Source organism: Camellia sinensis, chromosome 5, assembly GCF_055761805.1.
Source record: "Camellia sinensis isolate YWXY chromosome 5, ASM5576180v1, whole genome shotgun sequence".
NCBI lineage: Eukaryota > Viridiplantae > Streptophyta > Magnoliopsida > Ericales > Theaceae > Camellia > Camellia sinensis.
In genome coordinates, this window is record NC_138965.1 from 132919995 (window position 1) to 132992083 (window position 72089).

General features: G+C 42.3%; 1 protein-coding gene across 1 annotated transcript; it reads right to left on the reverse strand.

The window, feature by feature from the left end:
- Positions 1-24358: 24358 nt before the first annotated feature.
- LOC145791692 (uncharacterized) lies at positions 24359-24721 on the reverse strand. Its single transcript, XM_082872109.1, has one exon. It carries the CDS (start codon positions 24719-24721, stop codon positions 24359-24361), a length of 363 nt encoding a protein of 120 aa, XP_082728235.1.
- Between the last annotated feature and the right edge of the window lie 47368 nt (positions 24722-72089).

A 72089-nucleotide genomic window follows, 5' to 3' on the forward strand; every position in this document is an offset into this window, starting at 1 on the left:
AGCCACATGCGCTGCCTTCAACACTGCATAAGATTGAGCTTTCACCCACTTTGTGAAGTAATTAATTGCCACCAGAATGTATTCATGCCCATTTGACCCTTTCGGTGTAACTGCGTCGATGACATCGATTTCCCAGACTGAGAACAGCCATGGTGAAGTCGTGTTGTACAACTTCGACGGCGAAATATTCATGCGATTGGCATGAATGTGGCATTTGTGGCATCGCAGAACAAAACCAATACAATCCTCCTCCATAGTAGACCAGTAGTAACCTTGCTTGAGAATCTTTTGGGCTAACATTACTCCGTTCATGTGGGCTCCGCACTCTCCCCCATGAATGGCCTCCATTAGGCGCTTTGATTCCTTTGCGTCGACACACAACTTGTGCATTCCCAGATGACCTCTCTTGTGCAGCTTACCTCCGCAGATGATAAATTGAACGGCCATCCGCCGTATTGCCCTCTTATTTTTGGCATTAGCCCCTGGTGGATAAACCTTTTTTTCCAATAAGTTTCAGATGTCATAGAACCAAGGGTTTTGATCTTGAACTTCATCTATTACGGCGATAGTCTCGTAGGCCGGCATATACCTCTACTTAATGATGATCAGAAGCATCCGAACTCCAAGTGAGATGTCTATCATGGAAGATAGAGTTGATAAGGCGTCAGCGAACATGTTATTCTCTCTTAGTAGATGTGTAAAGGTTAGTTTCTCAAACCTAGGAATTAGAACATCCAGGGTCAGGTGATAGATCTTCATCTTTTCTTCTTTGACCTTCCAGTCTCCTTTTGCTTGCGATATAACAAGGTTCGAGTCCCCAATGACGTCTAACCTTTTTGCCCCTAGTTCCAGGGCGGCTTCCAAACTAGAGATACAAGCCTCGTATTCTGCTTCGCTGTTAGATACTTTGAACCGGAGTTTGAAGGCCAAGGGTATACGGGAATTGTCGAGTGCTATTAGCAACACCCCTATCCCATAATCATATTGATTAGACGCTCCGTCAAAGTACATTGTCCAAATCTCTTCCTCGACTTGCAGAATAGCTTCATCTGGGAACAGGTATTCTACCGCTTCATCCCCATCCACTAGGTGATTTGCCAGGAACTCAGCAACCGCTCTACCCTTGACAGACTTGCGAGTGACATACTTCAAGTCAAATTCGGAGAGAAGAAGCAACCAACAGGCTAGCCTGCTCGTAAGCGCTGGTTTCTCAAAGAGATATTTGATGGGATCTAATCTCGAAACCAAAATTACAGAGTAAGCTAACAGGTAGTGCCTCAACTTCCTGGTAGCCCGTACCAAGGCTAAGAAAGCTTTCTCTAGCAGAGTGTAGCGGGTCTCATAATCCAGCATTTTCTTACTCAAGTAGTAGACGGCTTTCTCCACCCTATCCTCAGATTCCTGAGCAAGCATGCATCCCATCGTTGTGTCTGTTACTGACAGATACAGAATCAAAGGCTTCCCCGGCTTTGGTGGTGACAACACATGTGGATTATGAAGGTATTGCTTGATCTACTTGAAAGCGAATTGGCATCGATCATCCCATCGGAACTTCTTTCCTTTCTTCAGGAGACCAAATAGTGGTTCACAAGTCAATGTTAATTTAGAAATGAAACGTCTTATGAATTACACTTTACCCTGAAAGCCTCACACCTCCTTTCCAGTCCTTAGTGGTGGCATTTCTAGGATGGCCTTGACTTTGGAAGGATCTACCTCGATGCCCCTCTGGGTGATCAAGAAACCAAGCATTTTCCCTGCTGTTACGCCAAAAGTACACTTCTGCAGATTCAACCTTAGTTTGTATTCTCTGATCTGTTGAAAGAATTTCTTCAAGACGGTGTAGTGACCCTCTCTTTCCTTAGACTTGACAATCATGTCATCCACGTATACCTCGACCTCTTTATGGATCATGTCATACAGAATTGTGGTTGTAGCCCTTTGATAGGTAGCCTTGGTATTCTTCAGCCCAAACGGCATCACCTTGTAGCAGTAGGTTCCCCACGGCGTAGTGAAGGCGGTTTTCTCCATATCCTCAGGTGCCATCAGAATCTGGTTGTACCTGAAAAATCCATCCATGAAGGAGAGCAATGCATGGCTCGCGGTGAAGTCCATCAGTTCGTCAATGTGCAACAACGGAAAGTCATCTTTCAGACTGGCTCTATTCAGATCTCTGAAGTCCACATACACTCGAATTCTACCATCTTTCTTAGGCACCAAAACTATGTTAGCCAACCAAGTTGGGTACTCAGATACAAGCAAGAACCCTACGTCTATCTGCTAGGTGGCCTCCTTCTTAATCTTCAGAGCCCAATCAGGGTGTATTCTTCGCAATTTCTGTTTAATGGGTCGGGCCTCGGGTTCAAGAGGGATCCGATGCTGTACAATCTCAGGATCGATTCCAGGCATGTCTTCGTAGGACCACGCGAAAACATCTTTGAAATATTTTAATAAAGTGACTAAGCGCTCCCACTCCTCCGAAGACAACGTGGACCCAATTTGGACCATACGCGGATCCTTTTTAGTACCTACATTAATTGGAATGATTTCATTAACAAGGGGTTTTACAAACCTCTCTTCCTCTTGAATAATCAAAAATTTCAAAAATAGAGGAATTCCTTCCTCATCATTTTCATCAAAATTTTGAAAATCATGATCAAAGCAATAAACAAGAGGCATAGAGAAATACTCAGAATCTACAGTGGCATTCTCACTCACAAGGTCAAGCTGATCCAGTTCCTCGGTTACAACCGACTCAAAGGAAAAAAAAAAGAACGACCTGGACAAAACCTTGGCATCCGGGTTATCAACCTCAGGAATACTGGACCCTGACTTAGAAGAACCGGAATCTGATTCCGACTCCACAGACTCAGTGGAATCAGATTCTGATTCATTACCCGACTCAGAACTGCTAGACAGGTAGCCCTCCTCCAGCTGCCAAATGAGGGATAGTGCGTCAGATGCATCTAAGATACCGCTAGAAGGGTTCGCACCCGGTTGGTCCCTGATCATGGAAACGACTAGGTTATCCCCCAAGCTCTCTGAGTTGATCTGAGGATTTGAAAGGAGACATGCTAGTGCTGCTCCTACTTCAGACTCGTTGCTGTTGGAATCACTTTCTATGCTCTTTGCAGCCTCAGCGGTTAGTTCAGTCTGTTCCTCTGCATCACTGTCCTGCAGCTGTAAGTCAAAGAAAATCTCAAAACCGGGAACCCGCTACTTCTCAGAGTTTAACTAGGGTTCAAGGAAACCACAGAATGAGAAGTCTTCACCCTTTCGGACAAAATGACCATTCAGGGTCCCCTGGATTGGTCGGTGCACAAGTTCATAGCGCTTCCCGATTTTTTTTGCTCTAGCTCTTCCTGCCATCTCTCTTCCTTTCCTAACCCAGTCCTCTTTGGTGTTCGTATAGACAAGACCAAAGGAGTGCGGGTTATGTGGCACATCGGCCAATGCAGTTATGCCCTTCCGGCCACTCTTTTCCAAACCCATTCCTGGCACATGCTGAAGCTTGTTCATGAAGTAGATTGATTGAGCACTAACATATAAGCCCTCATCCAACGCCAAGATGGTCTGTACTGCCCGGGCCTCGGCCAAGGTAAAACCAGAAAGGAAAACATCCTCTTCACCATGCACAATCTCCAGCATAAGCATAGTGACCTCTGGCAGAGGATGTATAGGTGAATTCCCGAACACGATGGCCACTCCCTTTCCATGAGAGTATTTGAGCATCTGGTGAAGAGTAGAGGAAACAACTTTTACTTGGTGTAGCCATGGCCTTCCGAGCAATAGATTGAAAGTGGCCGGTACATCAAGGACGTGAAACTCAATATCCTATTGTGTCGGACCCACTTGAACTCTAATCTGCACCGTGTCCATTACTTCTCTGCTTGTATGGTCGTACGCCCGGATCACCTGGGTCATAGGCACAAAATCTGCCGATTTCAAACCAATGGCATACGCTGTACGGGATGGATAGATGTTGATTGCAGACCTAGTATCGACTAACACCACTGGTACCCACTTTTCTCGGCATTCCACCAATATGTATAGAGGCTTATTGTGTGCAGAGCCTTCTGGCGGCAATTCCTTGTTTGAAAAGGTCAAAGTTGGCGCAGCGCCTCCCGGGAAGACTAATCCCACCAGTTGTTCTGGGGTGGTGTCGATGGACAACTTAGCTTTATCCATTGCCGTCAGTACAGTCTGTCTGTGCACCCGTGAAGTCATGAGTAGACCCTAGATAGATATATCCTCTTGAATCTTCTTCAACTATTTTAGCATAGCCTCTTCCTCCAACTGCTTTTCCTTCTGTTTCTCAACTTCTTTATCCTTCTTGGATGCTTCGGGTTGGTCCAGATGCGGTGGTTTGAAATATCGGCCACTTCTTGTCATATGGTCAACTTCTTCCACATACCAAGTGTTGTCTGGCAGGCCTTCACCCCAACCCTTGTCAATATGAGTAAGATGCAAATCGTCATCTTCCCACCACATTTCACTGGCAACTGACAAGCAATTGTCCAGTTCCGTTCTACTTGTTCCTTTATCAGAAGTATCGCTCGCAGGGCATTGAGCTGTTCCAGCTTCTTGTTTTCTTTGATCTTTTTCCTACACAGGCCACTTCAATGCGGCCTCCTGTTCAGTATCTGTGGTACTCATAACACCCAGGTCTTGAGCCAAATTCTTAGTACCGGGGCTCACCGGCAATTTTCCCTTGTCTTCGGCCATTCCAGCCACCGAAGTTACTCTTACTCCCTTTTCCTCAAGTGTCGGTTTAGTTTCTTGCTCCTGGTCAAGTTCATCGCTAAGCCACCCAGAATTGTCTGTCGACCCATTCAGATCAAACCAATCAATATACATGTCCCTCTGATCCTGTTCGTCGTAGAACTGCAAATTGTCTAGATCTTCTTCTAGGTCGGTCGGATCATCTAATCCCTGACTTGGTCCATCTTCTTGAACTACACTGACCTCCATCCTAGTCGGTAACACCACCTTCGGTTTAGCTTGATTGATTGGCACAATATAGCAGCACGGGGCTTGCACCATTTCAGATAAGTTTTCAGAGCGCTCGGGCAATAGACTATCACTTTCCGTCAAGGCTGACCTCCCTTCGTCTACCACTGCCACCACCACTGGTTCGGGTTGGAGTGAAGAAGTGCTCATCATGCACAAGTCTGTGCTCTCAAGGATGAACAACGCCGGCTTAGGTAGGTGGGAAGGGGTGATGTATACACTAGGGTCATAAGGGATGGCCAGTGTGTGGATGGGGTTTATATGCCGAGGTAGAGGGACTTGGGTTATGTGGTGGGAGAGGATTTGTGGTGACATTTGGCCTTTTAGGTGGTGCTATCACTTTGTTGTCAATGAGATCTTGAATCTCATGACGTAGTCTATAGCATTGGTCAGTGTCATGACCATGCTATTGGTGGAAAGCAAAATATTTAGCCGGGCTGTGTTTAGGTGAGAGAGGATCGGGTAATGGGCGTTGTTTTAACGGCTTCAGATGCCCTTTTTTGATCAGGACCCCTAGGGTTTTGGATAGGGACATGTATAGTGGGGTAAAAACCCTCTGAGTTCGAGCTTGGTTATTTGAGGTTTGTGGAGTTGTGTTGGATGTACTGGCGAAAAGGTTGGCTGTTTTGACTGTAGTGGTGACTGTATTGACATCGGATTGTCATGCAGTTGTGCTTGCACTCGTGGTTGCATTGGAACTGCGTGTGAAAGGCCTTTTAGGCTGCTCTTTCTCATGGTCTATCAACCCCTACTTCATCGCATCCTTAATTTGAACCCTATTTCATGGAGCTCAGCAAATGTAAACAAAGGCAGGACTATCATCTTCTGTAATAATCTTCCTTGCAAGTTACGGACCACCATTTTGATTTGGTCCTTTTCAGACGGCCAGATAGTCATCATAGAGGCCTTAGCCATCCATCGAGTCACAAAGTCCGAGGAGCCCTCCTTCGGCTCCTGACGGGTCGTTTCAAGATCACGAGTAGTGACCTCGATCTGGGTATTGTAGGAGTACTGCGTGATGAAGGCCTTGGCCATATCCTCCCAGTTCCGTTTCACGGAGTCTTCCAACTTTTTCTACCAGATGGCCACTATACCCGAAAGCGTTTGGCCAAATAGTGACAACCTCTGAAGTTTGGTGAGACCCAATGGTCGTAAGATATCAGAGAATAAACGTAAATGGACCATGGGATCCCCGGAGCCGTCAAATCGGTCTATGTGCGACACCTTGAATCTGTCTGGCAGAGTCATTGCGGCATTTGTGTATCCATCCTCAATGTTAGGGATTGAGTTCACGCTCTGTGCTCGTTTGAAAAACTTTTCTAGCTTGTTGACCTTCAGTGAAGTGGGTTCGACCTCGAATTCAAATGGTGCCTCTATCTGGTAAATTGGTGCCTTAGAGGTCTGAGGTGGGATTAGATCTGCCGGAATGCCCATATTCTTTTCGACATTAACTGTGACCCCGAGTGTCGGAATTCCCCATGGGGGTGCATGGGATGCAAAGGCTACTGCCGGTTATGGTTGTTGTTGCGGAAGCCTATCTATTATTTATGCTTGGCGGGCTGCGACCTCAGTTTGGCGGGCTATGATCTTAGCTTGGCGGGCAGCATTTAGCTGCATAGCCTCAATGGTTTGCTAAAGATTGCGAATCAAGTCTTCCATCCTTGAAGAAAACTGGGCCATCTGGATAGGCGAGTAGTCTCTTACTGGTCTAGCTGTAGAGGTTTGATCTTGACTAGATGTTGATGATTATTGTACTGGTGAATTGTGCCTAACCCTCCTCCGTCTCGTAACTGATGAGAGTGAAGTAAACACTGGCTGTCCCCTGAAAAGATCCCCGAATTTGTAAAGTCTCCTTACACGGGTCTAGAGTGCTTAGGGGGTAACAAAATCATTTGAAGAAATTGTGGTAAACTACCTTGCAAAAAGAAATAAAGCAAAAAGGAAAACAAAAATTAGAAATCGCGCAGCACCCCAACTCAGATTTTAATCAATGCACTGATGTGATCAAAGCTGCAACACTGTACTCAAAACTGATTTCTGCCCCCAAATCTGATACCCAAACTTGCAACTGATACATACATTCTTGCAGAGTTTCACTCTAAAAGCACATATCAAGCAAGTGAGAGCCAAAAATACCCCTATGATGGGGTAGGGTTACCTTGTCCTAGTTTCGTCAGGAACTAGGGTTTCACTACTCAAACAATGTATTTCACACAATCCTACATTCGGGTAAGAAACCTGTCCTAATTTGGAACAGTCTCTATAGTTTTTGATATGCAACTAGGTCGATTGGTCAAAAAAGAGTACCTCAGCAAGACTAACTAATATACCTCTCGCATCTAACACCGAGAAGTGAAAGGTGGATCAAATGGTACAGCGGTAATCTAGATCCAAGGGTTGTGTTCCCATCATGGCAGAGCCCGCAAACGGTCAGCCTTTTGGCAAGCTTTTTCCAAGCAAGCCTCCAGCAAACCGTTCAGGAATAACAGATAGCAAGCACTGTGACTTAGGCGCACCAATGCAAATGCAAATGCAAAGAAACACATAAGTGTAGATAAAATGTCATATCATGAGTTCGAGTCAAGTTCTCTAATTTCTCAGCGGAGTTGCCAGAAACTGTAGCTCGCCTTTCTCGCGCCCCCTTTCGGAAGGTTTGAAAAGAAAGGCCTACAGTTCAGACTCTTGCGGTTCTGAATCTAATCTCACAAGTGCAATGTGAAATTGATAAACACCAAAGAGTCCAATCCGGCAAACCTTTTGGAAAATTGATTTTAAATAAAAAAAAGCCAAAATTGTACTACTTTGCCAGATACAAAGTCGCCACCTAAATATTTTATTTTGGAGAAATTTAGGAAACCCATGACTCGTGCCAAATGCCATGTGTTCGTCATCACCAAAGTTGTCTTGGCTCAGGAACTTAGGTATGAGAGGGGAATATCATGAATTGAGCACCCCCGCTAGCCCGATCAAAGATCGGCCTCTACTAATCATGATATGATTTTTTTATACACATTATGTGTTCTTGTTCCGGTTATTAAGCTAGTTTTACTACGTGATGCGCACAATCAAGTATAGACTAGTTTGTTCAAGTTGGAACGATTCAACTCATGTTTGTTTGCGAAAATGGTTTGAATTTGCCACCTCAAGTGGGCTTAAAGATTGCGGATTTGCCACCAAACATAGTGGGCTTAAAACATGATTTGCCACTCAACAAAGTGGGCTTAAAACGCATATTCGTTGAATCATTCCAATTCAAACAACAAGCCTTCATCCACAGGCATTTAAGCAGTTTAGCATTTAAGCACATAGCCTCATGGCAAGCATGCTAATCATGGCAACATTCACACTTATGCAAGTATGATAAAGCGTAAAAACTCACCTAATACTCTGAGCTAAGAAGACAAAGTTAGAAAATTATGCATGATTCCTAACTATACAAGATGCCTAATGCAACACATGCAATATGCAATTAATAGGCTCAGCTACTAATATGGCATATGGATTGATTTGAACAACATGCGGTTAAACATGTATTCAAAGAAGTATTGAAATGACAATGCAATTTGAATGATGCACTGAGTCTCGGTGCATGCAAGACAAGATGAGTGGATGCAAGGATGCGATATGCTAATTAAAACATGTCCCTAATCTAACCATCAAAAGCAGGTAAATAAAAGGGAGAAAGACGTGGGGTTGGAAGACATACATAAACGCATGCACACTTATTATAACATTACGCCCTCGTGAAGGAGGGTCCGAATGAATAAGAACTAACTAACTAACTAGAAACTAAGCTAAGTTAGTTACTAATTATTACAACACTTTAACCAACTAGTAAACCAATTAATTAATTTACAACACAAATTCACACAAACTAAGCAATTAAGACATTAAACTATGCTGCCACAGCTTCGCCCCGGGAAGTGGAAGATGCATAAGCTTGGTTTGGCCCGAAAAGACCTCCATTTTGCTCTCGAAAGCCTCTGTTTGTGGGGTTGATCATTTCCAGAACCTTTTTGCTCCATCTTAGCAAAACTGCCGGCCATGGATGGATGCTGCCGGCCCCTGTTGGCCAAAAGGGTGGCCTGTTGGCCATAAATAGTACACTGCTGGCCACTGATGCACTAGATCACCATGTTGCAGCAGAGCACAAACGAGCAAAAAGAGGGTTTTTCCAAGGATTGTCTGCACAATTCACCTCTCCTTTTCATGGACAAATCCAGGGAATTGTGACCTTAAACGACAAACCACCAATCAAAGCAATTTCATTGCATGATGGCTTGCGATTCAAGGGGTGCAAGCTTAATGAATGCAAAACAAAACACTCAAGAACCATCACCCTATCATGCATGATCAAGGGCAATGGAGACCTAGGAAAGTGACACATTTCATCACTTTTGAGTATGAAATATCCCATTTCCCTTGTGTTCAAGCTAACGACCGATTTGAACACATGCAATGTAACAAAAAGATATGCTTATCTTGCCTCTTTTACTTACCAATTTTGTTTACACATTTTAGTTACCAAATCATTCTTTAATCAATTTGTCCATTGGTGAGTGTTCTCTAAAATGAAAGAAGTGTCAACCAAGGGGATAGTTTAAGGCATGAGAGAAGCTTCATGCCATTGGTAATGAACCCTCAAAGGAGGATTAAACCATTAAGCATGAGCCTCAATCTCAAGCTTAAACAACCCTAAGGTTGAAACAACTCTCAAAGCAAATAAAAAAAAATGAAGAAATGAGGGAGATTGCAGAGATTATAAGTGCTGGAATTAGGTGAGAAAAAACACTAAAACATGCAATCAACTCAAACCAATGGTGGTCAAAGCCTTAAAACAACAAGCTAGTGAATGGACGTACATTACAACTATGCAATACAAGACTCAAATGACTTAACTAGCCAAAAACAGAGCTAAAACAGGTCAAAACAGAGTGCAAAACATGCTAGACTTGAGCCACGGAAAGCTAAAACATTAAGCTAATACATGGGGCTAACTAGGCATGCAAACAAGACACAAGGAGGGAAGGCTAACCCCTCCAATTTTGGACTTCAAAATGTGTTTTTTTGCCACTGAAAAATCTCTAAAATTCAATGGTTAAAGGCCCCAAAAAAGGTAGTTTTAAAATGGAAAACAAAAGTGCAAAGGCCTTAACAACAAGGAATAAAGAGGGATGTACCACCCCCTAACCTTTAATGGCCCAAAACACTAATTTTAGCCCATGAAAACAAAGTTTTTTATAGCTCAAAACCAGTCCAAAACAGTAGAAAAAAGAGGGAAAAACAAATAAGCAAAGCAAAGTATTATACCTCTTGAAGAGAAGAGTGATTCCAAGCAACAATTCAAGCCAAAAACAACTTGTAGAGCTCTAAGAGGGCCACAAACAACCTCAGCTCAAAGATAATCACTTTTGGTTAAGGGTTGATATGCAAAAGTGTAGTGTAAGTAGTCTTATGACCCGAACTCGCCCCTATGGGTTAAGGACATAACTGGCCAATAATCATGAGATTACCTACGGCCTCAAACCAAATAAAACATATTTCAATAGAGTTAAGGGCCGAAATGGAAGCAAATTTAAAACTTTATCCATAGAACTGTGCATACATGGTATAACAATATCATTCCAAAAGTATTTCATAATAACTCATACATACACATAGAGTTAATCTATATCCAGGAACTTTCAATTATACAGTCAGCCGAACAAAACTTATATACAAAGGTGATCCAAAGTTTTTGCCAAGATAAGCAAAAACATAACAAAAGAACAAAAGGGCAAAAATAGGTCTCGTGCGTGAGACGTTTGGGCTGACTCTCCAAAACTTCGACTGTTTCTCACATATTTCATTGAGGCTGGGTTTGGACATCCCTTGGCTCATCTACAGATACATGAATGAGAGTGAGCGAAAGCCCAGTGAATAATATTAATTAAGGGAGGTGCATGAATGCAATTCGAAACAAATACATCAGACGGCCTTCGGCCCAATTCATTCATATCCGACGACCTTTGGCCCAATCATTTATGTCCAACGGCCTTTGGCCCAATCATTCATGTCCGACGGCCTTTGGCCCATTTATTCATATCTGACGGCCTTTGGCCCATTTATTCATATCCGACGACCTTTGACCCAATCATTCATGTCCGACGGCCTTTGGCCCAATCATTCATGTCCGACGGCTTTTGGCCCAATCATTTGGCGTAACAAATATTTGTCCATAATTCAAATTAACAGACTTATGAAATTCAAATAGGAGTAAGCAATTGGACAAATAGCATACTTCAAAATATCTTTACTAAGATATTACTCACAGTGTTTTGCCTATGGATTCGTCCTTGTGCTCGACCCTACATAATACATAACACGTATCGGGTCACAAACGATTCAATCCATTCTTAATTCATACATTCCTCTTAGGCTTCTCTCTTATCTTCTTAGTCCATTTACAATGCTCAATGTATGCCTAAGAGTGCTTAGGAGTGAAAGAGAATGGAAACAAAACATAGAATCATCTTTTCAAAATTTCAGAAATAGGGCTCCCCGCTCGAGCAGCTCGAGCGTAGTTTTCACTGCTCGAGCGGACCCCCTTTGGTCTACAAAAGTAATGATTGCCTTATTTTTACGCTCGAGTGTGACTTCGGACGCTCGAGCTGACAGTCGAAACATGTGACCAACGGTCGAGCGTGACTCTCCCTGCTCAAGCGTACATCAATGTCTGCAAAAGTTCTGAGAGCTAGAAATTCACGCTCGAGCGGCGATTTCCCCGCTTGAGCGGACATGTCGAATTCTGGGTTTTCCAGAACTTCGATTGAACTTCAAACTCAACCCCAAAGGCTCCAAAACTCATATTTTTGATGCAAAAGCATGGAAGGACATCATATAACACAAGGACATAATTAATTTGGAACCAATTGACTATAGTCATGGTTCATTTCTCAAATCACTTCAAATTCTACTTGTTGGTTTCAAAACTCGAGTAATCAAGCTCCTTAATTACATGAATCTTGCATGCATGTAAAATGCTAACTTAATTCCATTTCAAATAGTACAAGTGGTGTTCAAAATCATGAAGCTACACAAAATTCTTCATGCATGTAAAGTTTGGTGCTCAATTCTTCATATACAACATGCTTCATGCTTGAGTGTGTAAAACCATGATAATCCTATACATGCATGTGTGTATTGACTTCAAACTCACCAAATTCAACATAATTCACATTCTTGATTACAATATGACTTGAATTCACAAAATTACAAACTTAAACTCATGAATCTACTCACCTAGGAGCTCCAATCTCTCGCAAATGTAGTTAAATCTTGAGTGTAGCTTCCAAATTCACAAACTTTGAGCCAAAATGCACAAATCTCCCTCTTCCTCTCTCTTGAACCAGCCCTCTCTCTCTCTAGAGCATATAACCAGATTTTTGAGTTCAAAAATGAGGAGTTTAAGTGTATCTGGCCTTTATATACACACCCTTAATCAAGTTTCATTAACATTAGTTAATTGAGCACAATTAAATCAATTTTAATCTAATTAATTCATTCCGAATCAGTTTTCAATTAAATTTCACCATATGCACTAAAAATTACGCTGATCACAAAGGCGTAATCAATTTCAGTTTCTGACGCCTCTAAGGCCTTCCATTTAAATCTTAAAGTAGAAAATCAAACAGATTTTCCTACGGTGAACAGATAGAAATACAAAAACACATATAATCATATAACTATCGTACAAGACCATGCCAAACATATAATCATAATCATAATCAAGATCAATTAGCATAATACGGAACATGGTTATCACAAGTAGGCAAAGGCGTAGAGAAATACAAGAGAGAGAGAGAGAAATTTGAGTCTTAAATCTTCCAACCTTAAAACATGAGAGAGGGCCTCCCTATATATAGAAAACATGAATTCTATACAAGGAGATCCAGCCCTCCATGTGTGTGAAGATGGGTGCATCTGTGTTTACAGCTGGCACAAAATATCTACAGAAAACACTGGTGGCCGGCTGGCCATTAGTGATGGTCGACAGGCCAAAAGCCCTGGCCGACAGCCCTCATAGATGGCCGGTAGGCCACCAAAAACTGCAAGTGGAAGAGACCAAGACATGGTCCAAAAAGAAGACAAAAAGGATGCAGGGTTTGGAAGGCTCAAACCTGTGGCATTCCGCTAAGGACTTTGAGCGCTCGGCAAGCAACCAAATTCATCATCGGATGTACCTTCAAGAACATCTAAGTCTTGAAGGGCCATAAAAAATAGGGTGTCTACACACACATTTGGCTTCGAAACCTAAATGCTTCATTTTCAATACTAAATTCTGGCTTAGGATTTAATTCAAAATCATCAATTATTTTCTTGAGGGATTCATGCTCTCTCTGCCTTTGCTTGATTTCCTTAATTATTGTCGGTTCAGTAGAAATGGCAGCCATTAACCTAACTTGTTCATGCAACACAACTTCAATCCTGGCTTTCTGAAAATCTCGCAAGATCTCCTTCTGTTCGGTGAGTAGGCAAGTTAGGTTCCCCGTTGATTTTCTGCTCAATGCATCGGCAACTGTATTGGCTTTCCCGAGGTGATACTAAATCTGAAGATCATAATCCTTTATTAGCTCAAGCCATCTTCTTTGTCGCATATTTAATTCTTTCTAGGTAAAGAAGTACTTTAAACTTCTATGATCCGTGTAGACTTCACATTTTGCTCCATACAGGTAATGCTGCCAGATTTTCAAAGCAAAAACAACTGCGGCCAATTTCAGGTCATGTGTTGGGTAGTTTTTCTCATGTGGCCTCAACTATCGAGAGGTGTAAGCAATCACCCTTCCACTCTGTATTAATACACAACCCAACCCTTTGTAAGAAGCATCATTATATATCACAAAGTTTTCCATACCTGAGGGCAACGTCAAAATTGGTGTAGTAGTTAGTCTTGTCTTCAATTCCTGAAAGGCAGACTCTCTTTCATTTGTCCACTCAAATGGTTGTCCTTTGCGTGTGAGTTGGGTAAATGGTACAGCTATTTTTGAAAAATCCTTTATAAACAGTCTGTAATACCCGGCCAGGCCCATGAAACTGCAGACTTTTGTTACATTCGTTGGAGTAGGTCAGTTCACAATGCCTCTATTTTCTGTGGGTCTACTGACATCCCCTCATTGTTGATAAGATTCCCTAAGAAAATAACTTCATCCAACCAAAATTCATATCTCTTTAGTTTGGGCAAGACAGTTCTCAAATGGTATTCATATTCAAGTCTACTCTTTGAATATACCAAGATATCATCAATAAAAATCACAACAAAATCATCAAGGTAAGTCTTAAAAATGCGGTTCATTAGGTCCATAAATGCTGCAGGAGCATTAGTCACCCCAAATGGCATAATAAGAAATTCATAATGGCCATACCTTGTCCGAAACGTAGTTTTCTCAACATCCTCTACTTTTACCTTCAACTGGTGGTACCTGAATCTCAAATCAATTTTGGAAAACACTTGCGATCCCTGCAATTGGTCAAACAAGTCGTCAATACGAGGTAAGGGATATTTATTATTTATTGTCACCTTGTTCAGTTCTCGATAGTCAATACACAGGCGTAAAATTCCATCTTTCTTTTTCACAAATAACACCGGTGCACCCCATGGCGAAGTGCTCGGTCGAATAAACCCTTTGTCCAATAGGTCTTGCAACTGTTCTTTCAATTCTTTCATCTCAGCAGTGGCCATTCTGTAAGGGGTTTTTGAGATAGGCTGTGTACCTGGCACAACATCAATAGTAAATTCTATCTCCATGTCAACCAATTCTCCTGGCAATTCATCTGGGAATACATCTGGAAATTCGCTTACAATAGGGATATTGTTCAATTCAACATTTATAGATTGTTTAGACAATAAATAACATAAGTAACCTTGACACCCCTTCCTGATTAATTTACATGCTTTCATTGCGGATATCAAATAAGGTGGAGGCACTACCCCATTACCCACAAACATAATTTCTTCCTGTCCTGGTGGTCTACATACAACTTGTTTCGTTACACAATCGATGGTGGCAAAGTATTTAGATAACTAGTCCATGCCCATAATTACATCAAAATGTCTAAAGTCTAAGGGTAACATATCTACATACAAAGTAGCATTCCCAATACGCATATCACAAAAGCAACACACAGATGTACACAACACAGATTCCCCTGATGGAGAAGATACACATAGCAAATATGGCAATGATTCTAGGGGTCTATTTAATCTAGATGCAAATGCATATGTTATAAAGGAGTGTGTCGATTTGGAGTAAATTAATACAAATGCATCCTGATTACAAATAGAGATAGTACTTGAAACGAGGGCTTCTGTGTTTTGAGTATCGCCCGGAACAAATGCAAAGACCTTTCCCTGTCTCATGGTGTCTCTCATCGTAGCAGGCATCGTGGTATTTCCTGGTTTTGGGACCGATTCAGTTGAACTAGAAGCCACTTTTTCGCTGACTTGGTTACAATCCCTTACCATATGCCCTACCTTTCCACACTTAAAAATAGGCCCTCGAAAGACAGTAACAAACCCCACGGTGTCTTTTACCACATTGGCTACACATTGGGGATGTATCTTGGGAAGAATATGAAGTACTCGAGAACCCCGTATTCTACCTTTTTGAAAGTCTTTTCTTCGAAAAGAAGCCCTGCCTCTTACTTTTCCAATCGGTTGATGATTTGTTCTGTTTGGCTATATTAGCTTATGATATTATGGCCCGATCTAATATATCAATATAGGTTTCCAATTTTAGCACATTCACCTTGCCTAGAATATCATCTTGGAGGCCTCCTTCAAAGTCTCTTGCTTTCTTATAGTCGATGTCGACCATGTGCGGTGCAAATTTGGCCAATTCAGTGGACTTCGCCTCATGCTCAGCTACTATCATGCTATTTTGCTTAAGTTCCATAAACTCTGACACTTTCCTATTGTAAACACATTGTGGAAAGTACTTGTCGTAGAAAATTTCTAAGAACCGCGCCCAGTCGATATCTTTATTGTTTTCACGTATCAACATCCACCACCTTCTTGCTTTATCTTTTAACGTAAAGGTGGCTAGCAATACTTTCTATGTTTCTTGACAAGGAAACACCTCAAACAATTTTTCGATCCCAAGGACCCATGCCTCAGCCTTCAACGGATCTAATCCTCCTTGAAACTGTGGCGGTTTCATTTTTATGAACTCTTTGGTGAGAGCTATTGTTAGGTCATCATTCTGTAGGTCTTGCGCAGGCGGTTCCAGAGGTGGAGGTGGAGGGTGTGGCTGTTGCCATTGTTGTTGCCACTGTTGTTGTTGTCTCAATGTTTCTGCCATTTCCTGTATCAATTTTTCCATCATATCCATTCTGGTAGTAGAGGACTCCTCTAATTCGTCACCTCTTGTTCTCACAATTATTTGATTAAATTTGCATTATTCTTTATACAACAATATTCACAAGTGTGTATATACAAAAGAGCATACATATTCAAATAATTCACAATGTAAGTATTATAAAACATATAGCACATAATCGTTCGTTTCGAAACATTTTAGCATATTCCCGATATCTTCAAGTTCATACTTGTCACATGAATGCATCCTAAATCTTTTCTAGATGTTTATTGCTCATTAGGACAAGTGTGTGAGTTATTAACTCGTGCTTTGATACCACTCTGTCATGACCCGAACCCGCCCCTATGGATTAAGGTCATAACCGGCCAGTAATCATGAGATTACTTACGGCCTCAATCAAAATCAGATATACATTAATAATAATGGGGCTAAACGGAAGCAGACTTAAAGATTTGTCCAATGAGCTATGCTTATATGGCATGGCAAAATTGTTCCAAAAACATATCATAATAACTCACACATATATATACAGAATTAACATCTTTGACCATCCAAGAAGTTCAATTCATAGTCAACCAAACAAAAGCTTATGTACTTAGGTGATACAACATATTCACCAAGATAGCAAAAATAAAAGAACAAAAACAAAGTCTCAAATGTGAGACATTCAGGTTAACTCCTCAAAATTGACTTCTTCTCACATTCTTCACTGAGGTTGGGTTTGGACATCTCTTTGCCCACCTATATGCACATAAATGAGAGTGAGCGAAAACTCAGTGAATAATATCAAAATAAAGAAATTACAAGAATGAAATTCATAACGGACATATCAAACGGCCTTAGGCCCATCCATTTTTCCATCTAGTACGTCAAACGGCCTCAGGCCCAAACATATCAAACGGCCTTGGGCCTAATTCATTCTTATCAAATGGCCTCGGGCCCAATTTATTCATGTTAAATGGCCTCGGGCCCAATTCATTCATGTCAAACGGCCTCGAGTCCAATTCATTCTTATCAAATGGCCTCCGGCCCAATTCATTCATGACACAAATGTTAGCTGTGAGGCTTGCATCTTGGTCTAATAGGCGAGTTGTGAAGCTTGCATTTGATAGAGTTGCTCTTGAATGGAGGGTCCTTGCTCTCCCTCAACATGTGTGTCTGCAGCGTGCTCTCCATCATGTTCTTTCCCAACTGTAGCAGCAACACCAACATGCCCACCTCCTCGACCTCCATATCCAATAGCTCAATTGACTCCCCCCTGACTTGTGCATTGTTGAGACACACCGTTCTCTTAGTGATAGAGAGGCTAAGATCGACAACATCATCTTCAGGTTTAGAGGAGATGTCATGTGAAGATAAGAAGGTTGTAAGAAGATAACCATAGGGAAGGCCAAGATTCTTCTTCCTGGTGAAAATGGCTTACATGTGGACGATAAAAAACTAGGGAAAGATCAATTGGAAGATGATGACTGATGCAATACCACCTGATCTTGAGTTACATAAGAGAAGTGGAGTGTGGGGTTGATATTGGTGGCAACAATAAGGTTGAGTAGCCGACACGAAAGAGTGAGGTCATGATGAAGGAGGAAAGAACCTGGGACCCAAACATGGGGAATGCCTAACAAACTATGGGCAATGGTATTGAAATCAATGGGGTTGATGACAGGATGCCTATCCAAAGGATACTCACACTCAGCAGGACGTTCCAAGTGAAGGTAGTCGGCAAGAAAATTTGCATCAGAAGTGAAGGTCGTGCCCCGAATAAAGGTTTTCAAAAGAGGAGTCATCTATGGTAATAGTATGACTATTGCAATAGAATTCTTGTGCCCAAGACCTATTCACAAGGCCATTAAAGAAAAGAACCCAATCACTACCAATGGAGTTAAACCACCCCCCAATGTGAATTTCATCAAAAGTGTTAGATTCAACATCTTGCTCAAGCAAAACAGTTTGACTAGAAAAACGAGTTTGAAAAATGTGTTCATGTTCTTGAGACAAAAAATAGCAGAGTTGAAAGTTGCCCTTTTGGCAAATTTCTTATGCCTTTTCCTAGATTCTTTGGCCATGACACCAAGACACAAATCGAAGACAAACAGAAAAACAACAAAATAACACACCAAATGGCTCGCCCCACATGATTCTAGAAGATTGAACAAGAAAGAAACCCAAAAGAAGAGTAGATCGAACAAAGAAAAAAAAAACTAAGGCTCAAAAAAAAAAAAAAGAGAATGAAAGAGAGGAAGGAGAGAAACTTGCCAAAATCATGAGAAGAGGACAAGAAATCAACCAAACAAGCAGAGAGAGAAGAGAAAATGACTAGGATCTAAGGAGATTTCAAATCGCCACAAGAGGAGGGAGAGAAACCCTGAAACTAATCGTGACCGATTTTGTCGCGAGGGTTTTAAACCAGATACACTGCATGAGTGGTATATAAAACCGTGACCACAAACACAATGAGTCTATGGAAGCAGAAAAACTAACAACGGACGCAAAAAGAAAAAAACTCAGAAGACAAGAGAAACATCAGATCCTGTGCATACACTGTTGAAAAGATAAAAGACAGGTGTTTTTTTTTAAATTTTTTTAAAACAAGAATGATATTATGCACAAGATGGGCAAAACACTCATTTTGAGACTGTGAAGAAAGATGAAAATGTGAAATCTCATGCAAAAAGTGTGTTGTGCAAAATTGGAGACTACCAAGTTTAACACAACCATGAAAAGAGTAACATGAATTATTCATATCACGGATTATGGCATGCTCCTTATTGGATGCCAGTCTTCTTTATGCCAATGTATGAGTTAGAGAGCTTTACCATTTCAAAGATTCACTTCTGCAAATCTCTCATTTATTTATTTATTTTTAATTTTTAATTTTTAAATAAAGAAACAAATGGTTGTTACATGCGGCTTTCACATTGCAAAAAGTGGTAGCTGAATCCATGAAACATGAATTTTATCCTCTGAATCATGACAGCTATAACACACTCAGTCATGTAGCCCTTTCCTTGACCTTTCACAAAAAAACACAAAGTAAGGTTATGCTCTCATTATCACACATTGGTCATTTGAATTTGGACAATCCTTAAGAGATGAGAACACAATCATGATGAACATTATCAAAATCTTTCATGTACAAAGACTGAACTTTTAGACCTCCAGAAAATGTGCATGGAATGAGATCAAAAATTCATCAGCCCTTAATTCTTTAAAAAAAAAAAAAAAAGAATCCCACACAAAATGATCAAATCAATTTTTTTTTTTTTTTTGTGTGCAAAACACAAGTTTTGAAAAACCAACGACGAACACAAGATTCATTTTGAAGAAAAATAAGAGAATCAATCAATGAGCAAAACACCTAAAAACTTTCTAAGGTATTCAAACGTAAGTAAATCTAGAGATTTAGTGAAAATATTAGCTTTTCGATTCTTGGTTAAAACATAGTCAAGAATAATCGACCCTTCTCGACTAACTCATGAATAAAATGATAATGGATGCCAATGTGTTTTGTATGTGAGTGTTGGACAGGATTTTTGCAAATGTTGATAGCACTTGTGTTATCATAAAAAAGAGTGAGTTTTTGTTAGTCCAAACCATAGTCATGAAGTATTTGCTTCATCCAGAGCATTTGTGCATAGCAACTTTTTACCACAATATATTATGCTTCAGTGGTGGAGAGAGAAATTGGCATTTGCTTTTTGCTATGCCAAGACACCAAGTTGTGACTCATGTAAAAATAAACCCTAGATGTGCTTTTTCGATCATCAACACATTCTGCCTAATCAGCATCAGAAAACCCAATAATAACAGAGGAGTCAAAAGAGTACCAAATCCCAAGTCCTATTGTTTCATTCACATATTCAATGATGCATTTATCTATAGATAAATGAGACTCTTTAGGACATGATTGATATTGAGCACAAACCCCAACACTGAAAAAGATATCTAGATGACTTGCTGTGAGATAAAGAAAACTTCCTGTCATGCTTCTATACAGTGTGGGATCAACATCTTAACCGGTATCATCTTTAGAGAACTTAACACTAGTGCTCATGGGTGTCCGTGCGTGCTTAGTGGACTCAAGACCAAATTTAGATACAAGATTCCTAGCATATTTGGTTTGAGACACAAACATTCCATTAGACAATTGTTTGATTTGAAGACCCAAGAAATAAGACAACTCACCCATTATACTCATTTCAAATTCATGTGTCATGCATTCAGAAAAATAGGTGACGAGAGATTTCGAAGTTAATCCAAACATAATATCATCCACATAAATTTGGGCAACAAGAATGTGATCCTTGGTTCTTTTAACAAACAATGCTTTGTCTACCCCGCCCTTTTGAAACTCATTATCAATAAGAAAATATGTCAATCTCTCATACCAAGCTCTGGGGGCCTATTTTAGACCATAAAGAGCTTTGTCTAATTTGTAAACATAGGAAGGGTTATGTGGATCCTTAAAACCTTTAGGTTGTTCAACATAAACTTCTTCTTTGAGAAATCCATTCAAGAAAGCACTTTTGACATCCATTTGATACAATTTGAACTAAAATAGCATGCAATAACAATGAGAATTCTAATAAATTCAAGATGTGCAACATGGTCAAACGTCTCATCATAATCCACGCCTTCAACTTGAGTATATCCCTAAGCTACCAACCTAGCCTTGTTTCGAGTGACAGTACCATTTTCATTAGATTTATTTTTGAAAATCCATTTAGTACCTATCACATTAGTATCTCTAGGTCTAGGGACAAGAGTCCAAACTTTGTTTCGCTCAAATTGGCCAAGTTCATCATGCATAGCATTTATCCAAAATTATCATGTAAAGCTTCCTTTACATTTTTAGGTTCAACCATTGATACATAACAAAAATGAGATACATCTTCCCGAAGTTGTTTTCAGGTTTTCATCCAGTCTGTGACATTACCTATCACTTGTTGCACAAGATAATTAAGCTTTACCCTTGATGATGGCTCTAATGTTGGAGTTGGACGTGTTGATGAATGAGTTGAAGCTTCCACAGTTTCTTTGTTGGGCATTTGAGTCTCCTCATGCATAGTTGGTGTGATGTCGAATATGTGATCTCCACTATACACCACATTTTCACATTGGCTTGTGGAACTTTCTGCATCATCTACAATCACATTTATGGACTCCATAATAGTGAATGTGAGAGAATTATAAACACGAAATACACGACTTGTAGTGGAATAACCATGAAAAATACCTTCATCGTTCCTGGAATCAAACTTACCTAATTGTTCTCTATCTTTATAGATATAGCACTTGCTTCCAAAAGTTTAAAAATATTTGGCATTTGGTTTTACTCATTTCCAAAGCTTATAAGGGCTATGCAAAGTTCTAGGCATCAAATACAAACGATTTATGACATATCAAGCAGTATTAATAGCTTCGCCCCAAAATTTGAGAGGGAGTTTCTTGCTAATGAGCATGAACTTAGCCATTTCTTGAACAACACAATTTTTCCTCTCAACCACTCCAATTTGTTGTGGAGTAATAGGAGTGAAAAATTCATGTTTAATACAGTGCAACTCATAATAACCCAAAAAAGAGCTATTTTCAAACTCATGACCATGATCCGTTCAGATTCTTATAATTTGCCCAATAGCTAACCCTTGTTCATTTTGAATTCATAAGAATCAAAATGAACAAGGTATTTTAATTGGGCAATGGACCAAATATTTAAAAGCCTCAAAAGTTTCAGATTTTTCTTTCAAAAACATTGCCCAGTTAAAATGGAAAAAATCGCCAACAGTTAAGAAAATATACTTTTTACCTCCAATGCTTTCAGTTCATGTTGGTCCCATCAAATCCATGTAAACAAGCTCAATGGGGTGCTTAGTTGCAAAATGTTCATATTTTTATGAGGAGCTTTGGTTTTCTTACCCAATTGGCATGATCCATACACAGTGTTAGATGGTTTTCCCAATTTAGGAATGCCTCGAACAAGTTCCTTCTTGGCCACTTTGGCTAGATCTTTAAAATTAATATGTCCAAGTCGCTGATGCCAAAGATCAACATTGCTCATGATGGCTGAATGACAAATGAGGTCATTTGTGGAATGAATCCCATAGCAATTGTCAAATGTGCGAATTTCATGAATCATGGTATTTTCTTGTAAATACAAAATTTGACATTTGTCTTTTGAAAATAAAACCTCGTAATGTGAATCGCACATTTGACTAATGCTAATCAAATTTGCCATGAGTCCATCCATAAGTAAAACATTATCAAGTTTTGGTAGTCTTGGAGCACTTGTAGAACCCTTGTCGATGACCTTAGAAGTACTACCGTCTCCAAATGTGACATGGCCTCCTTCAAATTGATCAATTGTGGTAAAAAAATTTATTTATCACCGGACATGTAACGAGAACAACCGCTATCAAGATATCACACACTAGTGTCATTAGCCTTAAGGGCGGTGTGTACCACAAAACATGTTAGGTCACTCTTTCTAATCCATACTACCTTGGTTTTTTTATGAGGAGTTTTGAGAAAATTCTGTTTTGACATAAAAGGTTGTCTCTTCACCCAAGAAGTGTTGGATTTTCTATCACTTCTTTTAACAAAACCATACAAATCAATACAAATACGGGGCGTATGTGACCAATTTTACCATAATGATGACATACAAGCATGTCATTTTTCTTTTTAGGAATCTGAGTAACAAGAGGAGTTGTGGAAATTTTACCGTTTGCAGCGAAAAACCCTTGCACTTCCTGGGAATTGACTGAGATAGAAGACTTGGATATGGAATTGACACCTTTGATGTAGCCTAGGCTGCTCTTATCAAACCCCATTTGCTGAGCACTAAGGGCTTCATTCAAGTTCTTTGAGTTGGTGTTCCAAAACTTGAGAGTAGCATTGTGTCCAATTAGTTCCAGTTTCCTTTTTGCACATTTCTCTTCAAGTTCCTTTATTATTCCAGCTCTTTTCTCCGCCTCTTCTGAAAGAATGCATACTCTCTTTTTTAGCTCATCGTGAGCAATAAGAAAAAAAGTTCTTTCGTTCTCACAAGTGTTGAGTTTGTCAATCAGGAAGGCTTTGTCCATGATGAGGATTCCTATTTTTGCTTGAACCCCATTGAGTTTTTTCTTCAAGGAATCTTTTTCTTCCTCACATTTCTTTGGATTTGAAGTGAGTACAAAATTCTGCTTTGTGAGATTAGGGCATTCCTTGTACATTTTCTCGTAGGTTTCCTTAAAATCTTCTTCTTCACTATCAGAGGACTCATCATTAGAGTGTTTGCTAGGAAGGTCAATCCTAGCAACCAATGCCTTTTTATCCAGGGTTGCATGAAATGCCATGAATGAACTTCCACTTGATCTTCCTTCATCTTTCTCCTGGTCTGCATCGCTTTCATCATCCCAAGTGACATCAAGAATGTTCTTCATATTTTTCTTAGATGGACACTCAAGAGAAATATGACTAAGACCACCATATTCATAACATTTAACTTCTTGAAATCAAGAAGTAGACTTACTAGATTTTACAAAATTTTTGAGTTTCTCATTCCCTTTTTCTTTAAAAGTTGAATCCTTGTGATTAGATGTTTCTTTTTCAAGAATTTTTTGTACTATTTTGTGAAAAATGCCAATATCTTGGATTCAAATTCATCATCAACATCAGATTTATTTACATCCTCATGAGAACTTTTGAAAGCTAAGGCGTCTTTTTTGTTTTTTCTTTGAGAAAAGATTTGTCTCACAGGTTTGTAAATTCCTAATCAACTGTTTCAGCTTTAGAGTGCCAATGTTTTGAGCTTCTTCTATTGCTCTAACTTTTGATTGAAAGTGATCGGGAAGAGATCTCAAAAATTTTGCTACAATCTTAGATTCTAGAATTTTCTCGCCTAAGGCAAAACTTGAATTGACAATGTCACTAAGTTTGGCATAAAATTCATCAAAAGACTCATTATCTTTCCTTATAAGAGTTTCAAAATTGGCGGTGAGCCTTTGAAGTTTTGATCATTTAACAGAATTTGTGCCTTCGTGTATTGTCTCAAGGATATCCCATGCATCTTTAGCTACTTCACACGTGCAAATTCTACAGAATTCCTCAGGTGTGACAAAGCTAAAGAGAGCATTAATAGCCTTGCTATTCCAGTTTGAACATGAGTAATCATTATTATCCCATCTGTTAACAGGTTTAGGAGTACTAACTTCATCAACAGTGATCGTAGGTTCGCCCCTACCATTCATAACAGATTGCCAAACTGTCTCATCGATAGACTTTAAACAAGCCCTCACACGAGCTTGCAAATAAGAGTAGTTTGTTCCATCAAGTAAAGGAGGACATTTATTATTATTTCCTCCTTGGTTTGAATCCATAGTCAATAAACACAAATATCAGATTTTGTTTAAAAAATAAAGGACAACCATCCCACTCTGATACTAATTGAAATATTGTAGTCCCATGATCTGGTGATTAGAGATTTAAGAGTTTCAAACTAACCGAGCTCAACAATAAAAGAAAAGATAAATAACAAAACAACACAAAGAGTTTTACGTGGAAAGACCACAGCTGGAATCCACCAACATGTGATTAAGAAACCACGAGCCCTCGGCCACAATAACAGTCCACTATGAAGAAAAGTAGTACAAGAGATTTCTCACACCGACCAATCCTGGCACACGTGCTCGCTCGAGACATACAAGTAGCTGACTGTAACATGCCCGGGGGGTACCCGTGCACGTTAAATAGTTTGGACCCTCGATCTCTTTGATCTAGTCTCATGAATGCAATATGAAACATAGATGAGACTCCAAATTTGGTAACTTTTATAGAAAATCCATTTTATTGCAAAACCTTTGCCAGAAATGGATTGCATCACCAGATCCTAGAGTTGCAACCTAATATTTTGGGAAATTACGAAACCCGTGACTCGTGCCAAGGTCACTACTTGTCATAACTAAAGATGTTTGGCTCGGAACCTTAGGTATGAGACGGGAAGGTCATTAAGTGAGCACCCCTACTCACCCGATCAAAGATCGGCCTCTACTAAACCATGATATGAATTTTATTAATTTTATATGTCTATATTCCGATTATTAATAAATCCTACAATTTACTATGTGAAGAAAACAAGTATAGACTATGCCATTTATTTTGGAACAACTTGATTTCATGTATTTTGAAAGAGGTTTGAAGATGTGCAACTCAAAGGAAATTGAGTTTACAAACATGAAAATCAACATAACTCCAAATTAAGCGACACAACCTCCATCCATCGGCATTCATACAGTTATATCAAGTAAGCAAGTAGCCACATGATAGGATGCTTAAACATAGTAAGAGAAACACATAACCTGGATGCTAAAGCATAAAAACTTACATATTTACCGACGTCCTGCGAACAACTACAAAACAAAGTTAGTAAAACATGCATGATCTTATATACAAAATTCTAATGCAATTCACTCATTAATACAACTAAAGATTCAACTTCTAATATATGACATGTGAATCATCTCATGAACATAAGGTAGTGCACATAATCATATAAGAATTGATTAAATCCATAGATGTAAACTTAGCTGAATCAAGATGCATAAAACATGGATGCAAAGCATGGATATGATGAAAAGACAAAATATGATGCTTATGTACAAATAAAGAAAGTACGTAAAGAACGGGATATAAAGAAGTGGGGCTGGAAATTATTACAATACTTGAACTCTTCTTATATAGGCAATGCAAGTGGAGCAATGGTGGAAGACAAAGTGGATAACTAATGAGGCATTTATGGAAGATAATGGAGCTAATGGAGCACCAAAATGGAACATTATCTTCAATGGATCAAGCATTAGGCAATGGAGGCTGAGTATACATGCATTCAATGCATAAATGGGTCAAAAAATGGGGCTGTGAAGTCCTCCACCTGAACAAACAAAAATCTAGGCTGCACTGTCCTTGGGCAGTCGACCGGCCAAGGAGAATTTTGTCGTTTTGCTTCGGTTCAATCCAGCTTTGCTTCGGTTGTCCGACAGGGCTTAAACACTTGGCCCAAGCAGGCTTAGGGTTAGGAATAAAGCTCAAATTTCATCTTTCTTACTGAAGATTATGTGAGAAACACATTCTGATTTTTATTATCGAGTAAGCAAAAGAAAGCGCCCAAGTCTTAGGGCCGATCAAAATGGGGTGTCTCCAGTTGTTTCTCTTACAGAGCTTAAAGTCATTTCATGACATGAGTGAATGTCAAAGCTCGAAAGCAACCCTTTTGACAAGGTTGTAAAACTTGGGCAAACAAATAAGATGTAGATGCAATTGGTTGAACCCGAGGGTTGCCTACGTAACCCTTTGCAATTAGTCAAACCAGCGTAGATCAGGGGTAAGATGCAAATGATATGCTCGAAATGCAATTGAAAGTTGGACTTACATGCTTTGTGAAGTCAATTTTTTTTCTTTTTGAAAGTTCATGATTTATGTAATGCAATGCAATAGGTAGTATGCAAGGCAAGCCTTATGCAAATGATATGAAGCATAACAAGGGTACAATGCAAACACACTCACATGAGAGAAGGAAATGAAGGTTTTAATCAACAAGGGAGACCTAAACCATACCTCAATATGAAATAAGGGATTGATTTCAACTGGGTAAAGGAGACATGGGTCTTAACCAACAGGCGAGACCTAGACCGTACCTCAATACGAAATAAGGGATTGGTTTCAACTAGGTAAAGGGGAAATGGGTCTTAACCAACATGCGAGACCTAAATATGAAATAGAAGACTGGTTTAAACTGGGTAAAGGAGAAAAAGGTCTTAACCAACAAGCGAGACCTAGGTTGTACTTCAATATGAAATAGGGGACTGGTTTCAACCGAGTAAGGACGAAAAGGTTCTTAACCAACAAGTGATACTTATGCCATAGCTCAATATGAAATAGGGATTGGTTTCAACTGGGTAAAGTAGAAAAGGGTTTCAACAAACAAGAGAGACCTAGACTGTACCTCAATACAGAATAGGGAATGGGTTTCAACCGGGTAAAAGAGGCAAGGGTCTTAGCCAACAAGCGAGACCTAGAGCATACCTCAATACGAAATAGGGGATTGGTTTCAACCGGGTAAAGAGGAAAGAGTTGTAACCAAATGTCAAGATAATTATAGCCAAGTGATGTGAATAGATTGTTACCAAGTGATGTAACAGTGTGACAGTTGTAACCATGTATGATAAACGTAATAGATAGTGCAAGTGTGACAGTGAATGCAACAAACATGTAGGGTGCGATGTGAGACATGCGATATGCAGTGTGATGATTTGATGCAAAAACAAATGAATACACAAAATGATTTTTTTTTCTTTTGTTTTCCATTTTTTTTTGTTTTCAAAATTTTCTCTCTTTTCAATTTTTTTATACATACCATATATACATATACAGATACAAACGATATACAAAATACGTATTATATATATACATATACATACATAGACATATACTGATACATACAGTCATAAAGATACACATATACATATTATATACATATGGTATATAAATATACATATATATATATATATATATAGACACATACATATAGATACACATATACATATTATATATATACATTATAGACATATACATATATATACAAACACATACATATAGATACATACCTATGGTATACGTATACATATACATAAATACACATATACATACATATACAAATACATAATGTATACATCTCTCTCTCTCTCTCTCTCCATTATTCTTGTCTCTCTCTCACTCATCCGTCTCCTTCGTATGTTGCGTTTGGCACACAATTTCAACAATCACGGTGCCTGACTGACAATAGCTGGACCGGTCTTGATTTTCAACGATTGCCTCAGCAATCCCTCTCCTTTGGCTTCTTATTCTCCTTTGTTTTTTCCCTTCTATTCTTAAGGACAATCTGTGAGGGAGAGGCAGAGTAAAACCAATAACTGCAAAATCACTCTACAACTCTCTCTTTTGGCATTACTCTCTCCTGCCATGGCCTCATCCCGTTGTACTCTTTCCATCTTCCTAGACCTTAATGACTCCTTGATAGAGATTGCTGACGCCAACACCACTAAGCCTTGACAGAGAGCCTCTGCCTTTGTTTTTAATTTTCCTGCGTTATTAGTCGAGCAACTGATGACAGCGTAGTTTGACATCGAGGCCAACTCTTACACTTTGAAATCCTATGTGGAGACCGTAACCGCAGTCTCCAATTTGTCCCGTTGGCTATAGGGTAGGACAAGTGAAGCACATCGGTTAGACGCACAACTCACCCTGCTCCAACGTATGTACAAGGATGCTCGAGAAGAGATTAGCAACTTGAAAAAGCAAAACAAAGAGTTAAAACAACAAATGACCTCTGTGGCCTGATTCAAAGCTCCTTGGTGCTCTTCATGTGATGGATGACGATGAGTAATCTCTTTTGGAAGCTTTGCCAATGCTAAGGCAAAGTCTTCAAGGGCTTTTCAAGAGTAATAATGAAGCGAGGCAACCAACAATGGAAGTGGGTGGTAAAACTATAGAGTCAGCCTAGAGCCTTTGCTGCCGAAAACACAAGTCGCCAGAAACCAAGAACAATGATTGCATTCTCTGTTTTTTTTTGTATTTTTGTATTTTTTCTTGGGAGTGGGAACTTATAGCTTCAACTCTCTTTTGTACAACTTTGATCAGGGTTTGATCCCTGACATTTAATAATAAAAAAAAGTTTTGTTTTGCAAATCTGAATGGCATGAAAGGCATTTAAGCATGAAAACCATTTTGTTTTGAATTTTGAAATTGAAAATGGTTGCATTTCAATGCATTTTGAACTAGATGTCAAGCCCATAACTAACCAAAACACAAAATATAACTCAATGAAAGAAAAACAAAGAAAAAATCAGCTTAAATGCACCTCTTTACGCTTGCTGGAATAAAATGGATACAAAACAAAACATCACCGGTCGACCGCCTGACTAATGGAAATCGTTGGAGACAACTACTATGCATTTTTTGGTGAGTGCTCGACTTAAAGAAAAAGTACAAGTTAATGTCACCTTGGCGACGAGGACTCAAGAGTGCGGGGAAATGACAGAAAACTTGACTCGACTGTAACCCAAGTTCATCGCTTTGAATTTTTTCTTTTTTGTTGTCTACTAAAAAGATTTTGATCAACATGAGTGTTAGATTAGCATGCTCATTCTACTCTCTGTTTTGAAGTCATGTTACTTAGGCTGTGAGCACTAAATTGTTTTCCTTTTTGGTCCAAAGAATGGTTTGGGGTTTACAAATATGGAATAATTTTTGAAAAAATCAATCACCTTCATTAAAAGTCCTCAACACTTGTTTTCACAAATGGCCACTACTCGACCAACATGAAATCAACCCTCAAGATGTACAAACTCAAATTAGATAACCTGAGCAGAATATACTGTTTTACCACTGACTCTGCCTTGGAACTGAACTCGTTATGGAAGAGGAATAGGATAACTAAATCGAATGGAGATGGGATAGTCACACATGGATAGGACAGCCGAGTTGAATAAAGATACACCAATCAAACATGGACAAGATGAGTGAGTTGAAAATGGTTAAAGCTGAACTTCAAGATGAAGTTGGCTATGTATCCCAAAGATAGGAATCATGCTTTTCGTCGTTCACGTTAAGGTTCACTCGGTTATTAACACTCTCCTTTTGTGCTGTCACGCCCTCAAAATAAACCCATTATATATATATATATATATATCATTGACATGCCATATTTAAAGAAAACAATTCATTATCTCATTCATCAGAGTATTACTAAATAAAAGCATTACATGTAACATCAAATTAATTGCCCTACGGGCTTACATCTTTCCAAGCCAACACTTGGACACAAAAGTATGAGTTCTAACTCAAATACAAGTATAGCCCTAGGCTTGAATGTTTACATGTACTACCAAATAAAAATAACTAACTAAAGATAGTCTTCAAAATCCAAAAAAAAGTCCAACCCTTCCAAGCTAAGTCCTTGGAGGTAGCTTATCACTTGAACCTGAAAATGATGTTCCCATAAAGGGTGAGCCACAGCCCAGTAGAAAAATACTAAACCAAATATAAGCATTGAATAAAGCTATAGCATTCAATAGATGGTTAACCAAGATAATCAATTGTATCATTATACAGTCTCATGACACTAATGTCTAAGACACATTTCACTTTCCATTATTATCAACATGGCTCAGAACCTGGCCAAACTTACAACAGTGAACTATATATCATATTCACATTACTTTCAATATCAACAAAACAAATGAGACTCAGGCTCATATCAAAACACTTCATACTTCCCGTGTGATACACATTGTAGTGCTGTATCAATAACATGTAAAAACACTTCAATATAATAAGCACACATAATAGTGATGCTAATGGAGTCCATCCCCTATCTCCTCCCAAACAAAATCCGGTTTAGAGGTCCATCCCCTATCTTCCCCTAAACCGTGGAGTACATCCCCTATCTCCTCCCAAACAATATGCATATGCAATGCTCAATCAACACATGTATTTTCTGTATTAATTCAATAGTCTAAATTTATGACCAAAACAAATTGATTAGTTTCAATTTCCCTAATTCACATGCAATGTCTATAACAAATACGACTATCCTCCACCGATAGCCCAAAATAGTTTATTTCTAGACTGGAAATAAATATAACAACAATTCAACAAGTGAGTGATTTAAATTATCCAAGTACACCATTTAATCAATGAATTCCTCAATTTCATGAATTTAACCATATTCCCCAATTTCCTCAAACAAATTATACAAATTAATTTATTAATACAACTAGGGTTTTTCCCAAAATTACCAAAGTACTCCCAACATATCAAAATACCAAAACTTAGAACAAAACTTATAAGATGGAGTAGGAAATCCCTACCTTGAAGTGAGGAACTCAAATGGAGATGATGACCAAAGACCAACGTGCTCCAAATCCCAAGTTTCTCAGATTAAAACGAAGCACTCAACCCACTCTAACTTTTTAATAAAGGCCCAAGGTCAGATACTCACCCTTGGTAGATCAATTCTTAGAGAGAAGGCAGGTTTAGAGAGAGAGAAAGAGAGAGAGACTCTCAAGGGGCGGTTTTTAAAAGTTAAGAAAGAAAAGTAGGTCAAAAAGTGATCCAAAAAGTGAAATCACGGACTGATGTAGTCGACTCCCCGCTCGAGCGTGGAAAACCCCGCTCGAGCGTCGAATACGCACTCCCAGTACTTTTGCAGAACCAGGCCCCCGCTCGAGCGACCAACTCCTCGCTCGAGCGGCACTCACACATTTCCGCTTGAGCGTCCAATCCCACGCTCGAGCGTCTAACACTGCACAGGAAATACTGGATGGGTGATAATCCCGCTCGAGCACCAAAACCCCCGCTCGAGCGTACAAGCAACAAAAGAATCCCCGCTCGAGTGTCAAACTCCCGCTCTAGCGGACATGTCAAAATCTGGGCAACTAGTTTTGGCATCTAAACTCAACCGACCTGTAACAGACCCGCCCAACACATCCTATAACTCAAATACAAAGAGATTAAAGGACGACAACAACCAATATATACTGACAGGATCCACGGAACCTAAGTCCGGATACAATAATCTAAAGGAAAAAGACCGGGGTCGCTATATGTGCTCTAACTTTTTTCGGGTTTTCGACCTTGCGAGCTTTTTTCATTTTTTATTCTTTCATTTTTCATTTTGTTTATTTTTTTCATACTCTAACTTTTGCCTAGGTTGCCCTTCTCGATTTTTAGCCCAACGAGCCTCTCAAGGGTGGTATTTTGTTTTAGCTTGTCCATGTTGATTGGATATGAAAACTCTAGGCCATCTAAATCCATGAAAATGGCTACTACACTTGACCAAATAGATGTGATAATGTAGGGACCTGGCTAATTGGGTTTGAATTTGACTCTAGGGTCGTGGACAGGAGTTCGATTGTCCTTTAAAGCTAAATCTTCTTCCCTCAAAATCTGGTATTTGATTTTCATTTGGTCTCTATTGGCTCAAGAAACAACCTCATTGGAATCTCCGATCACATCCAACCTTATTGCCCCTAGTTCAAGGGTTGCTTCTAATTTGGTAATGCAAGTCTCATAATCTAGTTGATTAGTGGACACCTAGAATCAAAGTTTGAAAGCTAGGGGGTCGACACTTAGGTTGAGAGTAATCCTATGATCTACAATCTCAAGATAAATTCCAAGCATGTCTTCATAGGACCACGCAAAAATATTTTTTGAAACCTTTTAACAAAGCAACTAATCGCTCATGCTCCTCTGAGGACAATGTAGAACCAATCTAGACCAAGCTAGGATCCTCCTCAATATCCACATTAACTGAAACAATCTTATCCATCAAGGGCTTAACACGCCTCTCTTTCTCTCAGTCAATCAAATTTTGCAATCCCGACGAATTTCTTCATCTTCTTTTTTATCAGAGTTTTGGAAAAAGTTTTGAAAATTGTGGATTAAGGCAATGAACTAAAGGCACAGAGAAGTAGGCGGAATCTATGACACTTTTATTGAAAAGAAACTTTGACTTAGTGATGACAACAAACTCAAAAGCAAAAGAAAAGACAAAAATGGAATGGATAGTGATATTTGGGTTATCACCACCGAAATCACCAAACTTAGACTTGCTAGAATGACTCGAGCTTGATCCTAACTCTACAGACTTGGTGGAATTAAACTCAGACTCAATGCTCAATTCAGAACTCAGAATAAAACCATTCTCAATAGTTAAGTACAGGCCATCACATGCACCTAGAAAATTCGTGCAATTCATATGTGGTCCACCCCCGATCATAGAATCGGTCACAATATCTCCCGAGTTTACTGGTCCCGTGCTAGTCACAAGTTCTATCACAGATTTAGCTAGTGTCAGACCTAGAATTTTTCCCGTGCTTCTTTGCTTCTTAATCACTCTATGGCTTAAGAAAATCATAAAGAGAAAAATGCATGCTTGTGAGAATATTTACCATAACATTCAGTTCTGGCTCCAAATCATTTGCCACTAGGGGGTTTTGGGGTTTTGGTTGGGATCGAGGTGCATATATCATGAATAAATCAGTGTTATATGGAATTAACACCTCAGGTGGGAAAATTGTGCTGGGAAGATAGTGGGGTTTGGTCATAGGGTAGAAATGGGTTAGAGATGACATTGGCTCTTTAGGGTTGAGGCAGAGTTATGGTTTTGCTGTCGATGAGACCTTAAATTGCATGGCATAAGCAAAAACAACGATCAATCTCATGACCATGTTGTTGATGAAAGGCATAGTATTTATTGGGGTCATGTTTGGCCGGTAGAATATGAGGGAGAGGTCCGGGATCAAGGAGCTTGAGGTGCCCTTTTTCTACTAGGATTTCCATGGCACGAGCTGGAGACATGTGGAGTAGATGAAAGGGTTTATTTGGGGATCGGGTTAACTTGGCTGTTTGTGGGCTAGTGTTGGTGAAGAGATTGGTTATTTTGGTAGTGTTAGCAATGACTGTATTGACTTCTGAAGGTATAGCTTTGGCAGCTGTGCTATTACTTGGAGTAGCATTGGAACTGTGAGTGAATATGTTTCTCACGGGCTCATTTCCTTTTGTAATGATTCCCTGTTTGACAGCATCCTCAATTTGAACCCCAATCTCATGGAGGTCCTTGAAGTTGAACAATGGGAAAACTATCATCTTCTGAAGTAATCTTCGATGCAAATTCTTGACAACCATATGGACTTGATCTTTTTCCAAGGGCCTGTTTGTCATCATGATCGCCTTTGTCCTCCACCTTGTGATAATTGTCATGAAACTCTCGTTGGTCTCTTGTTGGGTCACCTCTAGTTCCTGAGTGGTTACTTCGATCTATGTATTATAAGAGTATTGTGTGACAAATGTTTCAGCTAACTCTGTAGACCACCCGAACTCTCTCCGCGCACCCCCATTTCGGAGAGGGCGCGAATTAGGTTCATGCTACTACAGTTCGGACTCCTGTCACGGTTCTGAATCTAATCTCACAAAGTGCAATGCAAGACTGATAAATCACCAAAGAGTCCAAATTCGGCAAATCGTTTTAGAAGATCGATTTTAATCAAAAAGCGCCAAACATGGGCTGCTTTGCCAGATTTCAGAGTCGCCACCTAAATATTTTGTTTTGAAAAATTTAAGAAACCCTGGCTTGTGCCTAAGGTCACGTGTCCGTCATCATCAAAGTTGCTTCGGCTCGGGAACTTGGGTGAGGGGGGGAGGTTATGAAATGAGCACCCCCGCTCGCCCGATCAAAGGATCGGCCTCTACTAATCATGATATGTTGTTTTGAAAACACATCTGTTCTTATCCGGTTATTAATCTAACTTACTATGTGATGCGCACAACATACAAGTATAGACTAAATCGCTTAAATTGGAACAAAACATCTCATATTTGTCTTTGAAAAATGGTTTGAAAGTGCTACTCGCAAGTAGGTTAAAGCGCGGATTTGCCACCCTCAAGTGGGCTTCAAACTCACATTTGATGAATTGTCCCAATTCAAGCAATGAAGCCTTCATCCACAGGCATTCATGTAATTAATCACTTAAGCAAATAGCCTCATGGCAATCATGCTATCATGGCAATCACTCACACTCATGCAAGGATGCTAAAGCATAAACCCTTACAGTATACTCCGAGCCAAAATAGAAGCTAGTTAGAAATCAATGCATGATCCTAATTATGCTATAATGCCTAATGCAACGCATGCAATAATGCCAACTAAATAGGCTCGGCTATCTAAGATGGCATATGAATGCAACACTTTATAACATGCTTTGAAACACGTATTCAAGTAAGTGTATTGAAATATAATGCAGTTTGAATGATGCGTCGAGCCTGGTGCATGCAAGACAAATGAATGATGCACGCACGCAAAGTATAAGGTATGCTAATCGAAAAAAATGCCCTAAACTAACCATCAAAAGCTGATAAGTAAAAGGGAGAAAGACGTGGGATTGGAAGACATTCATACACACACGCACACTTATTACAACATTTTCCCTCTCGACCGAGGGTCCGAATGAATTAGCTAAGCTAGTCTATGCTAAGCTAACAGCTAATCTAATATTCTAATTAGACTAATTATCACAAAACCAAATTGAATAATAAACAATCTACTTACTAATTATTACATCACTTAACTAATTAACAAATTAGCTAATTAAATTACAGACACAAATGCTAACTAAACATGAAAATGCATTAAACAATGCTGCTTCAGCTCTGTTGGAAATTAGGAGATGCATGCCTCGGCTTCCGTCCCAAAAAGCTCTCCAAATGCTCTTTAGAGGCTCTGTCTGCAGGGTGTCCTTAAGAACTTGCTGCTGAATCTTACCAAATCAAAGCTAGGGAGTGCACCAGTGGCCTGCCGGCCATGAGGAGCTGCTGCCGGCCACCTGCAGGCCAAAGATGGGCCTTTGCCAGCCAACAATGCAAGGGTGCCGGCCATCAGTGAGGGGTTGCCGGCCATTGGTGTGCTGTGACACCAAACTGCAACAGAGCACAAAATAGAGAAAAATAGAGGGTCTCCCAAGAACATGTATGTACTATACCACTCCATATCACCTCAAGACATCAAGGGAGAGGCACCATTGGATCCAAAACCATCAATCAAGCATGCAATGCATGATGACCAAAGATCCAATTTGCACACATTTCAATAAATGCCATGCAAACAAGACTCTAAATCCATTACCTTATCATGGATAATCAAAAGCGATGGAGACAAAGGGGATTGATTCACTTTCATCACTTTGAGTATGAAGTGGACTAATCCATCTTGTGTTCAACATAACGTTCGGTTGAACACCATGCAATGCAAACAATATGTTATGCAAACAACATGCTAATCTTGTGTTCAACATAACGTCCAGTTGAACACCATGCAATGCAAACGCTATGCAAACAACATGCTAATCTTGACATGTTAAGGTGGCATGCACAAGACTCTATCATGTAAGCAATGCATGCAAGACATGTTAATGGGCCAAGAGCACTAAAGCAAGTGAAGAACATTACACATGAGGCATGCACTACCAATCACAAAGGCCCAAACCAACCCTAGACAGACCTCAAGCATGCCAAAACAATGGCCAAAATGAGCTGAATGATAGTATGAAAGGCAAGAAATGCATGCTCATGCATTGACCCATAAACGAGGTACAAGGCACAACCCTCAAACACAAAGAAGGAGTGATATATGTGAAGGTGTGATGGAGTTGTGTGTTTTGAAATCATGTGTGAAATGATGCTAAAACATGCAAACATCACAAGCATAGCATGTTAAAGACCTTGAAACTTAAAGACCTTGATAGGCATACAATATCAAACCTGAAGGACCAAACCAACTCTGGACAGAGCTCAGTCATGCCAAAATAATGGTCTAAACATGCTGAAATGGGAGCTCAAAATACTAGAAGAACATGCATACATGTTGGCCTATAAGCAAGACATAATACACAACCCTCAAAAGCTATGAAGAAGTGAAGTGTATAAGAGTGTGACTACACTATAGGCACTAAAATTACATGCTAAATGGTGCCATACCATACAAACATCACATGCATAACATGTCAAAGGCCTCAAAACTCAAAGCTAGTCAAGGCCCTTTACACTACAACCATACTAAACAATGCTCAAATGACCTTGACTATTCAAAATAGACCTAAGGCAGGTTAAAACAGTAGCAAAAACATGCTAGACTTGCAACATAGATGGCAAGAAAGGTATGCTCATGTATTAGCTCACAAACAAGGCATCAAAGCATAACCCTCAAAAGCATTGAAAGAGTGATACATCTGAGAATACGATAGTGAAACATGCTCTAAAATCACATATCAGATGATGCCAAATCAAGCAAGCAACTCAAGCAAAGCATGCTAGAGGACTCCAAACACAAAGCTATTCAAGGCATTTGTACTATAGCTATACAAAACGTGAGCCAAAGGACCAAGACTACTTCAAACAGAGTTTAAGCATGTTAAATAAAAGCCAAAAACTTGCTGGAGTAGAGTCAACACATGCTAGATTAATGGGCTAAAGTAGCAAGCATGCAAAGCTAGTGAGCAAGGTTACACTACAAGTGTAAGAAGCATGCAACCAATGACCAAACCAGGCCAAAACAGAGTTAAAACATGCTGAAATAAGACCAAAAATAGGCTGAGACTAAGCCAACACATGCTAGAATAACAAGCTAACTCACTAGGTATACAAGGCTAACAAGCAAAATTGCACTACAAATGTGAGATGCAAGCAACCAATGACTAAACCAGCCAAAAATAGAATTAGGGAAGGTCCAAAAAGTCACAAAAACAAGCTTGAACAAAGCCACAAAGGAATAGAAACACATGCTCATTTGGTGAGCCATCAACACATGCATTCAAGACAAGAGAAGAGGGGACCACCCCGTCTTATTTGGGACCTCAAAACCAAGTTTCCACCACTGAAATTCCTCTGGAATTCAGTGTTAAAAGGCCAAAAAGAGATTGTTTTAAAGGCCTTAAAAGATAGCACAAAGCTTAGCAAATAAGCCACAAAAGGGAGAGGAACACCTCTAACTCTAACAAGACCTTAAACAACCATTTTTAACACTTAAAAAAAAATATTTTTGTAGTTAACAACCAAGCCTAAAACAACATGCAGAGGTGGCTAAGATGATATACAAAAACAAGCTTAAAAAGGGAATATGCTCACCCTTGTAGCACAGCAGCAAAACCGCAATCTCTGAGCCAAGAATTAACCTTCAACAGCCCAAATGAGACCCTCAAGCACCTCAGCAACAAGGTAGTGGTGTTTGGCTAAGAGGTTGTGTGCAAAAATGAAGAGAAAGCACACTTTCAAGCAATATATATATATATATATATATAGAGAGAGAGTCAATTTTTGTCTCTCAAATTTCAGAACCCTCAGCAAAGGGAAGGGACCTCCCCTTATATAAGCAATGCAAGAAAAAGCTTTCTTGACAAACTTAAAGCTTGTTGCAATCCCTCCATACATATGGAGGATGGCTTCAATGCCCAACAGTTGGCTCAAAATATCTAAAATTATATCTGTTGAAATAAGGGTGGTCGGTCGGCCATCAGTGGTGGCCGGCAGTGCCTCATTGATGGCCGACAGTGCCAAAAAGTGGTCGGCAGTGCCTCACAAGAAGCATGCTGAAAGGACCAACACATGGTCCAAAAATGGGGCAAAAAGGATAGAGGGTTTGGAAAGCTCAAACTTGTGACATTCCGCCGCGAAATTTGAGTACTCGACGAGCAATCAAACTTGTCACCGGATGTACTTGCAAGAACATCTAAGTCTTGAGGACGGTCAAAAATGGGGTGTCTACAGTTGCCCCTCTTTGATAGAACTCGAAAGTCATGAAATGACGAGAGTGAATGTCAAAGCCTTGAGACGACCCATTTTTGACAAGGCTGAAGACTAAGACAAACAAACAAGATAACAATATAGATGCGCCCGTAGGCTGGGGAAAAATGCAAATGACATTGTAGACACCCCATTTTTAACCGACCTTAAGACTCAGACGTCATCGATTGAGCGCTAGGTGATTGTGCATGTTGTGCTCGTCTCGAGGTTTCGGAGTTCTCGACTGAGAGCCTTGCCTCCGGGCCTTTGAACCTTTTTGTGCTTCGGCTCGGTTTGTGGACCGAATCTTGTTTTCTCTTCCTGGAGGGAGGGAGAGGTCTTGTAGGCCATCTCTCTGTGGTCGTAGGCCACTTTTTCCGTTTGGAGACTAGTTTCCGGTTTTCAGAGCCTTCGGTCATACGCCTTGTCTCGGGACCGCCTAACATTTTCCGTTTGGCGTGACTTTTGAACCACACCTTGTTGCCTTTGCCTAGAGGAACACTGTGGTCCGGGAGACCACTTTTGTGGTTGCATACCACTTTTGGTGCTCGACAGCTAGTTTTCGAGGCTCCCGACTGCGCGTTTTTCTTCCCGAACTCTCGTCTTGCATCCGTTTTGGTTTTTTTTTGGTACAAATCTTGTATTCCTTGTTTGGAAGGTAGTACGAGGGTGGGAGACCAATTTTTTCCCTTGGAGACCACTTTTCTTCTCTCAAGCCAGTTTTTTGGTCGGGAAACTGGTTTTCTTGGTCTTTGGGCCACCTTTTTTGATCTCCCACCACACCATTGGCTTGATTTTAGTGTGGAGACCACCAATTCCCCCTGTTGACCACTTGCTCTTCTGGCCGACCACTTTAAGTGGCTGGCCGATCACTTAAAGTAGCTGGCCGACCACTTTTTCTGGTCTGCAGCTTTCCCCCTGTTTTGGCAGACTGTGTGGATGCCAGCTGTGCCAGCTGGAGGGCACAGACTGCATCCTCCATATACGTGTATGGAGGGATTGCATCCAAGCCTAGCTTCTCCAAGAAGCTTTAGCTTTTGTTTCTATAAGAGAGAGGCTCCCCCTTCTTTCACTAGGTTGAGAATTTTGTGTTTGAGATATACGTATCATCTATATCTATAATACTCCATTTCCCTCTTGTTTTGTGCCTTAAAGTGACCATTCTTCACACTTTTGTGCACACAACCTCTTATCCAAACATCATCTTTTGTAGTTGAGGCACCTAGGAGTTGTTTATGGAGTTTTTGGACTGGTTTGAGCTCAAAGAGGTTGTTGGAGTTGCAGCCTTGAAGTGGTTCTACAAGGGTGAGCTTCTAACCCTTAAAATTCCCCTTTCTTGCTTAAGCTTTTAGCCTATCTTGCATGCTGTTTTGAGCTTAACTTATAACTGATAAAAGTTCTATTTTTGTGTGCTTAAGACCTTTGTTTGAGGTCACTTTTTCATTTGGGGTTGTTTACCCCCTCTTAGGCCTTGTTTGGCCTTGTTTTTGTGCCTTTTTTGTGAGCTTTTGGGACCACCTTGTTTTGGCCTTCTCACCACTGAAATCCCTCTAGATTTCAGTGGTGGGGATGGTGTTTTAAGACCCCAAAAAGGAGAGGGTCATCCCTTCTCCTTGTGTCTTCAATACTTGCCTTCATATGTCTCATGCGTGAGCATGTTTGTTAAGTTTATGTTGGCCATATCTTAGCATATATTTGGGGCTATTTCAGCAAGCCTCAGATCTGTTTTGACTTGGTTTGGTCATTCCATGCATACCTTATACACTGCTAGTGTAAATCTTACAAACTAGTTTTGTGTGCCTCATGTTTGAGCATGTCTTTTAGCTTGTTTTTTGGAGCCATCTCAGTAGGTTTTTGTTACTTTTTTAACATGCCTCAGAGCTGTTTTGGGTTGGTTTGGTTGGCTCTTGCATGTTTAATACACTTGTAGTGTAAATCACACGCACTAGCTTTGTATGCTTCATGAAGTAGCATGTCATTTTAGTTTATGTTATGTCCATTTCAGCATGTTCTTGGGCTTATTTTACCATGTCATGACTCTACTTTGGTTTGGTTTGGTTTGGTTGGCCCTTGCATGCTTCATGCACTTGTAGTGTAATTCCATGAAATAGCCTAACATGCATCATGCCTTGACATGTCATTTTAGCATGCTTTTGGCTTAGCTTAAAGAAGATTTTGTTCATGTTTTATCATGTCTAAGGTCTAATTTTGGTTATTTTGGTCATGCATGACTTGCTTTGTATAGCCTTGGTTCAATCTAGCTTGTTAGCCTTTTGTATTGAATCCTCTAGCATGCATTGCTTGGCCTATTTTAGTGATTTGGCATCACTTGTTATGTGATTTTAGTCCATGCTTCATAGCTATACATTCACATTTGTCACACATTCAATGCGTTAGAGGGTTTCCCCCTTTATGCCTTAACATGAACCATTGCGTATGCCTTCATGCCTTTGCTTGCGAGCCATCATTTCAGTATGTTTTTGGGGTTATTATGCCATGATATAACTCTAATTTTTGTTGGTTGAGTCATCCCATGCTTGGTCCTAATAGGTGTAGTGTAATCCACCTTACTTGCCTTGCATTCGTCATGTCTTACGCCCCTCATGCTAGCATGTTTTGGCTTACTTCCATGCATGTTTTAGACTCATTCTAACATGTTCTAGACTCATTCTAACATGTTCTAGGACTGTTTTGGGTTGCCTTAGCCATAGGCTTCATGTTTCGTATACTTGTAGTGTAAATGCTCTTGCTTGCCTCAAGCTTTGAGCACCATTGCATGCTTCATTTGAGTTGTGTACTTGATTTGGCATCATCTAAAATGACATTTCAAAGCATATAGACTTGCACTATTCCCACTTCATTCATGCTTTAAGTGTCTTTGAGTATTGTGCATTGTTGCCTAGTTCGCGGTCTAGTGTGTATGCTTGCATGCCTAGGTCTTTGAGTCCCTATCTCAGCATGTTTTGGTCTTTGTTTAGACCTAATTAAGCTCTGTTGGTGGTTGGTTCATGCATTTGTTCCATGTATCGCATGCCTCCTTTGTAGTCCCTTTCACTAGCCTTCATGACTTAGGACTCTCGCATGCTTTACTTGCTTTGTTTGAATGATTTGGCATCATTTCTTACCTTATTTTAGAGCCTTTAGTGTTGTCACACTTCCACATCTGTCACTCCTTGAGCACTCTTGAGAGTTGCGCTCTTATGCCTAGTCAATGGGCCAATGCATTGAGCATGCTTGCCTTGCCCTTTTGTGACCTAGTTTCATCGTTATGGCCTCTGTTTTGGGCATGACTGAGGTCTACCCATATTCGGTTTAAGTGCATTGAGCATTTTGTATGCCATGTTACATTGCATTGTGTATGCCATGTGGTTTGCATTGTGTATGCCATATTGTTGTTTGCATGCTCATGTTATTTGCATGCTTGTGTTGCATTGTATTATGACTAGCATATTTGTCCCTCGCATGTTTGCATGACTAAGTTGTATTGTATTGAGGTGCATGCTTGAGTCGTATTGTGTATGCAATGCTTGCTTTGCATTTGTGTTTGGAATAGGTGTTAGTCCAAACACGGGAAATGAGGGATGTTTCATACTTAAAATGATGAAACGTGCCTTAATTCCCGGTCGCCGACACTCTTAACTATGCATGATAGAGTTTTAGGCTTTATGTGTTTACTTGTGCATTCATTGTCATATTGAATTGTGCAACTTCACTTCTTGGCCATCATGCATTGAAATGCGTGATTGGTGGCCCGAGGGTCGAGAACCACACTCCCTTGAGCTTATGAAATGACAAGGAGGGTGGTTGTGCACACATATCTTGCAAATACATTGCCACGACCTTTTTTGTTCTCTGTTGCAGTAAATTGAAGTCTGGCAGCAGAAAGTGGTCGGCCGACCAGATAAAGTGGCTGGCCGACCACTTTTTCTAGTTTTCACCACAAAAAGTGGTCGGCAGGTGGTCTCCAATGCCAAAAACTGGTCGGCAGCCCTTCCACAGGTTCCCATGGTGGAGTTTAAGCTTTCTGGAGCTTGGTGCAAGGTTTTGAGAACAGTTGCAAACAGAGGCAAATCGGGGCATCGCGATGGATTTCCGAGCGAGGCAATTTGAGCATGCATGCATCCCTCGTCACAAGGCCATTTCAGTACTTTTGTTAGCTTAGAATATGTATTTGTTTCAATTTGGTTGTGTAATTATTAATTAGCTAGAATAGTTAGTTAATTAGTCGGTTCTGTATTATTTATTCGGACCCTCCGTCGAGAGGGCACAATTGTTGTAATGAGTGTGCGTGTGTGTGATGCATGTCTTCCAACCCCCATTTCTTTCTCCCTTTTATTTACCAGCTTACGATGGTTAGTTTTAGGGCATGTTTCAGTTAGCATCCTTATGCTTCGCATGTTTGCATTCATTCATCTGTCTTGCATGCACCGGGCTCGACACATCATACTAACTGCATTGTATTTCAATACCAAGTTGAATACATGTATCAACTGTTGCATTTCACATGCCATTTTAGAATAGCCGAGCCTATCTTAGTTGCATTCCTGCATGTGTTGCATTAGCCATCTTAACATGAAATAGGATCATGCATTGATTACTAACTAGTTTCTGTTTTGGGCTCGGAGTACTCTATAAGTGTTTATGCTTTAGCATCCATGCGTGAGTGTGAGTGTTGCCATGATAGCATGCTTGCCATGAGGCTATGTTCTTATGTGATATGACTGCCTGAATGCTTGTGGGTGAAGGTTGGATTACTTGAATTGGAACAATTCATTAAAATCCGTGTTTTAGCCTACTTGCGAGTAGCAAATTTCAAACCATTTCCAAACAAACGGATATGCGATGCTTTGTTCCAAATTAGGCGATCTAGTCTATACTTGTGTGTTGTGCGCATCACATAGTAATTCTAGCTAATTAACCGGAATAAGAACGCATGTGTTTTTCAAAAACAAGATATCATGTTAGTAAAGGCCGGTCTTTGATTGGGTGAGCGGGGGTGCTCATTGTATGACCTTCCCCTCTCGTACCCAAGTTCCCGAGTCGAGGCAACTTTGGTGATGACAGACACGTGGCCTTAGGCACGAGTCAGGGTTTTCTAAATTCCCCAAAATAAAACATTTAGGTGGCGACTCTGTATTTGGCAAAGCAGTCCATGTTTGGCACTTCTTTCTAAAAATCAGTTTTTCAAAACGATTTGCCGGATTTGGACTCTTTGGTGATTTAGCGGTCTTGCATTGCACTTTGCAAGATTAGATTCAGATCCGTGACATTTGAGTTCGAACTGTAGTGAGCCTAATGAACAAAACAGGACTTTCCCGGGATGTTCAGGCGTGTCTACAGACATGGACGATGCAAATCATAACTTATGATTATGCAAAGAGGGTTGTAATGGAGCATTTATGCAAAATAAATACAATATTTTAAGCAAATCGACAAGTTACAGCAGTCTCACACATTTCAATAGAAAGGATGTAAGAAAATTATGCAGTCTTCACTGCGCCTCACGCAGGTAAGGCTACAAGCGACTATCGGGAAAACCTGAAGTCTCAAACGAAACACCTCTCAGCGTATCACACGTGAGAGAGGGAAAGGAAACACCTCTCCACGTATCACATGCGAGAGAGGGAAAGGCAACACCTCTTAGCGTATCACACGCGAGAGAGGGAAAGGAAACACCTCTCAGTGTATCACACGCGAGAGAGGGAAAAGCGACACCTCTCAGCATATCACACGCGAGAGAGGGAAAAGCGACACCTCTCAGCATATCACACGCGAGAGAGGGAAAGGCGACACCTCTCAGCGTATCACAGGCGAGAGAAGGAAAGGCGACACCTCTCAGTGTATCACATGCGAGAGAGGTAAAGGTGACACCTCTCAGCGTATCACACGCAAGAGAGGGAAAGACAATACCTCTCAGCATATCACATGCAAGAGAGGGAAAGGCAACACCTCTCAGCGTATCACACGCAAGACACCTCTCAGCGTATTACATGCGAGAGAGGGAAAGGCAACACCTCTCAGCATATCACACGCGAGAGAGGGAAAGGCAACACCTCTCAGCATATCACACGCGAGAGAGGGAAAGGCAACACCTCTTAGCATATCACACGTGAGAGAGGGAAAAGAAACACCTCTTAGCGTATCACACACGAGAGAGGGAAAAGCGACACCTCTCAGCGTATCACAAGCAAGAGAGGGAAAGGCAACACCTCTCAACGTATCACACGCGAGAGAGGCAAAAGTGACACCTCTCAGCGTATCACACGCGAGAGAGGGAAAGGTAACACCTCTCAGTGTATCACACGCGAGAAAGGGAAATGCGACACCTCTCAGCGTATCACACGCAAGAGAGGGAAAAGCGACACCTCTCAGCGTATCACACACGAGAGAGGGAAAGGCAACACCTCTCAGCGTATCACACGCGAGAGAGAGAAAGACGACACCTCTCAGCGTATCACACGCAAGAGAGGGAAAGGAAACACCTCTCAGAGTATCACACATGAGAGAGGAAAAGGTGACACCTCTCAGCATATCACACGCAATAGAGGGAAAGGCAACACCTCTCAGCGTATCACACGTGAGAGAGGGAAAGTGACACCTCTTAGGGTATCACAGGCGGGAGAGGGAAAAGCAACACCTTTCAGCGTATCACACGCGAGAGAAGGAAAGGCAACACCTCTCAGCGTATCACACGCGAGAGAGGGAAAAGCGACACCTTTCAAAGTATCACACGCGAGAGAGGGAAATGCGACACCTCTCAGCGTATCACACGCGAGAGAGGGAGCACCTACGAGATGTCGGTGCAGACATCGGGTGTACCCGAATATCTCTAACCAACGAGGTGTGGTGTAAGCACCGAGCATACCCGATGCTTCTAACCAAAACAAGGTGTTCAAAGGATAGGAAAGATCTTACCCGGACTCCCTCTGAATGAACCGTACATACAATATCGTACATGTATGAAAAAGAAACTTGATAGGTATAATGCAATACAATGCATGTCTTACGCGAGGCGACTGATCGCAACACGATGCCAAGGTATGCTGAATGCTCGACATGCAAGAGATAAAACCGAAGCATGTTCTATGCGAGATACTCAACGATGCATATTCAAAGCAAGATAATCAACGATGCATGGTCTATGTGAGAATTTAGAATACATGTTTAATGTAACGTGCAAATGCTATGTGACAACAAAAGCATGCTCGATAAAGACAACTCGAAGGCAACTTCCGGTTTACCTCCCGGGAGAGTTGCGACGTATTAAAAAGGATACACCTTGTGTGTGTTGATGGGCGATGACCACCGCACACTGAGAACACGATTCTGGGCTTCAGCGGAGGCATTTTGAATCAAACTTTGAGCATACCTTGCATTTCTTGGAACCCAAGGACACATATCAAAGGAAAAGAAGCATAGAAAGATGATGGAAGCCTGCCGGCCATGGGGGGAGGCTGCCGGCCCCCTGCCAGCCATCAATGGAATCTGCCGGCCAACAATTACACACTGCCGGCCATCGATGTGCCACTGCCGGCCATCGATGTCAAATTAGGGTAGATTGGTCTTTTCGGCCGTGGCTCTTTAAGTACGAACAAAACCACTTCATTTCCTTACAAATCCTTGCATGAAATACCTCTCTTTTGCTCTCTAGGTAGTTCTTCTATCCAGATCCGTGAATTCTACGTGCTTCCAAACACCCTAAGAACATTTTCTTCGCGAAAACCCTCTTGTTCTCTTCGATTTGAACCGATCAAAATTTGATTTCAACACTTCCTCCATCATTTCCACCGTTCAAGGATCATTTCCCTCAAGTTTCTCCCAAGGTTAGTTCACTTTGCTCGGGTTTTGATTTTCTTTAACTTTTTCTCTCTCCTAGGGTTTGACTTGTTCAAAGTTTCACCATTTTTTCGCATTTTTCCACGTTTTGATTCTCTTGCAGCTATTTCAGATGGCAGACGATGTCCCACATGACGGAGGCTTCCCTGTGCTTCCTTCGGTAGGGTTTGCAGTAGACTTCGAGGCCGAGCCTGTGGTTGAGCCTGAGCCACTACCGTCGAGCATTCGTCCATTCGATCCGATGAGGTATCACCCCGAGACACACATAGTACCAGTTGCGGGAGACATCAAGGCCTTCATTGATTTCGATGAGGATGCACCAGACGACCTCTTACTGAGAGAGCCCATGTCTCACTTGTCGGCTATAGCCGTAGAGGTACAAACTTTGCTTTTCTGCAATGCCACTTTTAACTATTGCATTTCTTGCACTGTTTTGATCTGACTGTATTCCATACACTGTTGCTTCACATTCAACTGTACTTCATACATCACTACTCTGACTTGAACTGTACTTTATACATCACTGCTTTGCATTCAATTATACTTTACACCTCACTTGACCTAATTGTATCACATGCGTTAACACGGGATGGATCCCGCCCCTTCCGAGGCTACGGTACCACGATAGCTTAGGATTGGTACGACGAGCTTCCAGCCGAGGTCCGTGACATCATCGACGGGACCGGCTTCGGTCTATTTTGCTCTGGTTTGACACGGGTCACAGTGAGCTGCCCTCTCTTAGGGGCTTTTGTGGAAAGGTGGTAGGATACCACCAACTCCTTCCACTTCTCCTCCACGGGGGAGATGACGATGACTCCCTACGAATTTGCCATGATCACCGGCTTAGGTGTAAGAGGTGATTCGATCCCTCTCGATCCTGACATGGGAGAGTGGGAGGCTGCATGGGCCGCACTGCTTGGGGCACAGCCACCGACACTTCGGTCAAGTATGGTTCGATACAGCTGGTTTGAGGAGCAGTTTAGAGGAGAGGAGCCCGAGACCGTTGAGCAGACCGAGCAGTATGCCAGGGGCCTTCTCATGTTCCTCTTCGATACCACCTTGTTCTCGAACAGGTGGAATACCGTAGGTTTATGTGCTGTGCTCATTGGTGGTGCTGCAGCGAGTCCCGTTCTATGACTGGGGTGGAGCCGGTTTCACCACTCTATATGGATACATGAGCTCGACTTCTCGGATGTGCGGGACCTTGGTCGGCGGCTACTGGCGAGCCTGGGAGGTACGTAACTTAGTTTCCCCTCTTCACTTTTACATTCTCTGCTTAGCATTTCCTGCTTTACATTTGCGCAACGCATGTACTTTCTGCATTCTCTGTATCTGCTCATACACTGTATGCTTTCTGCTTCGCATTTTCTGAATCTGCTCATGCACTGTATTGCACACCACACACTACACACACAAAGTCTAATCTCTACTCTAGACTTGCACTTTCCGCGCATTGTATTGCACTTTGCTTTCTATATTTTCTATACTCTGTTCATGCATTGTATTGATCACATTTCCCTTGTAGCTGTGGGTGTATGCATACTTTCCGACTCTTGCCTCGGAGCCCATAGAGGAGACCCCAGTGATAGTTCCATTCTTTAGGGTATACGACGGCCAGCTCCGCCGTAGGACTCGAGAGAACTTCATGTTTTTCTGTTCGTACTTCGACACGGTCACGGCGTGCGAGGTAATCTAGAACAAAACAATCTGTTTTTCAATGAACTGGATACACATATTGGTCAATTGGTAACAACTGATCATTTACTCATTCTCTTATTTTTTAGATCACATGGCGGCCGTGGGACGTGATACCGTCAGGGGCCAAATTCGCATATGAGACTGCTAGGGTCGTGGCTCGCTACCACATCCTTTTTAAGGAACCGATCTGTCGCGCTTGGTTCTTGAGCAAGCGCTTCGTGCGCCAGACCTTGAGCTTGCCTGTCCAGTTTATACCGATGGCACCTCTCGCATCTATGAGAGAGACACAAAAGCTTTCTGAGGAGGAGGTGATCCAGTTCATGGTAGGACTAGATGCAGACTTTTTTCGCATAGAGGGCGACTACGTGACCTTCATCCAGACGCATCTGATGCCGCCTCTAACCAGCATTCACGGAGGTGAGGGAGTTAGAGCTCCAGTTACGAGAGGGAGGGTCAAGGGACCAGGGCGCCCAGAGCCCGTGGCAGGAGAGATCCTGAGGTGAGGCAGGAGACTGAATGGCTAGAGCTGCCTACTATGTTGACTTACCAGAGACGTTCTGGGGAGACTTGTCGGAGTTCAAGGCCCGACTCCAGTATGTATCAAACTTTACATTTCAGTTCTGCAAATTCACTTTGTTTCAATTATGCTGTATAGAATTGTAATCCCTTCAATGCACTTGTAGGCACCCATAGAGTACACAGGGCAGGCCCTTGAGCTAGTAGCTTCCTTGACGGAGATGGTACAGACGAGCTTGAGTCTGCTCAGCCTCTATAGGATCCCCGTAAGTTTCTTCTAACTGCATTTCATGCCACAAAACCTCCTGTTGACACACTAACACTTACACAGTTCCACATTACACTAATCTGATACTTTGCACTAAAACACTGCATTGATACACTGTTACCATACACTGCTCATGGCAGGCATATACTGCAATCATTTACTGCTCACGGCATACACATTGCAATCATTCATTGCTCACGACACATCATCTTTTGCCTCCCATATACACAGACTAATGCGTTCTCATAAATTGCCCTTTTCAGATTCCTTTTGAGATGCCAACCCCGTCACACACCCCAGCAAGAGCAGAGGCAGGACCTTCAGCACCTCCCCCATCAGCAGAGAGAAGAGGGAGACAGGCTCAGGCACATAGCCAAGGTAGAGCTAGGGGCACCCGTAGCGAAAGTGGCCCTTCAGAGCCCGTTCTGGGTGATGATGATGACGAGACGAGCGATGAGGAGGGAGAGGTGGCGAGTGCACATTCAGAGTCCTCTGGGGATGGAGATGGTGATGTCGGCTCAGGTTTAGAGGGTAAAGAGGTTGGAGAGGCTGAGGAGGGTTCCGGTTCAAGCTCTGATCTAGCTTCAGACAGCGGTGCCGATGGCAATGGTGCTGTAGAGTCCACTCCGCTGAGGAAGAGGATGAAGAGGGGCTCTCAATCCCTGAGCTAGTTGGCATCGATGTAGATGTTTTTTCTTTGTTTTCTTTTTTGCTGGTAGTGTTAGTACATTGTACAGCCTTAGGCAGTTTTTATTTTTATTTTTATTTTTTTTAAAAAACTTGTACACTTTTGCAAAAAGAAACCATGATTGGAATGAAAACAACTTTTTGGTTCAAAAGGTGTTACATTTTACATTCTAAGCATCCCATCGCACCACACAGCATGAAAATGAGATTGATCTTTAAAAAACTGCACATTCAAAATGCAATGCCTTAATCAGGTAGTGAACCAACTAACAACTGAAAGGACAAAACAACTCAATAAACAAAACAAGACCTTGATAGGCTAAACAAAGTAAGTATGACTCGATAAGCAAAATTACAACTACTCCATAAACAGAATACGTACAACTCGATAAGCAACAAAAAGGAACTTAACTAACAAAACTGAATGATAACAACTTAAACATGCATGCTCAAGCCCGAAAAGAACCAAAACAAGACCCCGAAAGGTGCCAATAACAGAATACAACTGCTGAAAACAACTGGATCTTCACACCGGAGATCACTGAGCATGAAGGGAGGCTGCCGGCCATCAGTGTGCCACTGCTGGCAACTGATGAGCCCCTGCCGGCCATCAATGAGGCACTGCTGGCCATCGATGGCAGAACCTCCAAAACGTCAACATCTGTCCTCCACTCACTACCTTATCTTCTATAAGAGTTCCAGCTTCGTGTTCTCTTCAATTTAGCTCAGTTTTGATCCCAAATGGAGCCATTTGTTGCCCAAAAATTCTCCGATTGGATTGCGAACTTGGACGACTCAGAAAAGTTGAATTTTTGGGGCTTCGGGATAAATGAACTATTCACGCTGAGCCGCACCCCGCTACGTTTTCTGTTCCTCTATGCCTCGGCTAGGTTTTGGAATCTGGTAACTCATGTTTTTAGCTTTGGGGGTCACGAGATGTGCCCCACTTTTGAAGATTTCCAAGCTTTAATGGAATCTCGGCGCCATGAAGAGATCTTGCCTCAATTCCGTTTCGGCCATATCCAAGCTTTAGGACGGATGTATGGGCTTACTTTGCATGACGCTCGGTCTTCAATTCGCGACGGAGAATTGGACATTCTGAGCTTGATTCATTGGTTTTCTGACGCCGGTGACCACGGTGACCATTTTTGGCAGAGTTTTTGGCAACATACCCTCTATTTGTGCATGTTGTCTCATTTCTTGCTTGCCTCCGGCTTCGGAGGGTCTAGCGTCTGTCTGATTGAGATTGCCCAAGGCTTAAAAGAGGGTAAAGGCTGCATTGGCACAACACTAGTCGAGACTCTAATGGGTTTGGATGCCTTCCGTCGCCGGGACACAACCAGGTTTGCGGGAAGCCCACTATTGCTGCAGGTAATGTTTCCCACCCTTCTCATATGTGTATCTCATATCACTCGGCCCTTAGGCTCTGTTTTTCTCTCAAAACCATTTCTCACTTTTCTCTCCACGTACACCTCTCTATTCTTTAATCTCTCTTATTTTTCATCCCTCTCCAGATATGGCTCATAGATAAACTGAAAGTAGTGGACTCATGCCCAGCATATTCAGCACGGGGTTATTTCTTCCGTTAACGGCTAGTTGCTGCCCTAGATGAGGGATGGGGGTGCGAATGGATGTGCAGTTGATCTGCTGTTGACATCGCTTGGCGCTGCCTTTGGCTTAATTTGCCGGAGATAAGTTACAACATGTCCCGTCAGCTTGGCATTCAGCTGATTGGCCTGACACACTGTGTCTTTTACTTTCCATTTCGGTTCTGGCGTCAGTTTGGCCACGACTAGACTCGTCCGGAAGAGGAGGTGGAATACCCAGCTTCATTTTTTATCAAAGGCTCACATTTAGCTCGGTATGCCACAGCATGGAGGACGAGAGAGCTTCTGGCCCCCGCTCTCATTTTCAGTTGTGCCCTTTCTAGCGAGTGCATAGCTTGGCTTGGTGAAGAGGCATAGATCGGGCCCACTTTGGCATCAGAGGCTTCCATAAGCTTGGGGAGGGGGTGCAGGAACACCTGACTTGACTATGCCCCAAATTTATTTCTTTAATCTGTACTTTCAAGTTTTCTTTCTGAATGTAATAAAAAAGCAACTTCAATTTGTATCGAGAGTCGGAGAACTCTGTAATGAAATCAATGAAATTGAAGGTTGTGAGTACTGAAATTTTTCCGTTTTGATCCAAAAATGGTCTAAGTTGTAAAAGATTAATTTGAACAAAATCAACTTTTACTAAAACTTTCCAAAACCATTTTTGATATGGATCACAACTAGACACACCAGAGATCTATCATTGAGATGTACAACCCCGGATCCAATAACTAGAAAGTTGCCCCTAGTCTGAACAGTACTACACTGGAGATCACAACCGAGCTCTTGAATGCAGAAAAGATAGAGATGGCGGAAGCAATCACATGGACGAAGTTGATTTGGAGGTGTTTATGGCTGGACTTCAGAATGAAGTTGCCTACGTATCCCAAAGATGGGAATCAAGCCTTACGTAGTTCGGTTCAGATTCACTCATGTATTAACACTCTCCTTTTGCACTCTACCTTTTGCCAAGGCTGCCCTTTCTGGGTTTTCAACCTTGCGAGCTCAGTTTTTCTTATTTCAATTTTTTTTGTGCTCTAACTTTTGCCTAGGTCACCCTTTCGGGTTTTCGGCCTAGCGAGCCACTAAGGGATAGTATTTCTTTAACTTGTCCATGTTGATTGGCTGGGAAAACTCAAGGCCATCTAAATCCATCAGAATGACAGCTCCACCCGACCAAATTGACTTGATGATGTAAGGGCCAGTCCAATTAGGTCTGAACTTGCCCCTAGGGTCGTGGGTGGGAGCTCGGTTGTCTTTGAGCACCAGATCTCCTTCTTTCAGATTCCTGGACTTAACTTTCTTGTTAAAAGCCTTGGCAATTCTGCGTTGATAACCTTGAATATGGTATAGTGCTTTCAGTCTTCTTTCGTCAAACAGCATAAGTTCTTCGAATCTGCTTTGCTGCCAATCTGCCTCAGCTATCTAGCACTCAGCCATTACTCGCAACGACGGGACCCCAACTTCGATAGGCAGAACAACCTCCATTCCATAAACCAAGGAATACGGAGTTGCCCCAGTAAATGTTCGAATTGATGTCCGGTAGCCCCAAAGAGCAAATGGCATCTTATTTGGCTAGTCCCTGTAGGTTTCCACCATCTTCTGTAGAATATGCTTGATGTTCTTGTTGGCGGCCTCAACTGCTCTGTTTGTTTGCGGCCTGTATGTGGATGACTTATGAAAAGCCATGTTGTATTTCTCCAACAAGTCTATCACTTCCTTCTTGAAGTGGGAACCATTATCCGAGATAATTTCATTCGGGACCCCATACCGGCAGATAATGTTATTCCTGATGAACTTAACTACATGTGACGCCTTCAGCACCGCATAGGATTAGGCCTCGACCCACTTTGTAAAGTAGTCTATCGCCACTAAGATGTACTCATGCCCGTTCGACCCCTTTGGAGTAACTGCCCCTATAACATCAATCCCCCAGATTGAAAAAGGCCATGGTGAAGTCATGTTTCATAGCTTCGACAGCGGGATGTTCATGCGATTTGCATGGATCTGACATTTGTGGCATCGCCAAACAAAATCGATACAATCCTCCTCCATGGTTGACCAATAATAACCCTGTTTGAGAATTTTTCGAGCCAGCATTACCCCTGTTCATGTGCGCTCCGCACTCTCCTCCATGGATGGCCTCCATCAGGAGCCTCAATTCTTTGGCATCGACACACAGTTTATGCATTCCCAGATGGCCCCTTTTGTACAATTTCCTCCCACAGATGATAAATTGAGCAGCCATTCTTCGAAATGCCCTCTTATCTTTGGCATTTGCCCTTGTCGAATAAGCTTCCTTTTCCAAGAAATCTAGACATCAAAGTACCAGGGGTTTTGATCTTGTGCTTCATCTATGGCGGCAATCAGCTCGTAGGCCGGCACATACCTCTGCTCAATAATTATCGGACGCATCCTGACTCCGAAAGGGATGTCTATCATAGAAAATAGAGTTGCTAGAGAATCGGCGAACTTGTTGTTCTCTCTTAACAGATGGGCGAAGTTCAGCTTCTCAAATCGAGGAATCAGAATGTCCAAGGTCTGGTGATAGATTTTCATTCTCTCTTCTTTAACTTTCCAATCTCCTTTTGCTTGAGATACAACCAGGTTCGAGTCTCCGATGACGTCCAACCGCTTTGCCCCTAGTTCCAGGGTGGCTTCTAGTCCATCAATTTATGCTTCATATTCTGCTTCGTTATTCGATACCTTGAACCAGAGCTTGAAGGCTAAAGGTATGCAAGAATTGTCGGGTGCTATTAGCAACACCCTTATCCCATACCCATACTGGTTTGACGCTCCGTCAAAGTACATAGTCCAAGTTTCTTCTTCAACATGAAGAATGGCCTCATCTGGGAACAGGTACTCTGCTGCTTCATCTCCCTCCACTGGGTGATTGGCTAGGAACTCCTCTATCGCTCTCCCTTTCACAGACTTGTGAGTCATATACTTCAAATCGAATTCGGAGAGAAGAAGCAACCAACGAGCTAACCTACTCGTAAGTGCTGGTTTCTCGAAAAGATATTTGATGGGATCTAATCTCAAAACCAATATTATGGAGTGAACTAACAGGTAGTGCCTCAACTTCCTGGTAGCCCATACCAAGGCCAAACAAGCCTTTTCAAGCGGAGTGTAACAGGTCTCATATTCCAGCATCTTCTTGCTTAGGTAATAAATAGCCTTCTCCACTTTGTCCTCAGACTCTTATGCAAGCATCAGCCCATTGCCGTGTCGGTTACTGATAAGTACAATATCAATGGTTTTCCCGGCTCCGGCGGTGACAACATGGGTGGGTTCTGTAGATACTGCTTGATCTGCTCGAAAGCAACTTGGCATCGGTCATCCCATTGGAACTTCTTCCCTTTCTTCAGGAGACCAAAAAGTGGTTCACAAGTCAAGGTTAATTTTGCGATAAACCGTCTTATGAATTGCACTTTACCCAGAAAGCCTCTCATCTCCTTTTCAGTCCTTGGTGGTGGCATTTCTAAGATGGCCTTAATCTTGGAAGGATCAACCTCGATACCTCTTTGTGTGATCAAGAACCCCAACATTTGCCCCACTGTAACACCGAAAGTACATTTTTGAGGATTCAGTCGCAATCGATACTCTCTGATCCGTTGGAAAATTTTCTTCAAGGCGGTGTGGTGGCCCTTTCTTTCCTTGGACTTGACAATCATGTCGTCTATGTACACCTCAACCTCTTTGTGGATCATATTGTGCAAGATTATGGTCGCAGCCCGTTGATATGTAGCCCTGGCATTCTTCAAACCGAACAGCATCACCCTATAACAGTAGGTCCCCCACGGGGTGGTGAAAGCAGTCTTTTCCCTATCTTCGGGTGTCATCAAAATCTGGTTGTAGCCTGAAAACCCATCCATAAACGAAAGCAGCGCGTTCCTTGCAGTGAAGTCCACCAATTCGCCGATATGCGGCAGAGGAAAGTCGTCATTCAGACTGGCTTTGTTCAGATCCCTAAAATCCACACGTACTCGAATTATGCCATCCTTCTTCGGCACTGGAACTATGTTGGCCAACCAAGTAGGGTATTCAGATACTAACAGGAACCCTGCATCAATCTTCTTGGTGACCTCTTCTTTGATTTTTAGAGCCCAGTCCGGGCGGATCCTTCGAAGCTTCTGCTTAATGGGTCGGGCCTCTGGGTCAAGAGGGATTCGGTGCTGTACAATCTCAGGATCGATTCCAGGCATGTCTTCATAGGACCACGCGAAAACATCTTTGAAATATTTTAATAAAGAAACTAAGCGCTCGCGTTCCTCCGAAAGACAATGTGGACCCGATTTGGACCAGCCGCAGATCCTTCTCAGTACCAACATTAATTGAGGTGATTTCATCAACCAAAGCTCTTACAAACCTCTCCTCCTCTCATTCAATCAAATGTTTCAAAACAGGAGGAATTTCTTCCTTGTCGTTTTCATCGAAATTTTGAAAATCCTGATTAATGCAATAAACTAAAGGCACAGAAAAGTACTCAAAAGCCACAACAACGGTACCATTCTCATTAACTTCCAGATCGTCTGATTCTTCGGTTACAACAGACTCAAAGAAAATGAAAAAGATGACCTTGACAAGACAACAACATCTGAGTTGTCACCCCCAAGAATACTGGACTCTGACTCAGAAGAACTGGAATTTGATTCCGACTCCACAGACTCTGTGGAATCAAATTCCAGTTCACTACCTAACCCATAACTACTAGATAAAAAGCCTTCCTCGTATTGCCAGACTAGGAAAGGTGCGATGGATGCATCCAAAATGCCAGAAGAAAGGCCCGCAGTCGAGTCATCTCTAATCATGGAAAGTGAGAAGTCATCCCCCAAGCACTCCGGTATGATCTGAAGATCTGAGAGGAGACAGGCCAGTGCTACCCCCATTTCAAGTTCTGTGCTCTTGGACTCATCCTCCTTGCACTGCTCAACCTCAGCTGGTAGGTCAATCTGCTCTTCCCCAACTTTATCCCCAGGTAACTAAAGGTCAAAAAAGATTTCAAAGCTGGGCAAGTGCCGCTTCTCTGAATTTAGCCAGGGCTCTAGAAAGCCGCAAAATGAGAAATCTTCCCCCTCCCAGACAAAGCGTCCGTTCAAGGTTCCTTGGATAGGTCTGTGTACCAGCTCATAATGCTTCCCGGCTTGCTTAACCTTGGCTCTTCCGGCCATTTCCCTTCATTTCCTTGCCCAATCTTCCTTGGTAGGTGAGTAACCTAAGCCAAAGGTATATGGGTTATGGGACACTTTGGTCAATGCTGCAACGCCCTTCCAGCCACTTCGCCCCAATCCCATTCCGGGTATGTGTTGAAGCTTGTTCATGAGGTAGACAGATTGTGCACTGACGTAAAACCCCTCATCAACAGCCAACAAATCATGTACTACCCGGGCCTCAGCTAAGGTGAATCCCGACAAAAATACATCTTCCACGGCGTGATCAATCTCCAGAACTGGTGTAGAAACTTCTGGCGGTGAATGTGTTGAGGAGTTCCTAAAAACTATTGCTACCCCCTTCCCGTGGGGGTACTTCAGCATCTGGTGTAAGGTAGAAGAAACAGCCTTCACCTGGTGCAGCCACGGTCGCCCGAGGAGTAGATTGAAGGTGGGTGGGACATCCAAGACATGAAACTCGACGTCCTACTGCCCCAGGCCAACCTGAGTTTTAATTTGTACCATTCCCATCACCTCTCGACTGGTGTTATCATAGGCCCGTATTACCTGGGTTGTAGGAACGAAATCTGCGGGTTTCAATCCGATAGCATACGTCGTTCACGACGAACATACATTGATTGTAGATCCCGTATCAACCAAGACCACCGGTATCCATTTCTCCTTGCACTCCACAGAGATATAGAGCAGCTTGTTATGATCAGAGCCCTCAGGTAGTAGTTCTTTATCCGTAAAGGTTAAGGTCGGTGAAGCCCCACCCAGGAAAACTAGCCCTACCAATTGGTCGGGCGTTGTATCAATTGAAAGCTTGGCCCTGTCCATGGCTGAAAGGACAGCTTGTCTATGCACCCTCGAGGCCATAAGCTTGGATTTTCTTCAGTTGTTTCAGCACTGCCTCATCTTCCAGTTGTTTTTCTTTCTGTTTTTCTGCTTCTTTGTCCTTCCCGGACGCCCCTGGCTGGACCAAGTGTGGGGGCTTGAAGTACTGCCCACTCCGAGTCTTATGGACGACCTCTTCAATGTACCAGGTGTCATCTGGGAGATTCTGTCCCCAGTCTTCATCAATATGGGCCAGATGTAAATCGTCTTCTTCCCACCACATGCCCTCAGGAACCAATAGACAACCATCTGGCTCTGCTGTAGTTGTTTCTGTTCTCATAGCACATTCTATCCCTGCAGGGGCCTTGGCCTTTCTAGCCCTATCATCATTCTCGATTTTCTTACGTTCAAACCGCCTTAGCACATCCTTATGTTCTATGTTCGTTGTGCATAAACTGCCCAAGTCCTGAGCAAAATTCTTCGCACCGGTGCTCTCCGGCGATTCTTTCTTGTTCTCGACCATTCCGGCCACTGTAGATGTTCCAATTTCAGACTGCCCCTATTTCGGCTGGGACTCCTTAACAACATCTGGCTAGTCACTGAGCCACCCTGTAGCAGCTGTCCCTCCATTCAGGTCAAACCAGTTGACGCTCACATCCCCTGGATCCTGCTCGTTAAAGAACTGTAGATTGGCAATGTCCTCCTCCAAATCTGCTAGGTCATCTAGCCCATGACTTGGCCCGTCTTCCCGAACCATATCGACCTCTGCCCCAGTTGGCAACTCCACCCTTGGCTTAGTCTGATCTGTTGACACAATATAACCGCTTGGATCGTATGCTTCCTTAGTAAAACCCCCAGATCTCTCAGATTCTGAACCAACATTCCCATTCTCCTCCAAGGTCACCCCAGTTCTGTCTTTGACAGTCACCACCACTGGCTTGGGTAGGGTCAATGACGTGCTTATCATACACAAGTCTATGCATTCCAGGATGAACACCGTCGGCTTAGGTAGGTGGGAGAGAGTGATATATATGCTAGGGTCGTATAGAACGGCCGTGGTTTGAATCAAGTTTATTTGCTTAGGTGGAGGAGGGAGGTTGTTATGTGGTGGGAGAGGGTTAGTGGTGACATTTGGCTTCTCGAGAGGCGCAATCACCTTGTTGTCAATGAGATATTGAATCTCATGACATAGTCTGAAGCATTGGTCGGTGTCGTGACCGTGCTACTCGTGAAAGGCGCAATATTTGGCTGGGTTATGTGTTGGAGGGAGGTTATTTGGTAGTGGGCGTGGTTCTAGGGGCTTCAGATGCCCTTTTCTAATCAAGACCCTCAAGGCTGCTGATAAAGACATATAGAGAGGGGAGAAAGTCCACTGACCCCGGGGTGGATTTTTTGTTGGTTGTGAGCTGGTTCCGCACGCACCGGTGAAGGGTGTAGCTGTTTTTAGCGTGGTGGTGACCATGTCGACATCAGAAGTTCTCACGGCTGCACTACTGCTCGTAGCTGCATTCAAACCACGTGCAAATGCCCTCCTGGGCTACTCCTTTTCCGAGTCGATCAGACCTTGCTTTGTGACTACACTATATGCACTGAAATCATGTGTGGAATGATGTCAAACCCTATAAACAACACAAACATAGCATCCTAAGGACCTTGACGTGACAAATGTGAGAGTGTGACTACACTATATGCACTGAAATCATGTGTGGAATGATGCCAAACCATATAAACAACACAAACATAGCATCCTAAGGACCTTGAATCATAAGGCTAGTCAAGGCTTTTGCACTACAATCATGCACAACAAGTCCCATATGACCCAAACTACTCAAAACAGAGTTGAGGGATGCTAAATCAGTGGCAAAAATCATGCTAAAACATAGGCTCAAAAGGCAAGCAAAGCATGCTCATTCATTGGCTCACAAACAAGGCATAAAGCATAACCCTCAAGAGCAATGAAAGAGTGATTTAGGTGGAAGTATGGCAAAGATATAAGCTTTGAAATTACATACAAAATGATGCCATATAACACAAACATCACAAATAAGGCATGCTAGGGGTCTCAAAGCACAAGACTAGTGAAGCCAACTATGCCATAGCTATACAAAGCAAGCCCCAAGAGGCCAAGACCACTCAAAACAGTCCTAAAGCATGTCAAAACAATGCCTAAAATATGTTGGAGTGTAGCCAAAACATGCTAGAATGACAAGCCAAATCACCAAGCATGCTAAGTTAATGAGCATGAGTGCACTACAAGTGCAAAAACCAAGCAAGAGGTGACCTCACCAACCAAAATCAGAGTTAAAGCATGTTATATAATGGCCAAAAACATGCTAGAGTGGAGCCAAAACATGTTAGAATAATAGGCTAAGACAAGAAGCATGTTAGGCTAGCAAGTAGGATTATACTACAAGTAGGTTTATACTACAAGTGTATAAAGCATGCAAGCGGTGACCAAACCAGCCATAAATAGAGTTATAACATGCTATAATAGAGCTCGTAACCGGTCAGCCTTATGGCACACTTTTCCAAGCAAGCCTCCGACAAACCGTTCAGGAATAACAGATGGCAAACACTGTGACTTAAGTGCACCAATGCAATGCAAAGAAACACATAAGTATAAATAAAACAATATATCATGAGTTCGAGTCAAGTTCTCTAAATTCCCAGCGGAGTCGCCAGAAACTGTAGACCGCCTAAACTCTCTCCGCGGGCCCCCCTTTTAGAGAGGGCGCGAATTGGGTTCTAGCTACTACAGTTCGGACTCCTGTCACGGTTCTGAATCTAATCTCACAAAGTGCAATGCAAAATTGATTAATCACCAAAGAGTCCAAATCCGGCAAATCGTTTTGGAAAATCGATTTTAATCAAAAAGCGCCAAACATGGACTGCTTTGCCAGATTTCAGAGTCGCCACCTAAATATTTTGTTTTGGGAAATTTAGGAAACCCTGACTCGTGCCAAAGGCCATGTGTCCGTCATCACCAAAGTTGCCTCGGCTCGGGAACTTGGGTACGAGAGGGGAAGGTCCTGAAATGAGCACCCCTGCTCACCCGATCAAAGATCGGCCTCTACTAAATATGATACTTTATTTTTGAAAACACATGTGCTCTTGCCTGATTATTAGCTAACTTACTATGTGATGCGCACAACACATAAGTATAGACTAAATCGCTCGATTTGGAACAAAACATCTCCTGTTTGTTTTTCGAAAATGGTTTGAAGATGCTACTCGCAAGTAGGATAAAACGCGGATTTGCCACCCTAAAGTGGGCTTAAAACATGATGATTTGCCACTTCAAGTGGGTTTAAAACTCACATTTTGATGAATTGTTTCAATTCAAGTAATGAAGCATTCATCCACAGTCATTCATGCAGTTATAGCAATTAAGCAAATAGCCTCATGGCGAGCATGCTACCATGACAGTTACTTACACACATGCAAGGATGCTAAAGCGAAAACACTTATAGTGTACTCCGAGCCAAAACAGAAAACTAGTTAGAAATCATGTATGATCCTAATTATGCTATAATGCCTAATGCAACGCATGCAATAATGCAACTAAATAGGTTCGGCTATCTAAAATGGCATATGAATGCAACACTCGATAACATGCTTTGGAACACGTATTCAAGTAAGTGTATTGAAGTATAATGCAGTTTGAACGATGCGCCGAGCCCGGTGTATGCAAGACAAATGAATGATGCACACATGCAAAGCATAAGGTATGCTAATTGAAATATGCCCTAAACTAACCACTAAAAGCGGGTAAATAAAAGGGAGAAAGACGTGGGGTTAGAAGACATGCACACACGTACGCACGCTTATTACAACAGTTTGCCCTCTCGAAGGAGGGTCCAAATGAATAAAAGCTAAGCTAAGCTACTTATAACAAAACAAACTAATTAACTATTCTAGTTAACTAATTATTACAACACAAACCAATTAGCTAAGCACATTATTTAAGTACAGAACCAACAAATTAACCAACTAAGCAAAACAGTTAAAAGGCCTCGGGGCGAGGGATGCGTGCATGCTTGATCGGTTTCCTCCCAGAAATTCGTCGCCTTGCCACCGGTTGCCTCTATTTGCATTTGCCTCGATTCCTAAACACCGAACTAATCTCCAGGTTGTTTCTATTCCAGAACCAGAACAACTTTTGACCACCTCTGAGCCTGAGAACTGTCGGCCACTTCCACTGGCCGGTCGGCCACTTGCTCCTGCACACTCTAATTTTGCTGCAAACAGAGTACAAAAGGGGTAAACCAAGGTATTTACAGGGTATGTGTGTACAACCACCCTCTTTATCATTTCTCAAGCTCAAAGGAGTGTGGTACTCGATTCTCAGGCCACCAACCGAGCATGACAATGCACGATGGCCGAGAAGCCAAGTTTGTACAAGTCAATAAATGCACAAATAATACACAAGACTCAAGAGGCCTCTACCCTATCATGCACAATCAAGGGGGACGGCGACCAAGAAACGAGGCACGTTTCATCACTTTGAGTATGAAATGCCCCTCGTTTCTCGTGTTTGGATTAACGTCCGATCCAAACACATGCAATGCAACACAAACATGTTATCTTGGCATGTTTTACTTTGATTCATTTTGTTTACTCGTTTTAGATTACCGATTTATCCTTTAACTGGTTAAGTCCAAAAATGAGAAGTCCTCTAATTAGAAAGAGGGTCCAAGCCACAAGCGTCTTGAGCATGAAAGAAGCATCATGCCATTGGTCTAAAACCATTAGGCATGAACGCCTCAATTTCGTGCTCAAACCAACAAAGGGCTTAAGACCTCTTTCAAAGTGATACAACAAATGAACGATGGCATGCAATGGCACATATTCTAACACTGAAATAGGATGCTAAATGACATCAAAGCATGAAAATGATACATGCAAGACATGCTCGGAGTCGACAACATTAAAGCTAGCAAAGAGCATAACACAAGAGGCATGCAATGCATAGCACAAATGACCAAACCAACCCCGGACAGAGGTTAAACATGCCAACACAGAGGCCTAAATGCGCTGAGATGATAGCATGAAAGGCAAGAAAATGCTGTTCATGCATTGGCTCATGAACAAGGCACAAAAGCACAACTCTCAAACATAATGAAGAAGTGACAAATGTGAGAGTGTGACTACACTATATGCACTGAAATCATGTGTGGAATGATGCCAAACCATATAAACAACACAAACATAGCATCCTAAGGACCTTGAATCATTAGGCTAGTCAAGGCTTTTGCACTACAATCATGCACAACAAGTCCCATATGACCCAAACTACTCAAAATAGAGTTGAGGCATGCTAAATCAGTGGCAAAAATCATGCTAAAACATAGGCTCAAAAGGCAAGCAAAGCATGCTCATTCATTGGCTCACAAACAAGGCATAAAGCATAACTCTCAAGAGCAATGAAAGAGTGATTTAGGTGGAAGTATGGCAAAGATATAAGCTCTGAAATTACATACCAAATGATGCCATATCACACAAACATCACAAATAAGACATGCTAGGGGTCTCAAAGCACAAGACTAGTGAAGCCAACTATGCCATAGCTATACAAAGCAAGCCCCAAGAGGCCAAGACCACTCAAAACAATCCTAAAGCATGTCAAAACAATGCCTAAAACATGCTGGAGTGTAGCCAAAACATGCTAGAATGACAAGCCAAATCACCAAGCATGCTAAGTTAATGAGCATGAGTGCATTACAAGTGCAAAAACCAAGCAAGAGGTGACCTCACTAACCAAAATCAGAGTTAAAGCATGTTATATAATGGCCAAAAACATGCTAGAGTGGAGCCAAAACATGTTAGAATAATAGGCTAAGACAAGAAGCATGTTAGGCTAGCAAGTAGGATTATACTACAAGTGTATAAAGCATGCAAGAGGTGACCAAACCAGCCATAAATAGAGTTATAACATGCTAAAATAAGACCAAAAACATGTTAAGATGGAGCCCCAAAAGAGTAGAAAAACATGCCAAAAAGTGAGGCCATTAACACATGCAAACAAGGCACAAAGGGGGGGGGGACCACCCCCACCTATTTTGGGTCCCAAAACCCACTTTCTACCATTGAAATTCCTTTGGAATTCAGTGGTTAAAAGGCCAAGAAAAGGTGATCTCAAAGGCTTTAAAACATAGCCCAAAGCAAAGCAAAACAAGCCACAAAAGAGGGTAGACCACCCTAACTCAAACAAGGCCTCAAACAACCTTTTTTAACACTTAAAAAAAAGAACTTTTTTAGTTGGAAGGTAAGCCTAAAACAACATGCAAAGGTGGCCAAACACTTGATCAAAATAAAGCTTAAAGAGAGAAGACACTCACCCTTGAAGCACAACTTTGAAACCAGCCACTTTTGAGCCAAGATCAGTCCTTAGGAGCTCAAAACAAACTCAAGAAACCTTAGCTCCAAGGTAGGGTGTTTGGCTAAGGGGATTGTGTACAAAAATGCAAAGACAATACACTTCTAAGCACAATATATATATATATATATATATAGAGAGAGAGAGAGAGAGAGAGAGAGAGAGAATTCTAGAGAGAGAGCAAATTTTTGTCTTCTAAAAATTCTGAACCCTTGAAAGGGGGAGAGACCTCCCCTTATATAAGCAAAGCAAGGAGAAGCTTGCTTGACAAGCTTAGAGCTTGCTTGAATCCTGTGTAGGGAGGATGCATTCAGTGACCAACAGCTGGCACAGTTGGCACCAAAAATATCTGCAAAAACAGAAAAAAAGCTGTCGGTCACTTCAAGTGGCCTACAGGAGGAAAAAATGGCCTATAACTGCAAAAAGTGGCCGACGGGTCCTTCCCTTCCTCCAGGCAAGGGTTAACAAGGTATGGTCCAAAAATAAACCAAAAGGAAAGGATCAAAGAGGCCTCGAGACAAGACGGTCAGCCGAAAGCCCCGGAAACTAGCCTACCGGCCACTGCGAGTGGCCTATAAGAGGGAAAAGTGGCCTTCAAGCCCCAAAAGTGGCCTACAGGCCTCTCTCTCCCTCCAGGCAAAGGCACCAAGGTCTGGTCCAAAATAAAACCAAAGAGAAAAAAGTTAAGAGGCCCCGAGATAAGGTGCTCAATCGAAAGCCCCGAAAACTGATAACGAGCACAAACATGCGCAATCACCGAGTGCAGAACCGATGACGTCAAAGTCTTGAGGTCGGTCAAAAATGGGGTGTCTACACAACCGCACACTCAGGGAAGCCGAACAAAACTACCATTTGTTGGAAAAAAAATGGCTTTAGCCCTGGTCATTGTCTCCAGACGCCTCTGACCCTATTTTTAGGCTCACTCCATAATGATCCTTACTGACCAGCCTTTGAAAAAGGTCATGCAGCAACCAGAATCATCAGGCAGGCTCATGCAATGGTCCATCGAACTAAGCTAGTACGACATCTCTTACCGACCCCGAATAGCCATCAAAGGCTAGGCTGTCGCATATTTTATCCTGGAGTTCACCAATCTTACCCCGCACGCACCCCCTCCACCAGCACACGTCACCACTGAGGTGGAAGACCCCCACTCCTGGACTCTTAGTGTCGATGGTTCATCCCGCAAAGAGGGTAGCGGAGCCAACTTAATCCTCACCACCCCAGAAGGAGAATACTTTAAGTGCGCCCTTCGATTCCTATTTGCGGTAAGTAACAACTAGGCCGAATATAAAGCCCTCATAGCGGGTTTCCGACTGGCTAGAGACATTGGAGTCGACCAACTTCAAGTGTTTAGCAACTCTCGATTGGTAGTCGGACAGATAACGAGCGAGTTTAATGCAAAAGAGGAAGCCGTGCGATCATACAGGGACATTGCTCTTCCTCTGACCCGCCTCTTTAACAGCTTTCATATCAGATGTGTCCCCAGGTCAGAGAACTCCCAAGCAGATGAAATAGCATAGTTAGCCTCAATAGATCAATCAGACCTCTGCCATGGCATCCAGGTTGAGTACCTGACCCATCCAGCAATTTCACCAAATTAGCAAGTGATCTATCTACTTCAGAACGAACCTATCCTGTGGGCCCAGGACATTATCACATTATTAGAACAGGAAACACTACTCACAGACAAGCAGGAGGCCACCAAGGTCAGGACTCGGTCATCAAATTATGTCTTTATTGGAGACATTTTGCATAAAAGAGGATTCTCACGACCATACCTCAGATGCCTCAATAATGATCAAGCCACCTACGTCATGAGAGAAATACATGAAAGAGTCTGTGGCAACCACTCTGGGGGACAGTCTTTAGCTCAAAAAATCCTTCGCATGGGGTACTTTTGGCCTATGCTCAATCGAGACACCATCGAATTTGTACTCGAATATGACAAATGCCAGCGTTTTGCCAACATCCCTCATGCCCCTCTAACAGAACTGATCACACTCAGTAGCCCTTACCCCTTCACCAAGTGGGGCATTGACCTTGTAGGCCCCTTGCCGACTGGCCGCGACTAAGTAAAGTTCACCGTGGTTGCCATTGACTACTTTACTAAATGGGTAGAAGCAGAACCCCTTGCTAAAATTATTAAGCAAAATACTACCAGGTTCATTTGGCAATGCATTATATTCCGCTTCGAGACTCCTCAAGCCATCGTCTCTGACAATGGCAAATAGTTTGACAATGCCAAATTCAAAGCATTCTGTGATGAACTTAACATTAAGACCTGTATCTCTTCCCTAGGCCACCCTCAAGCTAGCGGTCAGGTGAAGGTCACTAACCACTTCCTGTTGAAAATTATCAAGACCAAGTTGGAGACTGCCAAGCGCCTCTAGGTAGAGGAGTTGCCAAACGTCTTCTAGGCCTATCGGACAATCGCCAAATCTCTGACTAGAGAGACCTCGTTTCACTTAGCATACAACGCCGAGGCAGTCATCCCCGTGGAAGTTGGCCTGCCAACGCCTAGGGTCATCCACTCCGATCCATAACTGAACGAAGACTTTCAGAGGGTCAATCTGGACCTCATTGAAGAGTTAGGAGACTCAGCCTCCGTCCGACTAGCCTCGTATCGGCAAAAAGTAAGGCAGCACTACAATCACAGAGTCCAACCCAAGGAGTTTGCAGTCGGAGATCTGGTCTTACGAGAAGCAACCCTTGCCACCAAAAACTCGACTAAAGGGAAGCTAGCTGCTAACTGGAAAGAACCTTACATTGTCAAATCTAGGCTGTGACCAGGTACCTACCGTTTACAAGACATGAAAGGCCGACACCTCCCCCACCCATGGAATGCTAAGCACGTGAAGTAATATTTCCAATAACATGTAGCTCTTTCCTGTTATTTTGTTCCTTTTACTAACAGATCCATATTTTTTTTGACATTTCAATGCAATTTATACACTGATAGTACCACCACTGTGCATCAATGACAAACACATTCTGCTCTCTCCATTATTTGTACTATCTGAGCTAAGCAAAGCCTCAACCAGACTGAGCCTGAAGAGCTCAGCCAAACTGAGTTAAGCAAAGCCTCAGCTAGATTGAGCCTGAAGAGCTCAGCCAAACTGAGCTAAGCAAAGCCTCAGCTAAACTAAGCTTGAAGAGCTTAGCCAAACTGAGTTACGCAAAGCCTCAGCCAAACTGAGCCTGAAGAGCTCAGCCATACTGAGCTAAGCAAAGCCTTAACTAGATTGAGCCTGAAGAGCTCAGCCAGACTGAGCTAAACAAAGCCTTAGCCAGACTGAGCCTGAAGGGCTCAGCTAGACTGAGCTAAGCAAAGCCTCAGCCAGACTGAGCCTCAAGAGCCCGACTAGACTAAGTTAAGCCAAGCCTCAGCCAGACTAAGCACACTCCTAAAGGCAAAACATACAGTAGTTTTTATAATTTAACTTTATTACAAACTGTAGTAACAAGCCGTTTTGTCAACTTTTTGGCAAATTGGTACATGAGATAGTTACATGTTTCGTTTAATTCACTTATAGGTCTCTCTAGACAAATTGTTGCGATTCCACAATATCCACAACCTTTTCTTATTTTAGAAACAATTTCATTACCAAATTTTACATCCTACCATGCACAAATTCATTATAAACTAAGTAAGCCACTACGAGAGCCAACACCAAACAAACTTCAAGTTCTTCACAAATTCTTTACTAATTTGTAAACACAAGTTCTTTACAAATTTCAACCATTCTTTACAAGGAGCTCTCTCAAAAAAAAAAAAAAAAAAAAAGAAAAGAAAAAGAAAACGAACAACACTTAGGCCTAAACTCCCCTTTCCTCGCCCTCACTGGATACCAAATCTTCTTTTTTGACAACCTCATCCAGCGGGGTCAGGACAATGTCCCCTTCTCCTGGCCTCACCCTATTGAAATCCATGCCTAGAAAGAGCTCATCCGCCCTATACTTAAAGCTTGTCCAGCCACTATCCCAATACATGCTCATCTCGTGCTTATAATAATCTGATTGCTGATACCATTAAATTATCTCTTCTTTGGTTTGCCCATCCACCAGCTCAACAGTGGCCACGTTTGATGGTCCAGCACCACCATCCCCTCTCTGGCCAAGTTCCTCATCACCGCTGCATCCACAGCTATTTGGAACTCAGAGGATAACTTAAATTGTTGCACTGCCGCAGTACACAGATCTGGATAGGTAGCCTTCTCAGATGCCATCATTTTGGCCAACTCTGCTGTCTTGGCCTTTTCTTCTTCCAAGGCCCTCTCCAAATCAGTGACGCGTGCATCTGCCTCCTCCTTATCTTTCACGGCCGAGTCGCGCAGCTCTTCATTGTTCACAAGGGCCTCCTCCAATCTCTTCTTGGCAGTCGCACAGGCTTGCTGAGCCTCACCAGTCCTCTTCTGCTCGCTTACCAGCTCAAACTCTAGTGATATCACCCTGTGGCGCACCACTTCCAGCTCAAACTTGGAGGCTGACAGCTCGGACGTATCCTCACCTTGGCTCATCCTGGAGCGCTCAGTCAAGTAACTTTACACCACTTCCAACACCTCCATCTTTTTTTCCCTCTGAGTGTAGGCCAGACCTTTTGCACAGGCACTCCACGCCGCTTTTCTCTAGCCAGCCATCTCCCCCCTTAAGTTTTTCACTTGCGCACGTGCATCCTCCAACTAGGCCTTCAGCGGCTCTACTTCTACTTTCGCCCCCACTACTTTACTTAGAAGGGCAGTTGCCAGGTCCCTGCTTCCATCTACGCTGAGCAAAATCCTCTCAGGAGGTCAACCTCTGTAAATTGCGCCACACTTCGCACGGCCGCATCCTCAACAGCCACCAACAGATGGTCTGCGGCCACCCTCGCTTCGCCCCTATCACCTCCTAGGTAGCCGACCACTACACGAACATGATGCGTGGCGGTACTCAACGCGGCATCCCTCTCTGCTCCACTCACCCGCCCTATCCCCACCTCTTGACTTGGTGGCACTTCTTTGAAGGGCAAGTCCTTGGGGGGCAGGTCTGTCGACTGATCACCCTCTGGAAACCCTTTTTGCTTATCCACTCCGCTCCTCACTTAGCCAATTGGGAGCCTGGCCAAACCTCCCTCCTCCCCACCAACCTTAGTCTCTTCTTTCCTTGCTTTTGGGGGCCTCTCCCCTGCTCCCTCCTTCATTTTCTTCACCAAAGGCCCTTCTTTTCCGCCCTTTGCGATCACTTTCCTTCTCTTCTTCTTCAATACTAGCTCCACCTCCTTTTCATTTCTCTCTTTCAGTGGGTCTATTAGCGCTTGCAACAACACGAAATCGGTTAAGTCCTCACCCAAAGGCTTCGGTCGTGGTCGAACTGGCCTCTTTGTGACCAACTTAGGCGCTAGGCCTAATTGCTGCTCCTTGTATTTTTCGACCATCGCGAAAGCACGTTTGTCTTCCACCTCCTACGCCTTCCTTCTTATCTCCACCTTTTGCGAGCTGGGTCTCCTTTGGTTGGCTCAGGCCCCAGGTTTAAGGAAAATAAGGCCGAAGGTTAGACAAAGTCACCCCACTTCAGTCCCTCATTTTCCCTTTACTCCTTCACCTGCTTCACCGTCCTCTCCGCCGCCGCCCTCAACTTCAACTCCAGTGACTTAGTGGGAATCTTCCAACTCGTATGCATCCCTCTCATGCCATTCGTTGACACGTAAAACCATCTCGGCCTCCAATCCTACACCGATGAGGGCAACCCCGCCATTAGTCCTCTCCCCGCCACTGCCTGCAGCATCACCCAGGTCTCCTGCTGCCCTGAGGCTTTGCAGCATGAAAAAAATTCATCCATTGTCACCGTTTCCCTCCCAGTAGCTTGTGGCCATGCGATCACGTAGGCGAATATTATCTTCCACGTATTCGGTATTAATTGCCCTAGGGCCACCTCTAGGTGATTTAGCATGTCTACCACTAATTGTGGGAGGGGCAACCTCAGGCCCCCATGCAATGCCTCTTCATACAAAGTAAACTCCATCGGTCGTGCGTTCGACGCCCTCTCCTTCGCCGTTGGCACTCTCAACTCAATCTCCATTGGAATTTGATATCTGCTACGAATCTCCTCCAGATCTTTTGTCGTTAACACGGATTTGTCCGTCTTCGTATGCCAGTGGTCGGGCGCCACTTGGCTAATGGGCTGGGCCGTTGCCATCATCGTCACTATACAGGTCCCACCGGCTGCTCCATACCACCAGCCTCTCCGCTCTATACTGCTCTGCCAACTCTACTGCGTCATCCTCTCCTAATGACTCTAATCCCATAGATGCTGCTTTGTCTTGGGCCATCTCCGTCACATTTTTTACTATCATTTCGGTCGCGGGAGCTAGGAAATCTGTGATCTGAAAGAGGGGAGAGTCCACTGCGACGTAGGAACTCAAGTCTGGAATGCGATAATTTTTTGAAATCAGGTAAGTAAAGCATATAACTCCAAAGGCCCAGGGTTTGCCTATTTTCCAAGGACAGTGATTAAAATTTTCCAGTTTGAAATTTTCACCAAGTTAAATCCCCCGCCTTTCCCACATCCTATACTAACCCTTCATTTCCTACTAACGCATCACCTCCCTCATCACTAGCCTCGATTGCCACACGTGTACAGTCACGATTTGTCCATCACCCCATCCCTCCTCTTTCTTTTCCCCCATCTTTTCCACTTCACATCATCACGTGCTTACTCGCTCCTCGAGCCCCGTGCGCCATCACTGCCTCTTTAGCTCCCCTCACGGTCAGTCATCTAGCTCGGCCACCTTCACGGTCGGCCCTCCTTACGATCGAGCATCCCGCTCGGCCCCCTTCGTAGTCGGCCCTCCTTATGGTCGGCCATCTCGCTCGGCCACCCTCACCGTCGGCCATCCTTACGGTCAGCCATCTCCCTCGGCCACCTTTGCGGCTAGTCATTCATCCCACTCGACCACCTTCACGGTCGACCCCCCTTACAGTCGGTCATCTCGCTCAGCCACCTCGCGGTCAGCTCACCTCACGGTCACCCATCCCACTAAACCACCTTTGTAGTTGGCCCTCCTTATGGTCAGCCGCTCTTTTTTATTCCCTTCGTTGGACTAAAGCTGTACTTGGCAATGGGGGACTACTGATACCGGTGGGCCCGCAAGAGGGTCCGGCTTATGACTCAAGACCTAGCCCACAGACTTGATATTAAAGCCTAGTAACCTTGAGAAACCAATGATGGACCAGGACCAATAGCATTTAGACACTTGTCGGGTAGGGAATCAGCCATGCAAGCAGATAAAGATCCTGCAAAGTTATTGCACCCACACATCAGCAATTAATGAGGCTCTCGTAGCATTAAATGTGACAACCCCTTCACACCGGAGAAAACAGACTCATCATCAACGATGCGAGCTAGAATATAGACTTTCGGCCAACAACACAGTCTAGAATGGACAAGGAAAGGATGAGCAAAGGATATAGGGAAGCTTCTAATATACGTTAAAGGTTAAGTTCTTCATCCCCCTCCTCTCTCTACACAATCAATCTACTCTATCTTAACTCGATCATCGGAGTGTCCGCCGGGGGATCATCTCCCCCCTTGGACCTTTTTGCAAGCATGCTCCGTGGACTTCAAGGCCAGTAGACCCATTAGAAGCGTGAATCAGTTCGACCCATCCTCCATCGGAACTGTTGTATCATCAAGTTGCTACCTTTAAATGAAGAACAGAGTAGAAAACTATTCTTTAAAATGGTTATGGTTGAAAAAAATGATCCCCCTCAGCTGGAGAATATTGGTGAGCAAATATTAAAAAGATGTGATGGTGTACCACTTACAATTGTACTAGTAACAGGATTATTGTTATTAAGAGAGAGATCAGAAAATGCATGGAAGGGGATACTCGAAGGCATGGGTCAAGATAAAGATCAATGCTTAGAAATCTTTGGATTGATTTACAAAGACTTGCCTACAAATTTGAAACCATGCTTTCTATACTTCGAAAACTTTTTCTGGAGGACCATGAAATTTCTGCATTCAAATTAGTTAATTTATGGGCAGCCAAGGGATTTTATACGAGGTAGTGGAGTGAGAGAGGTTGAGGATGTAGGGGATGATTATCTAAATCATTTGATTGTGAGGAACTTGATTCAAGTTGTTCAAAGGAAGTTTGATGGAAAGGCTATGAGTTGTCTCATTCATGATATTTTGCACAATCTTTGCATTCGAGAGGCCAAGGAGATTAATTTCTTTAACACTCAAAATGATGTAATCATCTTTAATCTTGGAACGGGAGTGCGTAGAGTCACTACTCATGGTAGTAATTTCAATGACTACATTTCTTTGAATTATCCAACTCCAAAGCTTCGTGCTATGCTATGTTTTAGTGAAGTGATCGGGAAAACCTAACAAGGAAAAGGTCTAAGAATTTTC

What these genes read in the sequence shown, in the direction of transcription:
- LOC145791692 (XM_082872109.1), bottom strand. Translation starts at nt 24,721, where the DNA reads ATGGATTCAAACCAAGGAGGAAATAATAATAAATGTCCTCCTTTACTT.